At 37.6% G+C, this 71,290-nt stretch overlaps 6 protein-coding genes and 1 non-coding gene across 8 annotated transcripts; 2 read left to right on the plus strand and 5 right to left on the minus strand.

Moving 5' to 3' along the window:
• Window positions 1–8,492: 8,492 nt before the first annotated feature.
• On the minus strand, window positions 8,493–10,211 carry LOC126802912 (polyketide synthase 1). The gene is made up of 2 exons (XM_050530626.1): window positions 9,908–10,211; window positions 8,493–9,742 (listed from the first exon to the last, which is right to left on the minus strand). The coding sequence occupies exons 1-2, from the start codon at window positions 10,083–10,085 to the stop codon at window positions 8,751–8,753; spliced, it is 1,170 nt and encodes a 389-aa protein (XP_050386583.1). The 5' UTR covers window positions 10,086–10,211; the 3' UTR covers window positions 8,493–8,750.
• A 1,358-nt stretch (window positions 10,212–11,569) lies between these two features.
• On the minus strand, window positions 11,570–15,971 carry LOC126802228 (uncharacterized). The gene is made up of 3 exons (XM_050529820.1): window positions 15,735–15,971; window positions 14,053–14,369; window positions 11,570–13,666 (listed from the first exon to the last, which is right to left on the minus strand). Exons 1-3 carry the CDS (start codon window positions 15,928–15,930, stop codon window positions 11,750–11,752), a joined length of 2,430 nt encoding a protein of 809 aa, XP_050385777.1. The 5' UTR covers window positions 15,931–15,971; the 3' UTR covers window positions 11,570–11,749.
• Window positions 15,972–17,095: 1,124 nt separating this feature from the next.
• On the plus strand, window positions 17,096–17,166 carry TRNAT-UGU (transfer RNA threonine (anticodon UGU)). The gene has a single exon. It is a non-coding gene; the product is annotated as a tRNA-Thr (tRNA).
• Window positions 17,167–29,873: 12,707 nt separating this feature from the next.
• LOC126801457 (uncharacterized) lies at window positions 29,874–35,732 on the minus strand. Of its 2 annotated transcripts, XM_050528811.1 has the most exons (13): window positions 35,714–35,732; window positions 35,424–35,554; window positions 35,222–35,348; window positions 34,893–35,020; window positions 34,720–34,789; window positions 34,511–34,613; window positions 33,690–33,807; window positions 33,415–33,496; window positions 32,981–33,042; window positions 31,284–31,356; window positions 31,102–31,182; window positions 30,465–30,545; window positions 29,874–30,338 (listed from the first exon to the last, which is right to left on the minus strand). In XM_050528811.1, exons 2-13 carry the CDS (start codon window positions 35,474–35,476, stop codon window positions 30,174–30,176), a joined length of 1,143 nt encoding a protein of 380 aa, XP_050384768.1. In that variant the 5' UTR covers window positions 35,477–35,554; window positions 35,714–35,732; the 3' UTR covers window positions 29,874–30,173. The 2 variants fall into 2 exon arrangements, with proteins under 2 accessions (XP_050384768.1, XP_050384767.1); XM_050528810.1 differs by lacking the exon at window positions 35,714–35,732 and having other exon boundaries at window positions 35,424–35,617.
• A 3,685-nt stretch (window positions 35,733–39,417) lies between these two features.
• On the plus strand, window positions 39,418–42,315 carry LOC126801458 (protein TAB2 homolog, chloroplastic). Its single transcript, XM_050528812.1, has 5 exons — window positions 39,418–39,906; window positions 40,002–40,071; window positions 40,843–41,014; window positions 41,143–41,286; window positions 41,956–42,315. Exons 1-5 carry the CDS (start codon window positions 39,428–39,430, stop codon window positions 42,213–42,215), a joined length of 1,125 nt encoding a protein of 374 aa, XP_050384769.1. The 5' UTR covers window positions 39,418–39,427; the 3' UTR covers window positions 42,216–42,315.
• Window positions 42,316–43,385: 1,070 nt separating this feature from the next.
• LOC126801456 (uncharacterized) lies at window positions 43,386–50,306 on the minus strand. The gene is made up of 13 exons (XM_050528809.1): window positions 50,196–50,306; window positions 49,730–50,087; window positions 48,796–48,967; window positions 48,674–48,723; window positions 48,084–48,176; window positions 47,920–48,008; window positions 47,335–47,413; window positions 47,066–47,148; window positions 46,417–46,495; window positions 45,591–46,308; window positions 45,420–45,503; window positions 44,657–45,266; window positions 43,386–43,953 (listed from the first exon to the last, which is right to left on the minus strand). The coding sequence occupies exons 1-13, from the start codon at window positions 50,225–50,227 to the stop codon at window positions 43,812–43,814; spliced, it is 2,589 nt and encodes an 862-aa protein (XP_050384766.1). The 5' UTR covers window positions 50,228–50,306; the 3' UTR covers window positions 43,386–43,811.
• Window positions 50,307–64,485: 14,179 nt separating this feature from the next.
• Window positions 64,486–68,562, minus strand: LOC126803092 (cation/H(+) antiporter 28). The gene is given in 6 exon segments (XM_050530844.1): window positions 64,486–65,100; window positions 65,320–65,910; window positions 66,476–67,465; window positions 68,223–68,453; window positions 68,456–68,506; window positions 68,509–68,562. Coding segments are annotated over 6 exon segments (2,532 nt in total).
• Between the last annotated feature and the right edge of the window lie 2,728 nt (window positions 68,563–71,290).

Below are 71,290 nucleotides of genomic sequence, written 5' to 3' on the forward strand. Positions count from 1 at the left end.
CTACAGTTCCAAATTGTATCAATGAGCCAAAAACACAACAATCTCCACCTTAGTGAATTGATACCAAATGATCCCTGCAACCTTCAGGATGTCTTGTATCTCTTGAAGTAACCCTAAACAAACCTCCAAGAGCCTTCACATTGGCAGTACTCTTTTTGCCTCATCGCACCTCAAGTGAGGAGGTGCTCCACCTCAATCTTAACATGTTGTAAGATTGAGCAAGTTCAAGCAACACTTGACCTTCTCCATGGCAATAGTCCTGGTCAAACAATCTGAGACATTCCCCCTTGAATGAACTTCCTCAGTTGTTCACTCCCCTGAGCCAACCCAACACTTGTTGTAATGACCCTGAACATCAACATGTTTCATCTCTGCTTGAAACACACGATTCCTTGTCAAATTGATGACACCATCCTTCACCACAACTCCTTGTTGAATCCCAAACTCACTCATTAATCCATTAAGCCATAACGCATCTGCGAAAGCTTTTTTTAGTGTCATGCAATCTTCTTTAATAGTAGACAATGTTGTAGCTGATCCCAAAGTTGCTCTACAACTCTCTGCACCTTCACTACAAGTAAATACATTACTTATTGCAGCTTTACCTTTGTCAAATTCTTCTGCCAAATGTGAACCCTCATGACCGGCATTGCATGTCTGTTCCTGTTGTCTTTCGAACTGAAATACACGCTCCTTGGTGTCCCTCAAGTAACACAAAACCCACTCCACTGCTTGCCAGTGTCGCCTACTTGGATTCGTCATATACTTTGACACAATGCTCAATACTTGAGCTATACCTGGTCTTGTACAGATTCTAGCACACATCAGATTGCTTACCACTTTTGCATAAGACACATCCATCATCTCATCCAACCCTCGTGTAGATGATCTTTGCATACACAACTGAAAGTGTGCAACTGCTGGAGCAAACATGGGTTCCAACAACAACCATGTGTTTCTCACTTCTTTGTCTCTCCTTGTCTTTACTCTTAGGCCCAGTTTGGGACAGATTTTGGGACTGCTTTTAGGGCTACTTTAGCTTTTGGGAAAAATAAATGGTGTTTAGTAAAGTTTCCAAACGCTGCTTTTGGCCAGAATAGATTGTTCCAACAGCTGAAATTCAAAAACTAGATTCATGGTGCTTTTGAAACTTAGAAAGCCGCTTTTGAAAATAAAACACTGAGATTTTGGAAAACACGGGAGAGAACAAAAAAGAGAGTGTTTAATACCTAGATAATACATAGATAATAATGGTTTAGCTTTAAGGTAGATAATAATAATTATATATTATATTAGATTTAAGGTAGATTTAAATATTAAAGATATTTCCTTCAAAAAAATGTTAAACATAAATTTAGACCTTGATATATGTATATATATATATATATATCAATTTCCTCAAAATATAAATCGTTAATTGAGATCACGACATCCATTTGTAGTTGTTGTAACCTTTTTGGATAGCTTTTGTATTTAGTACAATTGCAAAATATTTTACCAAAATAATGAAAAACCCATAGTCTATATAATTTAGTTAATTAATATTCATTATAATCATGGTAATAATCTTAAGAACTTTTTTTTTATCATTTGTGTAATTTTATCAACTCAAGAGCACTGTTTACTTACAATTTATCAAACACCAAAATAATTTTTCGTTCTCACAGCACTTCTGAAAGTATTTTACCAAACACCTTAATTGCTTTCTCTCACAGCAAATTCAAAAGTCATTTTACTCACAACAGACTCAAAAATCATTTTATTCACAACAGACTCAAAAGTCATTTTACTCACAGCACAGTTGTCCCAAACTGAGCCTTAGTATCTCTTGTGCAACTTCTGGACCCTTCAAGTCGAATTCCCTCATTAGTAGTTTTTTTAATTTCAAAATTCTAGATGTATCCTGACATGTAATTAACACGTCACCTACATACAGTAGCAATATTAAAACCTTACTATCCTTGAACACATGATGATAAATGCATATGCCTTTTGGTGAGATCTGGTCATACTTGACCTTTTCTTTATGTAGATCTTTTGCCAATACCCAATCTATCCATCGCATGGCTTCATTATCATGCATTCCTTCCTTTTTCCTATAAACCAATTTACATCCAAACTGATTCCTTTTTTTGGTTTTAGGAACCGACTCCTGAACCAAGTCCTTATGTATAGACTTCTTCATCTGCTCAAACATAGCTCTCATCCAATTTTCCCTTACATAATTTGTTATAGCTTCCTGATACGTGGTTGGATCTCTTGGACTGAAATTTAGAGCATACTTGTCTAACGATATGCTTCTCTGGAACTCCTGCCCAAGTAACTAATGAATTGAGTTGTAGGTTCGCAGTGCTAATAGCTCCACCTGAGCTTGTATTACTGCCTGTTATTGTCACTCTAAGACTTCTTCCTCAATAACCCCTTTTATAATGCTCCACCTGCTCAATTTGCTCCATCTGAGCTGGAGTTTCTTCCATGACCCCTTCGGTTAGAGGAACTATTGTTGCTTCTTCTACAACATTAGTCTTCTTCTTCTTCACCTCACTTGTCTTCACTTCATTGGACGACATAGTCTCATCATAACAATTGACGTATCTACTTAGAACCTCTTTCTTGCTAACAAAAACCCTACTACCGAACTTTCTTAAGTTTGAATTGCCAGCTGGTTCTCTAGACCGTACCTCTTCTGCACATTTGAAGTCTAAGACGTTTGATGGTGACTGATTAACCATATAACGCGTGTGGTTAACTGCATCTTCTCAAAACGTGTATGGTTTTCTTGCATGCATCAACATGCCTCTTTTTCTCTCTAAGAGACATTTCTTCATCCTTCTAGCAGCCCAATTTTGTTGTGAATCACCCTTCACCGTGATGTGCCTTGTGATTCCTTCAATCTTGCAAAATTGTAAGAGCCTTTTCATTCTATATTCATCGCCGCCGTTACTTCTCAAATACTTGATTTCTCTGCATCTCAGATTTTCTACTACCGTTTCTCCTCCTGGAACTTGATGAGAACCTTGGATTTCTCCCTCATATAGTAGACCCAAATATTACTTAAAAAAATCCTTTAGAAAAGTAACCATCTTGAAGCTACCCACAAACCTTACTGGTGTCGAGCTCCCTACATTTGAGTGAATATAACTTTGCAGTTCTTTGCCTTTGTTTACTGGTGCCGATCTCCCTACATCTGAGGTCATATAATTCAGCACTTCTTTGCTCTTGTCCTCTCAATTTGCCAATTTGAATGTCACCTTCTGCTTCCCATGACTACAATCCTTGCATAAGATAAGTTTGCATAGACTGCCACCTTCTACTTTATCTTTATCGTTGAGTTCCTACAATTTTCTTTGCCTCATGTGCCCTAGGACTTGATGCCATTACTCAGTCTTGTCATTTGCTTCAGCAGACGTTGCAGCTCCACCTATTATTGTAGTCCCTTGAAGCTTGTATAAGTTGTTAGGTTTAATGTCGCCCTTCATCACAACAAGTGATCCCTTGACTACTTTGAGTCTTCCTCCTTCAAAGCTATACTTATATCTAGCCTTGTCCAAAGTACCAAAAGATATAAAGTTCTTCCCTAACTTAGGAATATATCTGACCTTCTCCAGCATTCTAACAACTTTGTCATGCATTCTGATTTTCACTGATCCAATACCTAGGATCTTACACGGTGAATCATCTCCCCTAAAAACTTCTCCTCTGCTGCTCTCCTCAAATGTGTCAAACCATCCTCGGGTTGCACACGTGTGGAATGTACAACCGGTATCCAAAATCCAATATCTAAAAGCATTGGAGCTGTACGTTACCACAAGCAATTCACAATCATCATTTTCTTTTCTGATGACTACTTTGGTTGTGCTTGAACTTCTTGCCGTCACCTTTGCTTTCATCTTTCCTTGTTTGCAGTCTCTTTTCAAGTGGTTGGCTGAACCACATTTGAAGCAACCTTTCTTGCCTTTCTTCTTAGATTTTGGAGTACCCATGTTACCTTATCCTCCTTGCTCGTCAACTGACATTTCTCTTTGCCCTCTCTTTCTTGAGAGCTTTTGGTCTCGCTACTCATCTTAGAATAAGAATGAGTGGCCTCGATAATCTCATCAAACTTGAGAGAATCCTTATCTGAAACGAGTCTGGTGATGTGGTGCTTGTAAGAAGCTGGTAAAGAACTTAGCAGCAAAAGAGATTTCTCCTCATCTTCATATCTCACATCTGCCTTTGATAAATTGGTAATACAAATCTGAAAATTATTCAGATGGTCCTGCAATTTCATGCCTTCTTCCATCTGAAGACTATAGAGTTCATCTTTCAAGAAGAGTTTATCCGCGTCAACCTCCTTGACATCCAATGTCTTGTTGTTGTCCATATTCTCACCAATATGAACTTTGTCCGCATAAACCTTCTCAAGATAATCTCAGGTTTCTTTGCTGCTCATATTCTCACCGCCACTAGCCAATATATCAAGCAATACATCATCAACTAGTTGTAGCTCTATAAAGCTCCTTGCCCTCTCGTCCATCTTCTGCCAAACCTTGTTTGCCATATCACTGGCCTTATTCTCTGACCCGAGAGTAGCCTTGTACAGACCTTGTTGAATTATGACACGTTTCATCTTCCTCTGCCAAAGAATGAAGTCGTCTTTGCCATTGAAGGGCTAAATTGACGTAATCACATCTTTTGCTTCGACCAAGCTTTTGTTGTTCTCCATCGCAAAGATACCTTAAACCGCTCCGGTACCACGTGTTGTGTAGACTCCCCTGGATCTTTTACTAGGTACTTTACGATATAAGCAAGCTAACATATGAACTTGAAAACAAAAACACAGCACACACAACAATTTATAGAGGTTCGGCAATGCCTACGTCCTCTGTGTGATCGCTCTTGAGAATCACTAGTACTATGGAGAATAACAACTTGATTACAAGCACTTATTGGAATCCCTATGCTACTCCCAGCCCCTTGCTAGATCTCTCTATCACCCTTAGCTCCCGATTTTCTGTGCTCTCTGCCTTATCCTTAAAAAAAAACCCTGCAGCTCCTATTTATATCAATAGGGGTTATTGATACAACATGGTTTTGGACTCCTAAACCTAATAGACCAAGTCTATTATACAAATCCTAATAGAATCCTAAAAGACCAACTTTCCTAGAGCTTATAGAAAAACTGCAGTGTTGTCCTCTTTGCCTAATGAATCATATAGTTCCAAATTGTATCAATGAGCCAAAAACACAATAAGTTTTAGGGATATACATAGATTTACATCACTCAATCGATCAATCATATCTGTTCTAGCTTCATAAAATGACGGAAAAATTGTACGGTGATCAGCAAACATAACAAACAATATACATCAGAGGATTCAAAGCTTCTCATGCATCAGTCATAGCCTCATATGCCTCATAGCTGCCATTCATTGAACCACTCCCAAATGTAGGTCATAGATGAGATGATTTGTTTTCAAGTGTTGCAATGCACATATTCCATCCCAGGAGAATCCCTCATAATGCCAAAATGAAAATCACCAAACAAATAAATCTAACAAAAAAAAAACCTATGTAGAATTGTAATTAAAGTGGAAATAATACATATTATGAAAAATAAATCCAAAAGCAGATCACTCAAGTGAACTCAAGTACTGCAGTGAAGCACGACGGCCTCGGTAGTGAGCCAAGGCCAAAACTAAAATAGAACGTCCCACTCCATGCACCACCCCATTTGTCTCAGACTTCCTCCTCATCTTCCCAATATTCTTTGTGAAATCAGTCCGGGAACATCCTTGAGATGGTGAAATGTAAGCCCGGCTGGACAACGTACGTCATGAAGATGGCCTTCGATGGGTTAGTTTCCCAACCTTTTGAATTCAACTGCCACCATGTTATGTCTTGTATCAAGTGAAGGTGCAATGTATCAATCATACATACATACTAGGATTTATCTTTAGGAAATTCTAGAGAAACATACGATCAAGAAGCTAAAGAAATACCTAAAGAAGGTAGTGCTAGCTAGCTTGTATGTATGAGTACATAGCACCTTCACTTGATGCAAGACAAGACATGATGGTTGTTCAAATTCCAAAGCTTGGAAAAAAAATGTTGTGTCAAGGCTACAACGGAATGTGGTTCAACCAAATCCGAAATCACAAGATCGGTCATTTGGCAACCTCCCGTGCGTTAAGCACTCAAGCGTCTCATGAAGTGCCAATTAACAAGGGTGTTTTTCCAGAGGGGCATATATATATCATCCAAGTATAGCTGCATGTCTTGAATGTGTTTGTGTGTTGTTTATTTTGAACGAACTGAGGAAGAAGTCTGCCGTTAATGGGCATAAGACCACCGGAGAGTGCCTGGCATGGATTGGGATGTTCTAGTTGTGTTAATTTCCTAGGATATATCACCGTACGTCGAGACTGTTGTGCTTCACAGTGTGCCTGCTTGAACGTGAAGGTACTTGGGTGATCTGCTCCTGGATATATAAAAATAAAATGTATAGTTTCCACTCTAGGTTTCTGGGTATCTTTCCTTTTTTTGAATTATTTTTCTCGTGATCTTCATTTGGGCATTCTGAGGTATTAACAGCTGATGATAACAGGAAGAGAAGGGAAATGAGACCTGCATAAACTAGTCGTTACATGAGTTTATATGCATAGAAAACCAAAAAAGAAAGCCTCAAACTATAGCTATATCAATTAGCATACAAAATTTGCTGGATGTAAGGTCATAGCCTAAGAAGACGTTGGCGGTATACAAAAGCCCCATGGCACAATGCAGTTTTCTTAAATTTTTGGATCGATCTCATCCCCAAACTGGTTTCGTGGCATATTGAAATCATAATGGTAATACAAGCTAGTTTTTTTATATATATTAATCGTACCATTTGTGAATTTCAGAAGGGTCTCCATGCATGCTTGTACTCACAGTTGGCTGTAAGAGAGCTAGGGCGACCCACTATTCCCGTGCATGTACTGCATGTGTAAACATATATATCGATTCTGCTTTGTTTTGCAAATTTCCAACCAGCTGCTGGCCTCAGCGCTACGATCTTTGATAACGCCAGACAGGATACCAAAGCTGATGAAAATCGAAGTTAATTTAAAGACGGTGGCCGGACCCTCAGCGTTGAGCTTGTAGATTGCTTCTACGTTAACCATTTTGATATATCGGAGAAGTGTCGAGAAACATCAAAATGGGGAGGCTGGCCGGGAGAGGAAAGAATAAAGAGGGATTGAGCAGTATGTGTTGTGTGGTACGGTAGGAAGGCAAAGCTGAAAAGTGTTAGAAACTTAGGATATACCGATATAGTGGTATGAAAATGGAGTACGTATATATTTATATATGGAATATAAGGGACGGGTGGGGTTTAGGGGTAGAAACCTCCAAATAATTAAAGGCAAGTGCATGGTGTTTTTTTTGTGATCAGAATCCACATTATGAAAGAAACCCCCAGAGAATGGCAAGTGCATGGTGACTTCGATCTGTAGGTGATGATCAAAAGCCAAAATTCCACATTGCGGTAGAAATTCTCAGATCGATAATGACAAGTGCATGATGCATTTCTGTGATCAAAATCCATAGAGTTTGAAACCCCCTGAGAATAATGGCAATTGGCAAGTCGATATAATGTCTTTTAGCTGTGATCAAAATTTACGCTGTTAGAAACCCCCAGAGAATTAATTAATTGGCAAGTGTAAGGGCACGGTGTACTGTTCTTCTGTGCTAAAAATCGACAAGTTTTGGGATGTGTTCCTTCTCTAACGCACCAAACAAAGGGCAGCATTGAAGATTGCTGTTGATTGTTTCTCTTCTCCTGGACGCATTGATGGATTTGCCGGATCATTTGTCATTTGTTATTGTTGACCTAACAAATTTTGACTACCTAATGGTAAAAGGGAGAGACTAGCTAGCTAGAAGCCTTATGGCAGTTTCGTTCATAGATATTGGAACATGGTTACGTTGCTTCCAAGATCACACCATTCCAGATTTCGTAAATCAACGTTAGCTCCTACTTGTTTTAGATGTAGGCATATACATAGCCATGAGAATTGAAAAGTTCCAGATGAGTTTTCTACTGTCTCAGTCGCTTGGTTTTCTAAATCCACTGAATCCCAGCAAAAATGCAGAATCAGCAAACACGTACATCATGTTCAAATTACCATAAACACAACTTTTTCCTCTCGAGGGACATTAGATGAAGTGTTAGGGATTTAAATCACTCATCTTCTAGGTGTAGTTTCATAAAGTACCTGAATACTGGATCTTTGCATGATAATAACCGTATCAAAAAAAAATCCGCATGATAATCTATATACTTCAGTCCGTCCTATAAAACTTGTCACATCGATCTGTTCAGAACCAGAGGGCGTTTCTAGTTAGAGATGTTGCCGATGCACATATTCTATCCCCGGACAATCCCCCAGGCCTCAACTAGCAGGCCATATTTTTTTTCCTCATCAATCTTCCCTGAATATAACGTGCTAGCTAGCTAAATTTTGATCATATATTTGAAATATTGGAATCATATTATTCATCGTTATATTGCTACATGCGATTGGCCCTTTTGTTTTCTTCATCAATCTAGTAAATTAGCAACATGAAACCAAACGCAGTGGTAGCATCTGAGTTTAACTCAGAATGCCCAAATGAAGAACACCAGAAAAATAAATCCAAAAAGGAAAACTACCCAGACGAAGAGTGGAAACAATACATATATTGGAACAAAATCCAGGAGCAGATGACTCACCCAAATACCTTCAAGTTCAAGCAGCCACACTGTGAAGCACAACAGTCTCAACGGTTAGCCCTGGCCCAAACCCAAATAGAACACCCCACTCCAGGCCCTCACCGGTTGTCTTGTGCCCATTAGTCGCAGACCTCCTCCTCACTTCGTCCAAAATAAACAACACACAAGCACTAGACATGTTGCCATACTCGGATAAGATATGTCTTGTGGCTTCTAATTTCTCAGGTTTCAGGGCCAGTTTAGACTCTACTTGGTCCAAAATTGCTGGGCCACCCGGGTGTGCAATCCAGAATAGAGAGTTCCAGTCAGTGATGTTCAAAGGTTTGAAGGCCTCATTGAGACTCTTCTCGATGTTCTTCGAAATAAGGCCGGGAACATCTTTGAGGAGGTGAAATGTGAGCCCCACTTCACGAAGATGCCCGTCGATGGCCCCGTCACTATCGGGGAGGATAGTTTGGGCCGCTGAAACTAACTCAAACAAAGGCTTCTCAACCTCAGGCAATGGGTCGGACCCAACAATAATGGCCGCAGCACCATCACCGAACAAGGCTTGGCCCACAAGACTATCGAGATGGGTGTCACTAGGTCCTCGGAAAGTCACGGCAGTAATTTCAGAGCAAACTACAAGAACACGAGCACCTCGATTGTTCTCAGCCAAATCCTTAGCCAACCGGAGCACCGTGCCTCCGGCGAAACACCCTTGCTGGTACATCATGAGACGCTTGACGGAGGGGCGGAGACCCAAGAGCTTAGTGAGCTGGTAGTCAGCTCCGGGCATGTCCACACCACTAGTTGTACAGAACACCAAATGGGTGATTTTGGACTTGGGCTGACCCCATTCCTTAATGGCCTTGACGGCTGCATCTTTTCCAAGCTTGGGAATTTCAACTACCACCATGTCTTGCCTTGCATCAAGTGAAGGTGCCATGTACTCACACATACTAGGATTCTCTTTGAGAATTTCTTCAGTCAAATACATGTAACGCTTCTTGATCATAGATTTGTCACCTGTCAATGCAACATCACAGCTCTAGCCATCAGTATCATAAAATTCAATCATGCACTGTTTATATGATTCCAACAAAAAAATGGGACAAAGTTATGAACCAATTAAGGACAACGAAATGTAGACAAAAGAAATCATGGATTGGTGGCTTGGTGGGTACTACTTACACATGCGCTGAAATTTCTCCTTGAGCTCAGCCTTGTGCTCACTTTTGGTGATACGAAAGTAGTAGTCGGGGTACGTGCTCTGGTCAATACAATTGGGAGGAGTTGCTGTCCCGATGGCCAAGACGGTGGCCGGACCCTCAGCGCGTTGAGCCTTGCGGACTTCCTCGACGGTCACCATTTTGATAAGTCGGAGAAGTATGGAGAGAAGATCAAAACGGGGAAGGCTAGGAGGAGCCGAGGAAGAACAAGGATGGAATGGCTGCTTATGCTGCGTTACAGTGGCAAAGAAAATATGTTAGAATATAATGGTAAAGGAGAAAAGGGGGGAGGTTGTATATATACATGGAAAAGGAGTTGAGAAACGGAAGGGAGTGGTGGGTAGCTGGGAGATCACGTGCCCGCCCAATTGCATTGTTAAAAACCTCCGGAAATTGCACGTGCATCGTGTAAGGTTACATATGTGGCATATCAAACTCCCACATAATTTTGGTACATGCGTGTGTTCTCTATACTTCGCTAATTATACCTACCAAACAAATATGGGCACAAACTAATTGCTTCTTGTTTTGTTTCTAGTTCAAACGTTACATTGTCGAATGAATAAACTTTGATATAGCTACAGTACCTTAAATGTGATTACAAGCTGAACAAGTCAATTCTATCTTTGTGATTGGAACGTTACTATTATCGACGGAGTATCATTCATGTAAAACTGCGATTATACTTTAATGTTACACAGTTTGGACTCTATTAAAAGTGTATGATAATTAATTATGAGTTCTAACAGCTTAAGTGTCATCAATAACCAATAATGAAGATTAGGATGAGCAAAAGAGAAGAAAACAAACAAAGAGAAAAGTCATTTTGGTTTTGAACAACAAAGATCAATGCCCATAAATCAAAAGACTGAGTCAAATTGATTCTTATGATTTTTATTATGGGAGGGTAGCTAGGCAGAGTGACGTGACAATATATATCTAAGCAAGAGCGGCCATTCATAAAAATGAAAGGCTTAGGTGAGAAGAGTAGGGAAGAAGGAAAATAGAGGTGGTAGCTACAATGCATGGTGTTCATGTGCTTCACCTCTCAAGTCTCAAAGTCTTAACCTACCAAACTCCCCTTCTCAATTTCATCGACTTTTCTGAGCTTCACTACAACAAGTCGACGAGTGCAATTATTTATAGCAATCATGTTCCATCTTCATTGTTTTTTTTTTGTTCCATCTTCATTGTCCAGAAATTTTCTTTGGCTCCTTTCTTACATGCTAGAAAATGGAGGTTTAGGAATTTTTACGAAGTGTTGTGTCTCCTTTCTTAGGTCCAACCGTCCAACCCTTTTTTTCTTGCTGTGTTTAATGCGGGAGACACGATTTATTTTACAATGCGTTTGGGAGTGTGACCGACATTTTGGGTGGTAGTCGATTGTCACAATAGTTTGATGAAAATGATAGTAGATTCGTACTTTAAGTAATGGAAGATTGGAGGTAGGTTCGAGCTAATGTCCCAACAAACAGCGTCTCCAGAGGGAGAGGACAAACAGAAAGCTTATGAGCCACTTTCCATTTTCCACTTGATGTAAAACTGTAGAAGAAGTCGAAACTTCACTGTAGCACCCCGTACACCTTATTTTGTGTAGCGTATAAAAATGTCAACATGGGTCAAGTTCAAGAAGATAAGAATCCCAGAATCAATATGCTGCAAAATGCCCACCTAAATACATGCCAGTTTTCACTGAATTGGTTTGTGAGTACTAAAGCAGGGGAAAAAAACACATAGTACACAACCAATTCTCGTCTAAGCCAGATTTATGTACAGGCTAACAAAGTTATTAGCAGCAAAGCTATCAAATGAGACTTGCTGCGAAAGTCTCATGGCTATTGGACGTTTCACACTGCAGATTCGCACCCCATGTGCTCAAAGGTTCAGCGACGCTATAGAAATCCATAACCACAGAAACATTACCATCAATAGCAGGACCAACTGGCTCCCCGTCTTCCACTATAATCAAGCTAGACTCCTCATCAACCTGAGGTGCATGATCACTTTCCCTCAGATAAGGTTCTTCAGTCATTGATTCCGGCGATTCAGACAAAAGGGATGCAAGAGAAAGACTGCCACTGCAACTATCAAGAGAAGTAAATTTTACATCCAACACTGGAATTCCAAAATCCACCTCGGAAGAAGCACGTGAGAATCCTAGGATATTCTTCAAAACATCTTTGTCAGAATTCTCTTCTGTCACTTCCTTTGCATGTATGTTAGAATTCTCCTCAACCAGCTCCTTTGTATTAGCATCATCCTGATTGTTGTTAAATCCTTCATTAGTCCCATTTTGAGGCAACCTATCTGGACTACCATTTTTGTCAGGGTTGGCAATGTTACTTATCTTAGTGATGTCTACTCCATTCTCAGTCTCTTCTGTTGTCTTACAAGAAGCAGTTCGATCCATGCCATGATCAACTTCATTCTCACCGCTATTACCATCAGGTTGGTCTTTTTCAACAACCTCATGATGCTCATACTGCACATGAATGCTGTCTGGTTTAACAGAGTGTTCATCACTAGATATTTCAACATTCTCCTCAGTATATGAAGAAACTGTGGTTGAATGAACTAGTGAATCATTTACATTTTGTATCCCATCAGATCCATCAAAGCACATGGATGGCCCTGTCCCACTTTCTTCACCTCTCACTGAAGCTTTTGTATCAGGGCTATCATCTTCATCATTTAAGAATTCAGGAGCTTTAACCCAGAAAGGTTTGGCACACTTTTGAGGCTGATTAGAAGTTAGAGACATGAACCCAGCAAGAGCAGATGCTAGAGCATCATCAACTGTCAGAGCAGCCCTCGGTTTATTCCTTGAAGAACTTATTACTAGGCCTGATGATTCATCTTCTTCATCCTCATCATCACTTGAAAATTCAGGAGCAGTTACCACTAGACCTGGGACCAACTTTGAAGGCTTTACTGAATCAGACATGTGATAAGGTGGGGTAGGGAGCGACTCAGATTGACTGTCCTTGTTACCTCGTATAACTGCCTCACAACTGGGACAGTCATTTATACTGTTGTAGAAAGAGTTGGAATCAGACTCGATGCATGAGAAAGAAGGAGCACAGAATCTTGAGCATGTTGACAAACCAGAATTATGTGATTGTCTGCTGAGTGCTTCAACTTGCTGCTCGACCCTCTCAAGCCTTGCCTCAATGTTGCTCATGGGGTTTACCATTTTGTCTTCAAACCTCAATAATAGATCCTCTATTTTGCCCATTCGTGAAACAAGTAGGTCCATAGACCTTTCAACATGATCATATGCAGTATCAATTTTGCTTTCTGTGACAGGTACCTCTAGAGGGATCTGTGATGGGGTGCTACCAATTGTAGCCCTATTCACATCCTGCATTTTCACTTCTTCATGATCAGAAATGCTGGGTCTAATATATGTCTGGATCCCAGTTGCAACACTGGTAGAATCAGATGCTTTTGGCCCTATCATTTGAGAGTCTTGGGTTTGGGAAACACTCCTCGTTTTAGATAATTGCAGGAGGGTAGGCATAAACATGGCCATGAGAGAACTTCCAGTTGAGTTTTCGACTGTACTCTCTTGGTTTTCCAAATCCAATGAATCAGCAGGATCAGCAAACACATAAATCTCATCAACATAAACGCAATCCTTCCTCTCAAGTGACAGTAGACGAAGTGTTAAGGATATACAAGGATTTACATCACTCATCTGTGCTGTGGCTTCATAAAAGGCCTGGAAAAATTGTACAATTGTCAGCAAACATTGTAAATTATATAAATCAGTACTCTCATATACCACTCATTCATAACCCACTTATCAAATAAAACTTCTCCCATCCCCGCCTCTGCCTCACACTGTAAACAATACGCAGAAGGAGCACTATATGTGACAGGAAACAGCCAAAGACTCGATATATATCCACTGATAATTCCGATAAGCTGCTAACACATAAGTGGTTTGGACTCATCTATCAAACTATTATCCGCATTAAAACAGGGGTAGAGTCTACATTGCTGCTTCAGAACTGATAAACTTGTTTGCAGGTTTTATTACAAAGGGAGGAATGGGTCAAGACTCAATACAAGTGGCTAAAAAAATGAGAAGGGGGACCAACATACCTGTTCAGAACCAGACTTTGATAGCGAAGAACTAATTTTTTTATCAAGCACACGATTATCTGGGACTTTCACTTCAACCCAGTCATCTTCACTGGTGCTCAAGTTATTGGCATCTCTTACGTTTTCTTCAGATACCTCCTTAAGAGACCCATTTGAATTTGCGGAATGAACTTCCTCATCTCTGGCAGCAATTCCGCAGCGAACAGTACATAGATATTCGTTCTCACTCTGTAAATCAGGTGCATAGTAAATCTCATAGACTCGGGCAGTACTCCGAACATAAATCTGCTGAACCTCATGTTTTTGTGTAAAATTAACTGCAAGGCAAAAAATTGTTGTCATTTTGTGAATAGGATTACATGTAATTGTTTCTCTTTTACTTTGTCCATTACATAATCACAGGGACAATGATGCATTCAGTATCACGAAAATGTTGAGAAGTTACACTCAGACAGAAACAAAGACAGAAACACCCGAAACCAGAAGAAAACGAAAATGAAGTCTGTGGCTTATGAATGCTGCAGAATGCATGCCAAGGAACAAGTATGTTTAAAAATTGAATAATATGTAGCGTCTTGATATCCGCAGAACAATCATCTATTGTCAAAATATATATATATATATATATATATATATATATATATTTATAGCACGCAGAGTCTTGTGACTAAAATGCTTAGCATGTACTAAGTGATGAACTAACCAGATCAGAGGACAACCATATTAACAAAATAAATAAAATGTTCAATTCATTTTTAAAGATATAAATAGAAGCAAATCAAACATTCTTGGCTTTTTTTTATAACTTCTGAAGTACACGATTGCATGCCAAGTATCCTGTAATCCTTTTCACTTTTTGTAAACATAAAACTCATGTCATGGTTATCAACTATTGACATTCAGAATACTTTTCAAGAATAAAATACCTCGTTCTTGGTTGACAGAATCAATTAATCGTTGAATAAGATTGAATTATAGTTATTTCCAAACTGCTACAAGTATATATTCCAAATGGCTTCTTAGCAAAGCAAAAAATAAAAGTCAAATGAGGCCCATTAATGCTACCCTGCAATATCTTAGGCACTAACAGATATTTCTCGTACTTTCAAGAAATGAAAACTTCTTCTTCACCAAGTCCCATCAGATATTCCTAATCGAACTTTTCTTTGGCACCAGTCCACACAATCTCACTTATTTCCTTCACATTTGACGTCCAATTCAGCATTTTCATTAACATAATTCAGGAAAATCTCCTATTTCAGCAGAACTGAACATAATCTATAACATTTTTACAAGACTCCCTTTTCGAGATCATCTATAAAGACTTCAGCAATAATAATAAAAAGTGCATGTGCATCTAATGGTAGAAAGTTGAAACTAGGTCCTTAAGGATTTCATGGTCCTTATTTACTAATTAGTACTTGATAGGTTCACAAACCCCACCTTAATTTCACTATATTATTTCCTTTCATTTCCTAAGCTGAAATCCACATATAATTAGTAATTTTCCGGTATCAATTTCAGTCATGACCTAATTTGAGATTCAGGTATCTGCTAGGTCGATTCAGGTTTGAATCTGAACTAGACTCGATCGACAAAGCAACTAAGGGGATCAAAATTCGATCAACCATGCTGTGGAGAATGTAAATCTATGAGAGAAGAAGGAGAGTTGTGGAACATACTAGTGATCTCGCAGGGTCCGGAATCCGGTGACGGAGGGCGTAGAATGATGGAGGATCCGGTAGTACAATTCGGAGACTCGCCGTCGATCGGAGACAAGGAGGACTCGAAAGTGACGCGGTTTTCCAGAGCGCCGCCGGCGACGGACCAATTTGTTGAAGAACGGCATGAAGAAGTGTCGTCGTTTTCTGTTTCCATGGTGGTGGTGAGTTTAGGGTTTCAGGAAGAGAGAGAGAGAGAGAGAGCTGCTACTGGAAATCAGGAAATGAGTGTTACCCTTAAACTCGGTAACTTTATTAATACTACAAGAATGTGGAGGAGATTGTCCACGTAATTATTACTATTATTTTCTGTGCAAAAATGAAGTGTTCATAAAACTTACCGCGAAACCATCCACAGTAATTTTTGAGCGGTCACAAACTCATAAGAGTTTTCGAAGTGGCTATAACTCTATAAGCCTCGTTTGGTATCCAGAAAGAAAAGTTAAGTGAGAAATGTTAAGAATGGAACTTAAAGTGAGAAATGTTTGGTTAAATTAAATGCAATAAAGTGAAAATGTAAGTTGGTTCTTTAAGTTTAAGTGAGTAATTATTATGTGTACCTGCCATACTACGTGGCACTGTCATGTGGTGTATTCAGCTAATCATATTACGTCATGGTATAATTAACATGCACGTGGTGAAAATGACAAAAGTTTATTTACATATAATAACCAATCAGAAATAATCACAGTAAAAAATGGACTAATAACATTAAAGATATATGCCACGTGAGACGTGTCATACCTCATAAACGACCGGATATGTGATCATATATTATATGGTACATTGATGTTGGTTACTTTTGTAAATTGATTTGAAGTTAAGATTTATGTCGTCTCAAAGATGAAATTAGAGCTACTAGTAGTAACTTATAAAATAAGAGATAGAAGTGTTTGTAATATTGGTTATCTATGAAACGGTTTTTTTTTTATGGCAAAGAGTGCAGAGGAGGACTAAACAAGTGAAACCGCAGTAATTACCTCCGGCTAAAGACTCCTCATAACACAAGAACTAATGTCTAGTGTTGGGAACTCTGATTCACATCCGGCCAAAGATATTGAAATCAGATTTGAGTGACTGAGGCTTCTATACGTAAGACATCTTCATTTTAATTTGCGGTTTTGATTGCAATTTGGTTTGCATCAAGGGGCTAGGCTAGGGTTTCCTTCTTTGAAGCATCACTGCGGCCTCGATCTGGAAATTTAAGGACCATCAAACGAAATGGGGAGACTTATAGGACTATTATATTGTATTAATTAATTAAGGTCCGAAATTTTATTTGATTGGACTTTTTGCCATAGAAGTATTTCAGTCAGCAGCTGGCTTCCATATCATAGTGGTATTGTGTTCGCTTTGTAAGCGAAAGTCGCGAGTTCGATCCTCACTGGGAGCTGATTTCACATATTTTTATTTTTTTACATCAATGTTTTTCTTTCGATCCTACAATTTTTCTGCTCATTGAGTTCTATGTTTTGTCAGAGTTGTTCCATGTATTTGGTAGATAGGTACAATCAGTTTTTAGTGTTAGATGTGAGAAATAAACGGGTTCGTAAGTCAGTGAGTTTTATGAAGTTGGAATAAAAGAGTGATGATGAGTTATTCAGAGCATATTGAATGTGAGTGGAATTTCTCTAAAGGTTAAATCAGTTTACTGCCCTTGGGTTTGGGGGCAACATCATGTTACTCCATATTCTTTCATTTTAATCAAGTATACCCTTGTGCTTTCAATTTTTCATCAGAATGGTATTTTCCATTACCCCTCCGTTAGTAGCTTTAAAAAGTTCTTTAATTTGAATCTTTTTACTCCTAGTTGAGTTTTATTTATGCTTAAGTTTTTATTTTTTGACAGAGTGTAGTGGACCCATACACATGAATTTTTCTATATAACTTATTGCAGGTACATAAATCTATCCTCGATGTTCAAAGATAAACAATTAATTTTTATTATAATAGCAAATTCCATAGCTACCAAATTAGATCTTTTAGCAAAAGTTAGATTTTTTTTATAAAGAACTACAAAAAGCCAAATTAAGAGAAAAAACTCATAAAAAATTAGAAATACTCTCCCTAGAGATATCCAAGATTATTGGGATATTATCTACAATATCCAACAACAAATCTATCACCTAAGAGAAGAAATTGTAGTACTTCAAGAAACTTTTGAAGAAGATCAAAAGCCACTGAATATTTTGAGCATTTGTTAGATCCGCAAACTAACTTGTATCAAAGCCTAGCCATCGGTTAGTGCTCAAAATCTTAACCCAAAATCCAGAATCGAGTCCCAAAGATGGGAACATGAATTGAACAAATAATAGAAAAACTGGATTTTTTAATACAACAAATTGATGCAAGGCATCAAGAAGCTATAGTAGAAGTCTCTAGACAAATAGAATATCTAGAATGACTTCATGATACAGTCTACCAGTTGACTAAATTGGAAAGTAAAATAGACTATACCAGATCCCTCCTAGAAAAAGAAGAACTATTGACAAAGGTTAGTAGTAAAATAGAAGAGCTCAACTTACAGCAAGGAAAAATCTTAGATCATGTTCAAAAGATAGCCGGAGAAAATAAGAGGTTAAAAAATAAAAGTCAATCTAAGATTAAGACTACAAAACCTTAGGGATTCAAGCCCTTAGAAGTTCCACAAGGAAACCCTCACCAAGAACTTTCTTATTTGAACCAACACTGAGTCCACAGGTTTTTGGATCTTTAGCTCCTCCAAAATTAGAGACATAAGAGATGAAGATGATGAGCATCTTCGGAAAGAAAAAAGAAGTACAAAATACTAAACTCTGAAGAATCCGAATATGATGAAATATAAAGCAATGTCATAAATTCTACAATTCCAAAATTCGAATTCAACCAAATCTATAAAAGAGGAAATTTTGAACTACTAGATAGTCATCAGTTTAACATTTTAGAGTTTACCACTCCATTAACCACAGGAGAAACTGTTACGACCCGAATCTTTTACGATTCGTTGCGAATAGTTTTATCTTTTACTCGGAACAAGAGTCGTACTACGCGTGACGACTCTAAAAGTTGACTTTTTAATGCATGAGTTTTTCGGGAAAACTTACTTCACGAAAGTCATAGAGCTCGTCGATACGAATTTGTGGACACGCGGTACACCTAAATCGGAGTTCCTATGTAGGAGTTACGAATCAAGAACGTATTTTGGCATTTTTGGAAATAGGTATAAATAGGGGTAAAAATCGGAATTTGGGAGAAAAGGCTGAAAATATTGGGTCTGGTACTATTCACCCGAAGAAAACCCAGACATTTTCAGACCGGCCGATCTCCTCCGTCCAGCCACTGATCGGCATGCCACCAGTTCCATTCGAACCGCCTCACCATTTCCCGTCAATCGGTACTGAAATCACCGGACGCCGACCACCGTGCGGGGAGCTGCAACGATTGGAAACCCCGATGGAGTTGGCGCCACCGTCTCCGGCGACTTCGAAGCTCGGGGTTGCTTCTATCTGACCTAAATCCTTCCTCTGGTCCTGATTCCATGTCGTTTGTAGTCCAGATCGAGCCGCAAATAGGAGTTTCGAAAGTCAACCCTCCGTCGGCATCTTAGCATTTTCCGGCCATTTCCCGACCGATCTAGGCTTGGGTGCAGGTATGAAACTTATCTATTTTGATGTGATCTACAACTTTGATGTTGGTGTCGAGTCGATTTGGAGTGGTTGGAAAGGGTGGCGCGTGGGGCCCACACACAGCCACTGTGGCGGCGCGTGATGTAGTAATTGGAGCAAGGGGTGGCTCTGTTAGGTCGTAGTCGTTGATACGAACCCAAAGAAATATAATTTGTTGATTTTGGTTATCGAATGAGCCGTGTGGAGATGTTTAAGTTAAAGGTTACGATTTTGTAATCGTTTATGTTTAATTCGGATAATTGTTGTGATTGATAATAGTTGTGGTGTTGTGTGTTTGTTGGGTAAGGTTTATGATATTAATTGTGCAACTGTGCATCGGTTTAGAAATGCTGAAAGGAGTGATTTGGTGAAATTGGTGTGTCGGGTGCCCATAGTAGTTTTTGGGAGCAAACTGAAGTAATCTCAGTAAATGTGAACAAGAACTATGGCTTTTGATTAAGTGATATTACTGTTAGTGAGATCATGATCAAGTCTAGGAAGTTGTTAGGGTTCCTACCTATCTTTCTTATTTATTTACCTTTATGGTAAAATGGTAGAAATAAAATGAGTGTCCATAGTAATTTTATTTAATTATTATGTGATCAATATTGAAGATAAAAGTAAATAATTGAGTATCTGCCGATATTACACTATCGAGTGGTATTCGTTGAAAGCGTGTTTTCGCTTTGATTTAGTAAATTCTCAGAGTAGACGATTATTAGTCGTCGTGATTGTTTATGACTGTTCAGTTGAACTACGAATGGCTTGATCCCTCGTAGAGGGTACGTAGGCAACCCAAACAAGGTTTGGGTGCAGCCACAATTAAATTAGATTAGATTTTGGATTACTGGTTTTAATTTTGGTTTTAATGCATAAATCGGTTAATTTTTGGGACGGGTCATCTCAGAATCAGATCTCCTCCTGGTAACACCCGAAGAGGTAGCCAAAGCAAGAAAAAGAAATTACAAGTTTATGCACATTGGAGCAGTACAAGTAGACATAAATTTCTTGCAAGAGAATGATTAAATTGTTCAATCCTATGTGTTCTACAAGATAATAGGCTGACTGACTTCCAATAACGTTTGTTGGGATTCCTCCAAGCATCGTTATGCAATCAAGTTGCATACTTCAACTGTTTTCCAAACTTTTCAACAAGTCTAAATGATGTTGCTCACTGTTTACGACTGAGAGTAAAACAGATGGCATTTCCATGAAAGAATGCATGCAAGAGCTTGTTATATTTTATAGAATTTACTATAAACTAATGAGTACAACAGTAGAACCAAAGACCAAACTTTCTAATATCCCTGGTCTTACTACTGGTTTCCTCACAAATTCCAGAAACCACTCAGAGCATATACATAAAGTTTCTTGGGATAAGGTGACATTCTCGATAGAATGAAAGTTATCCGGCCTTAAAGAAAAACTAGAAAGCACAAGGACTACAATCTATGAAAATAAAAGAACTAGAGACGTAAGTCTTAAGTTTGAAGGACCAAGAAGAAGTCATGTAACCCTCGAAAGCTTGAAGAGTGATAACACTAGAATTCTCAGAATAAGAAATACCTTCAGAGAAGGAAGTACTTCTAGAAGTACCAGAATTGTGTTAAATGAAGAATACTTGAATGAGTTTCAAGAGTACTACTCCACAATAGGAAATTTGGAAAATGTAGATCTAATATATCTCCTATATAGAAAACTCCCTGAGCCATGGAGATCAACTGTCAAGGAAAGCATAGACATCAAACCACTTGAACGACTATCAGTCATAAGAGTGGCCGAAAGAATCAGAGAACTTATGCAAGGCAAATATAAGAGTCAAACCTACCAAGAACAACTCAAAGGTGCTAATAACTTTTGGACCAAACTCCTCGAAGCACTACAACAATAACACTCTTTTCCGACCACGAATTTCTGACTAATGTCTTTTTTAGTTGGTAATAATGGTATTCCCGACCATACACATTTCTTCGTCGGAAATACAATTTTGGGGTTGGATTTTATTTCCGACGAGTTGGCAATCCGTCGATAATATGGTTGGAAATACATATATATGACCAGGTTTCTGTTTGGTCAAAAATTTATTGGAAAAAAGACAGTCATTTTTGATAATATTTTGTTAGGTTGGAAAGTCGTCAGGAAAAAAAATCTAATTAGCCTCTGTTCGGTCAGATAGTCGTTGAAAAACTACGTAGTTATTTCTTATGTGAATTATTTTTTTCATTTAACGAAAGATGGTCACATGACATAATATAATCAATTAAAAAGTTTTATTTCAATAAACAAATAAAGTGCAAACTCTTTGCTCAAATTTGATATATGATAGGTTTTTTTTTGTAAAGGGGTTTGGAACCCAGTCTCATTGGGAGGCTCAACCCCACATTTTCTTTTTATTTATTATATTATAAAAATAATTGTAACGAGAGGGGACATGCATAATATATTTTGTTCCGACCATAAATGTTTCTCCGTCGGAAATACAATTTTGTAATGAATATTATTTCCAACGGGCTACCAATCTGACATAATGTGGTCGAAAAATATACATTTATAATAAAATATAGTTTCGTCAAAAAGACGTCGATAAATAATATGCATTTTCGATTAGATTATGTTGGTTAGATAGTTAGCGGAAATTAAAATGCGTATTTATTTCGGGGTTCATTTATATATTATATATTGTTCTTATTTCATTGGAGGGGGAGGGGACATAATTGTAATTTATAAGTATCCAAAGTATATGTGTATACGATTTGTGAATTTTTTTTAAGTGTATATACATGTAATTTGCTATTTGTATTCATCATGTTAGTATTTATAGAGTTAAAAGCAGTTTACCGCCACTAAAGCTCTTCATGGAGCCTAAAATCATGGAGCCTAAAATTGTGGAGCCTCTAACCCGCACTATTATGCACAACGTAAACCCTCTCTCTCTCTCTCTCTCTCTCTCTCTCTCTCTCTCTCTCTCTCTCTCTCTCACATTGTTGAAAACGTCTTCTTATGTATTCAATGTTCGAATATGGTCTGACCTCTATTACTCTTGATATATTCTTTGCAGGAAAAGGAGAAAATGATAATGGAACCTCTATTGCACTTGGATTTTCTTTTGCTCATGAGAAACCTTGACCATAAGAAGAACTCAACCGCCATGGATTTACATTTTGAAGTTCTGATGCTAATCTACGTTTGCATCTACCTCTACCCTTTCTCCATCAAAAATATTACTTTTGCTAATTTATTATCTTACTCGAATTTTTGATTGCTTGGTGTCCGCTATGTTTAAGACGATATGTACTTTTACTTGAATATTTGAATTTTTCCTTCTTTTAAATGCAGAACTTGACACAAGGTGGGTTGGTTCTCTTTTGAGATGGAGTTATCTTAGTTTTAGAAGTGCAAAATTCATGGGGAAGAAAGGAGTGGATATACGAAAGAAACCAAGGGGCTCTGGAAGAAAGAAGCCAAGGGACTTTGGAATTTTGGGATATTATATGAAGTATTTGTTTAAATACGGTGAATGAATATTCCATACGTATACATAGATAGATAAAATACAGTTTTGAAAAAAGAAACATAATTTAAATAACCATAAAATAAAATAAAGTTGAAAAAAGATTATTGAAAATATAAATTACGACAAAAGTGTGACCAAAACTAAATCGTTAGTAATAATATTATTTCAGACAAAATTCCAACGATGTTTTTTTGGTCGGAAAGAGGGGCATTACGACGGAGTTTCCGGCAATAACTTTAGTTGTAAATGACTATTATTTCCGACCAAAATGGTCGGAAAAAAACATTTGTGACCGGGGTAGTATCGACTGAGCCCGACCAAATTTATTTGGTCGAAAAGAGTATTACTGACAAAATTAGGGTTTTTTCCGACCATTTCCAGGGTCGCAAATCATGTTTTGTGTTGTAGTGAAGTCTCAACTAATTGGGGTTGCAAAGAGCAACATCAAAGGAGAAAGAAGGAAAAGAAGTTATACAAAAAATGTTTCAGAGGAAACAAAAGGAAGAATTGAAATTTCAAAAAAAGCTCAAATTATAAGAAAGAGAAGTATAATCCCAAAATGAGATTTTTCAAGAAGAAAAAATCAACTCCTTAAGAATCTGAAAAGAAGAAAACATACAGATGTTGGTTGTGCAAGGCCGAAGGACATTATGCTAACGAATGCCCGAAAAAAGAAAAGAGAACTTCGAAAGCCCTATTTGAAGAATATGAAGAGTGCATAGAGATGGCCAACATAAAAGGGTTTGAAGTAGTCTATTTAGAAGATGAAGACAACATGTATATCTATTCGGCTTGCTCAGAAGATAATTCTTTAGAAGAATATGAGTTAGAATCTGAGTTTGAGTCAAAAGAAGAAGACAATAACTCTAGAAATGTTTATTTCCTTCAGATCGAAAATTGGGAAAATGACACTGTAGAAGAAGTCTCTTCTTATGGTGTGAAGCCCAGGCTCATTTACCTGTGACTTTTGTTTCTGTTTTGAGATAGATGAGTTTCCTATATCTTGTGAAAAGCCAGGAAAAACTTATCACAAAGAATATTTCATATATGAAGCAAGAAGGAAAACAAAGAATGGTTTGATAAATCAGCTGGTCGAACAAGAATATGAAGAATACTTCTATGAGATAGAAGAAAAGAAAGAAGCTATACGAACATAAATCCAAATAATCAAACTTGAGAAAATGAAGTTTGACAAAATCTCAAAGGAGGAAATAACTTTGGATAAAACTCCAGAAATGGTTTGGCCCCGGCTTTACAAAACAATATCAGAAGTTGCAGCAAAATCGGGGTGATCCTTATAAGCCAAAATGTGAAGAATTTTTACAATACAAGCAGTATAGAATGCAAGAGAGCCGGACATCACTTCGTCCCCTTTCATAGTCTCTTTCTTCACGTCGAGCTACTTCGCCCTTTAGTACCATAGGTTCTGAAAGAAAGATGTGTGACTCCCCATTTACTAAGAGGCTGCCGTTTGTTCTCATTGATTCGACTCGAAAGACAAAGGAACTATTCTCATTCCGCTTCTTTATCCACTTTTGCATCTGTCGTATTCGAGATCGAGGGAAGAAGTTCTAGTTGAAGAAGAATCTTTAGAGGAAGATAAAGATGAATCGATGAAGAAGTAAGGTTTATTCATGAGCATAATCTCAAGCATTTTGAGGCCAAGCTCGAGAAACAGAAAAAGCATACCCTTGGTGAGATCAAAGAAATGCTGAAGCAAAATATCGACATAAACCCATTAAAGTTTTGGGAAAAGGATTCAGTAGTGTGTGAATTGAAGCTCTATGACATGAATGTCATCTGTCATGTAAAAGCGATTCCTCAGTATAAGGAAGAAGATCAGAAGGAATTTAAAAAAGATATAGCAGATCTCTTAGAGAAGGCATTAATAAGGCCATCAAACAACCCTCAACATGCTCTTACTTTCTATGTAAGAAACCATGCAGAACAAGTTCGTGCAAAGGCAAGAATGGTAATAGATTACAGAGATGTCAATAGAAAAACTATCAAAGATGGTTACCAAATCGTACAAGCAAGAGTTTTGATTAATAGGCTCAAAGGAGCAAAAGTATTTTCAAAGTCTGGATTTTGACAAGTCAAAATGCATCCAGATAGTATCCCTCTTACTGCATTCGGAACTCCACAAGGACATTTTGAATGGTTAGTAATGTCATTTGGATTAAAATGGGCTCTATCAATCTTCCAAAGAAAGATGGATAACATTTTCAAACGTGGCAAAATTTTGTGTTGTCTACATTGACGGCATATTAGTTTTCTCCAATAACAAAGAGGAACACATGAACCATTTGTATGAAATCACCAAGCTAATCGTTCAACATGGAATCATTTTAGGAAAAAAGAAAGTCTTTTTGGTCCTAGATGATATTGACTTCTTGGTGAAAAACATCAAAGATTGGGTAATTATACTCCAAAATCATATCCTGGAAAAGATTTGTAAATTCCCAGATATAATTCCTGACGCCAAAAGTTTTCAGAGATTTCAGGTGTTATAAATTATGGCAGATATTTCCTTCCAAAAATTGCTGGATTAACAACAATATTGTCCCCCGAAACAAGTTCCAAGAAAACTTGGAAATTCACGGAAGGCGATGAAAAAATTGACAGGAAAATTAAAGATTTGTGAAAAAATCTGCCTCCACCTCATCAACCTGAAGAAAATGATGAGATCATCCTCCAGACGGATGCAAGTGACAATTTATGGGCTGGTGTTGTTTTAGCTAGAACTTCAGGCACCAATGAAGAAAATATCTTGAAGTTTTGTAGCGGCAAGTTTAGCCCTGTAGAGCAATCCCACAGGGGAAAAGGAAATTTTTGCAGTTAAAAAGACAATTGAAAATTCTCCCACTTTTTAGGAAAACCATTCACTGTGCGTACAGATTGCGCTAGAATCAAAAATTTCAAGAATTTTAAACTTGATAGAGCAACTGATAGTGGCAGATTAGCAAATTGGCAGTTATTTCTTAACCAATATGATTATAATGTGGAATTAATTGCAGAAAATAAGAATTATCTCTTCAACGCTCTAACCATAGAATTTTTCAGTAGATGTGAAGAGGACGACAAAGGTCGAAATCCTAGAAGCATAAGGCAAGTACCCAAAGAAAAGAACCTTTGGGAGAAATACAAGAGTGGAGATAAGATTGTGGGTCTCCTTCATGACGGACCAGGTTATTAGTTCATTATGTCCTATGGAGATGCTAAATCAAGTCAATCGATTGACCATGTAAAGACAAAACTCTCTACTCGAGAAAACCAATCTGTAACCTCTGAAAAAGAGCTTGTCAAGAAGTTTTTGCTATGCCCTACGGGTACAACCATAATTGACCGGTCTCAGGGTAAAAGACCGGCTAGCCCATCTCAAACGGCAGACGGTAAAAGCAGATCAAGACCGTTAATGATTGTTGTTTTGCCAAAAAACAGAATTGCTCGTGATGGAGTCTTAACTGTGCATGGTTACCAATTAAACACCTTCCATGAATCGGTTTTTCATTATGGTAAGTGTTAGCCCCTTAGTGCCGAGTATGCTTGGGCACGGCATGAGCCTTGGGCCATGCCTGGGTAAGGCACGGACATGTGAAGTCTAAGCATGTGCAAGATCAAGCAAGGCTAGTCAGTGGCAGGCATATTAGCCTCGTTAGCAGACCAGTGCGGGAGTATTAGCCTCACCAGCATACGTGCAGGCAAATTAGCCTCTTTCAGGACCATCGCGAGAATATTAGCCTCACCAGCATACGTGCAAGTATATTAACCTCGTTAGCAGGACCAGCGCGGGGATATTAACCTCGCTAGCACTGACAACAAAGACTAGCATTGAGAGTAGGCAATGCATGGCACGGCGCGGACATCAGGATGGTAGCGCGCATGTGAAACAATGGCAAGCAAGCATAAGCAGCAAACAAGCAGGCATGCGTGCGCAGCGTGCATGCAAGTCGACGGTAGAGGCTGCAACACTTGGCATGCAGGGGCATGCATGACACATGCACGGCAGTTACCAAGCACTATCCAACTAGTAGGCGGTTACTACCCACTAAGCAAGTGGGGGAGTGTTTATCAAGCATGCACGGCAGTTACCAAGCATTATCCAACTAGTGGGCTGTTACTAGCAAATGGGGAGCAGTTAGCAAGCATGATAAGGTAGCTACCAAGTAGTGGGAAGTTATCCATGCCTAATGGGTGGTTACTCATGCAAGGTGGTTACCAATGCTTGAAGATAGGACCAGCAGTTACTTGCAAGATAGTGGGGTGTCATGGAAGTTATTGTGATTGCTTGGGAAGCATGCAGGCTGCCACATAACCCTAGGGCGATTGGTGGTGTCAACCGCCATGCACAATTGTAGTGCAACAAAATATAAGCCAATGGGGTTGTCATTGGATGTTGGTGTTTTGTGAAAGCAAGACATACGAGAGTAGTGCAACTTAGGCATACGAGAGAACTAGGCAAATCGAGCATGTTCGATTTCTAAGGCTGAAAGTATCTTGTACTCTTTATTCCTTTAATAAAGTTAAAGGTTGGGGAAGGGTCCCCGTAAACATGAGTGTCTTGTGTGTGTGTGTGTGTGTGTGTGTGTGTGTGTGTTGAATGTTTGAGTGTGTATGTTGCATGTTCCGTTGTAGCTCATAAACAATACAATCCGATGTGCAACTCTACACAAGTGTGTGAATGAAAAGGCTGGTTAGGTAGGAGAGGCTATCTAACGCCATCATAGGGTAAAAAGTTTAATACTAGACTAGAACCCTGTGACAGCAGGCCAGTAGCTTTTTATCAAAAAGCTTTGTAGGATAATAATTCTAGGCTCATAATAAATTCACTTGAAGCTCTAACAAAAGAGTTTCACCAGAAGAATAAGCATCAGAATGTTGCTCCAACAAATGTAGCCAAGATAAAGTATCTTGAAGACCCAGAATGTACTAGAATTCCCGTTCTAGAAAGAATCATAGTGGTTCAAATTTCATGATTGGAGTGGGAGTTATGAACCCCTACCACACATTTTTTGTGGTTTCAAGACCATACACATGAAGATATGTTGTGAATGTTCAAAGTGAACATCCACAAGAACACAAAGTTTGGCTAGTAGAAAATGGTTTTGTTCATAATTTAGGGACAAAAACTAATGAAGATCTAAAGGGATTGCCAACCATTATAGTCAATACCATCAAAAATGTAAGAATGACATATTGTGTTCTCAGACTCAAATTCAAATCTACATCTCCTGAGTGGATACATAAAAGAAATGGGGAAACAAAATATATTTCTCCATATCATTATGTGAGGATCATCCAAGGTAGATACTCATAACCTACATGTGCTAGATATAATGGACATCCCATTCCAGTATCCCATGGATGAAAGCGATGGCTTTGGAATACATCAGAAAGATCATTGAAGAATACCGAGAAACACACATATCTTGCCTCAGGAGAAATAATAATAGTTATTGTTTACGATCACCCTCATGTGGTAAGCAGTGATTTATTTTTATCTCTCAAAAGGAAAGAGATTGATTCCACCATAAGACTTTGAAGATTTTTATGGAAGCTGATTTTTCATTTACAAAAAAAAAATTTAGCTTTTGAAAAAAAAATCTACTTTTGAAAAAGGTGTTGACAAGTTGTCATCTAGTGCAATAATAGAGCTGCTACTTTCCATCTTGTGGAACTGTTTACCTGTTAGTGGAAATTACTGAGCTATTTTTTACTATTTTTAGGTTGTGTTTCAAGTCCAGTTTGAGGTCCACTGCCTATATAAAGAGGTTGAAGCCTTCAGGAATGGGCATCGAAAAAAAAACAAGAGAAAAAATCCTTGCAACATTCCTAAGAAGTTAGAGTCAGAATAGTGAAGTATAACAAATAGTGTTCTAATATAGTCTGAGTGTGACTGTGTGAGAGTACTTAATCTGCGTGAAGTATATGTCTATTGTAATCATCTAATGTGGTGTGCTTTCCCTACAAGTGTGTATTGAGTATGTATTTATTGTTAATTGTGTGTAACTAAAAAGTCTTTAGTTGTTTACTTAAGAGTGAGGCTCTTGGTTTTGTATCTGTGATTATAGTTGTATAAATAAACTCTTGTGTGTGCCCATAACCTTCGTCGCAAAAATATGTTTTTTAATTTTTTCTGGTATTAGTTGGAATTTTATCCTTTAGAAAACTGAAATTTTACCATACTAAGGTAGCAGTGATTCCACCAAACTAAAAACCGTTTAGACAAATCGATAGGTTGTTTACATGGCATGTTGAAGGCTAGTCCTTAGGAGTGTAAGATTTCATTTTCTTTAGGATAGAGTAAGCAACAAGTAAAAAAATCAGAAGGGTATAAATGTATTTTTAACGGAGAGTTCACGATTTAGACAATCTTGATTAAATTTTGAAAGTTTAAGGGCGCACGTGATTAAAAACAAACGGGGATACAACTGATTAAAGTCTCAAACCTCAAGGCAGTAAACTGAAAATAATTCTCTCTAATGTACTAGGAACTTTGTTTTACTTGTGTTCTTTTTCATTTGGAATTTCAGTTGTTTCTCATGTTCTAATGTTTGTAATGGTACCCACACTTGATATCTCCATCTGTGAGTTGTCTCGAGGAAGAAATCAAATAAAAACAAAATTTAGGTTATCAAAAGAGGTGAAATTGCTCTGGTAAACACTGGATTTTCTGAAGGAATGAATGGAACTAACAGGCTTGTACCTTAACTCCATTTCCTCTTTTGAATGTGGTATGATACCTCTATTTATTTTTATAAACTAAAGTGTTGTTTTCATCTTTTATAGGCTTGTTATATGCTTCTAGCGTAGCGGAAACATGGAATACCGGCCTCGGTAACAAAATAAGAGGGAGATAACACAACAAGGGCAAGTAAAAAGAAAAGTTTGGCTACAGATAATTCCATGGCTCCACTCCAGATGAAAAGACGAGGGCAAGTGTAAGTTTCAAAGAGCTCAAATCAATTTCAATTTTGCCCTATAACAAAAACATCCCACAAGCACAACAAAGTATCTGGGAGGTGGTTCTCTGCATGTTTACTGAGCAAATTGTTAGTCGCCCGTCTGAATGTTTTCAAGATGGACAAAAACTGCCTTACAAAAACTATGACTATGACTGACTACGCATCGCCACGTTCGAGTAACATTGTTGCATCAGATCAATAGATTACATTTGGAATGTGACAAAGAATATGCTTTACCTGGCACTACAGATTGCCACTGAAGTATAGAATTGATAGACTATGCACACTGTAGCTCTTGTTCCCTTGATTCATATGGCTGAGGCAATAATGCATGAACGTTTGCAAAAAGGTCCTTACTACCCGGTGGTGGCGCTCCAATAGGTGCATCCAATACAAAATCTGGTATTGCTAAAAGTGTTTCCTCAAAGAATGATTTCATAGTCTGCAAGGTTTAACCAGTCATAAGAAATACGTGTCCTTGTAAGCTCATATATTAAGACAAGTACACGAAGATAATTTTTTCAACTACACATCAGTTTTAGTTCAAAGATGAAAAATAATACTATACCGTGCAATGCATGAAAGCAGCATCAGCTTTGCGTTTCCAAAGGGTATTCCCAGGCTGAGCATAGAAAAGGCTAAGCAAAGGCTGCAACAGAACAAAAACGAGGTAATGCATCGCATAATGGAAACAAAATTTGGGACTTCAAAAGATTGTCTATTCTATGGTGTTCCACACAATGTCCAACCTCCATAAATATTTTGAGATATGTTCATGGTTGAACAAATCCACAGCCACGACCCTGGTGAGTAGGCTCTAATGTAAGGAAATAAGGGGCTTCAAAAGGACTAGTTAAATTGACTGTGCTATGGCGTTCAATACAATGCCCCAACTGCATAAATGTTACGTAATACTTTCATGGTCGAACGCATGAACAACCACAACCCCAGGGCAATTAGAATGAGTCTGACAGTACCATAGTACCAATAGAACTAACTAGCCTACAAAGTGGTTATTTTTGTATCAACATCTGTTGCATATAACCCCTTCCCTCATAAGAACCAAAGCAATATAGCCCACAGATGAGGGTGATATAATGTATTTGTGATGACCCGTGACAAGACCAAAGAAACCCATGTAACTGAAACAAAATGAAAATATGAGGATGACAGAAATTGAAACTCTGCAAGTAGCTAGTACTAACCTTTGCCACATCTCGAACATTGGGCTTTAGTCCATATTTTCCCAAAACAGTCTCTCCATAAGCTTCAAACTCCTTCAATAACTACACATCAGAAAAAAAGAAAAAAAAGGTTAGGCGTGGGATAAATTTCAAACAGAAATAGAACACAGCCAACGCTCTTGTAGGAGAGTTTGCAACTGAACCTGACGTCGCGTTAGACCGCTGCTTGGTGCACCATAAACAGCAGTATCAACATGCCCCAAAGTATTCCATGGACTATTGGAAATGTACAACAATTGTCAGCTCAATCTTCCTTTTGCATTGACTACAATAGAATATAGTTTTGCAACTCAGTGAGTTGGGGAAATTCAGTATGGTGCAATTAGTATAGCCCTATGTTGCACGGATACGGCAGGCAGAGGCGTGTCGCTGTGTCCGACACGTCCCGACACGCCGATACGACACGATACGCCTTTTCGCCGTATCGGACACGCCACGTGGCGTATCAGAAAAAGTTGACTTTTGGACACGTTGACCGACACGGCTCCGTCGTTTAAAACCTAAAAATCTCTCGCAGCCGTTCTGCTTCTCTTCTGGCTTTCTCCTTCCTTGCGACTCCTTTCTCCTTCTCCTTCCTTGCTGGCTTTCTCCTTGCAACTCCTTTCTCCCTCAGCCTCAGCCTCAGCCTCAGCCTCCTGCCTCCTGCCTCCTGCCTCCTGCTCCAGCCCCAGCAGCCCCAGCAGCAGCCCCCAGCCCCCTGCCCCCTGCCCCCTGCCCCCTGCCCCAGCCCCAGCCTCCTGCCTCCTGCCTCCTGCCTCCTGCCTCCTGCCTCCAGCTCCAGCTCCCAGCTCCCAGCTCCTGCCCCCTGCTCCCTGCCTCTGCCTCCCTCAGCCTCAGCCTCAGCCTCCAGCCTCCAGCTCCCAGCTCCCAGCCTCTGCCTCTGCCGACAGCTCTGCGTAAGGTAATACAATTTTTTTAAAAGTTTAGATTATTGAATGGGTGTTGAATTGTTGATTGTTGATTGTTGAACTGTTGATATGATTTTAATGGGTAGTGTTTGATAGCTCAATTGGGTACTAGGTAGTGTTTGATAGCTCAATTGGGTAGTGTACTAGTGTTTGATAGCTCAAGACGAAGTAATTGATAGATTTTACAACTTTATAATAGTATTGTTAATTTATTTTATATATCAAAATTATATATAAATATTTTTTATTTGCCGGAGCCGTGTCGAAAGATGAGTTTTTGAGATTTGCCGTGTCACCGTGTCAGTGTCCGTGCAACATAGTTATAGCCTAATTGTTATTCTCCAGTGTCCGACTTTTGTTTTTTAGTTCTTTGCGATTCACCCAGAAGACATGCATTGGGTTGTGGATAAAGTACATATGAGGCAAGAAACTGTGAGCTAGACTAGTTTAATAATAATAATAATAATAATAATAATAATGATAATTTATAGAGAAATATTAAGAGCAGGAGAGATCAGGAAATAAAGTAACATTCTCCCCAACTGTCGATTTTGAATTCTCATTTTTCATGGTAATCAGCAAACCACATTTCAGACTTTCAAGTTATACAGTCAACACAATAGACTTAATCGCACGTTCTGGATGCATGCAGTTCATTAGGTTCCAATCAGTCATTGATGGATAGAAAACAGTAACAGTTTTTGAAATATCAACAAAGGCAAGATTCGATGTAGACCTAAACATAAAAATAACATGAAAGTTGCAAGTAAATCAGATACAATGAGGGCAACTAGGATTGCCGTTTCCATTATTAAAACAGATCATAATACCAGATAATATGAATGCCAACAGTATAACCAAACATAACCACAATTAACAAATAACAAGTGTACTGAAATAATAAAACAATCAAAATCCTAGAAATCACCTACTTATTAAATGCAGCCCGTCCAACCATAACGCCATGAGCTCCTTCTTTCCTTGCTGCATTGACCTGGAAATTTGAATGCAATGGAAAGGGCATGAGAAAATAGTGATTGGAATCCATATAATGATTCGTGTCATTAAAATAGAAACATCAACAAAATCATTTTTGTCTGCAAAACCACTAGTATTAATAGCATGTATAATGACAAGTAGCCATACAATAGTACTTTAAAAAATGCTGTACTACATAATGACAAGTAGAAAGTAAGAAAACAATGTTTCAGAAAATGCAAGTTTTAAATATACCTTTTTCAGCAATAAGAAAATATAAGCAGAGACAACAGTCCGAGTTCCAACTGGCTTTATTTACCACTGAACTCAAGGGAAATCCTCAAAAAACAAAAATTTACAATAAAAAAAATATTATGTAATGGTTTACCTCTTCAATAGTGTTTATTCCACCATTTATTGTAAATCTTAAGTCTGGAAAGTCACGCAAGAGGCCATAGAAGTACTCATATCTGCAAATAAAGTAAATGCAAAGTGTGACCTATTGATTTTTATTTATCTAAGCATTCCCAAGATACCTGTAGTTTCTTTTTGGTCATGTTAGAACAATGGTATTAGGTTAAGCATAACAGGAACTTAATTAATACCAACACATCAGTTAATCCGCATGTAACCTCACAATAAATGAATTTACACATCACGTACTTAAGAGGTGGAATACTTCGATTTTCAGCTGGGCTGATTCCATTCAGCAGTGCCTTCCGAGAATGTATGATGAAGTGCCTAGTTGGTGATTGAGAAGAAACTTTATAAATAAAATCACCTGAAAAGGAGATGAGGGTGGGACAACGAAGTGAGGATGCAAATACAGCAACAAAAGTGAACATATCTAAGTGCTTTTACAATCAGAAAAGCAAGAATGGCTCAAAAGCTGGTTGCACAAAGGTTTTGGCTTCACAGCCACAAGCCCTAGACACCTCTTCAAAACGATACAATGTGATTCACAGTTATAAGTACTCAAGATTGACTGAGAGATAAAATGGCTATATTTATAGAGAATACGCACTTAATAAACAAGCTATGGTGCAAAGACTCTGGGCAAGAAAACATTGCAAACTGTTTTGATGCATTATTATTGATTAGAATAGTTGAAGATAAAAATGCAATCTGTTGGCATGTTAGTAAGAGCTTACATCATTATAATAAACATTGTGTTTCCCATAAGGGGAGGCGTCTGAATGGGTTGATTTTATTTAAGGTGATCCTTGTATCGAATCTCACATTTGGACCACTTCAATCAAAGGGGAACTTATTCTAAAAATGAATCCTCCATGTGTGTGTGTGTGTGTATATATAACCTTAATTGCCAGTTTCATTTTACTGTTGACACTTGACAGGCTATATCATTTCTTATATGTTTTTTGAGTTTTTGCATTCTATATACATGAGTGAGTGAAAATTATGATAGCTATATTGCCAAGACATGACAATCAAAAAACAAAACTCAGCCAAGAAAAGGACCTTACAGAGCTCATTGTATGAATCGTGATCATCAACACCAATTCGACACTTAACACTGACAGGGACATCTGTGTTGGCAGCAATCACTGACATAGCCTCGGCAACAAACTTTCCTTGTAATAAAGAACAAACGCCTTTATCAGAGCACAGCACAAAGAAAACACTAAGGGTGCTTCTCTTGCAATCAACAGTGTACAAAGCAACTTAAACAAACCTTTGGATCCAGCATAAGACGAGCACCAAAGCACCCATGTCCAGCTACTCTCGGACTAGGGCATCCACAACTGATCAAACCCAGAGAGTTAGCAAACTCACATAAGCAAGAAATAAAACAAATTATAGGGGAACCAAAAAAGAAAGAAAGAAAACTAACAAGAGAGCGCTCACTTGAAATTGATCTCATCGTATTTGTAAATGTTAGCAAGCCGAGTAGCTTTCGCCAGGTTCTCTAAATTACTGCCGCCGATTTGTAGAACAATAGGATGTTGCTCCGGAGGAAAGTACAAGAATCTGTCCTGAGCAATCAAAAAGAGAAAAGACCATGCCGTCAGCCGTCTCTGTTCCAACCAATCACATTCAAACAAATCCAGAACACAGCAACTAGACTCTAAGTCTCTACTTAACATAAATGCAGCTACTAGAATGAAGACTATACAAAACTCGGAAACCGAATTTCCACAGGTGACTATGGAGAATGAACTGAAAGGTGAAATTACCAGATTGTCCTTCTGGTAGACGATGGTCTCGGCGGCGAGCATCTCAGTCCAGAGCCAGGCGTGCTTGGAGATGAGGCGAGCCATGGTCCTGTAGTGGACGTCGGTCCATTCCATCATAGGCGCCACACTGCAAAACCAAAACCAAAGCGTTTCAGAAGCAAAACCCTAGGAAGAGTTGGAGAGAGAGAAGGGAGGAGGAAACCTGAAGTAAGGAGGAAGGTAGTGGGCGTGGGAGTGGTTGCGAGCGGAGACCATGGCGGGCGGACGGCGGTGGGCAGCGGCGGCGGTGGGATCGGAGAAGAAGAAGAGGGGTGAAATAAATTGAAAGAGAATCTGCGACGGGTTTGAAGGAGAAGAGGGGTTATGGAGGGTGGGGAAGAATATGAGCAAGCTGCCAGCCTCATTCTTTTTTTTCTTTTTCTTTTCTTCTTTTTTTTTCGGGGGTGTGTATAAATTAATGAGAATTCAGAAGTGGGAAATTTGGATACTCACAGCTCAAAAGTGCCTGCTCGCCAGAGTTCCTGGTCGAGACGAAAGCCAAGTAGCGCGGATGGGACTAATGAACGGTACGCACGACTATGAACTATGAACTATGCCTTCTTGCTTAATATTTCCCACTTTACTATCTTTGCATTGGTAGTCTCAACGTATAACATATATAAGAATTTCTCACAGGCGTTGACTAATTGTGATTTTTATCTGGTTAGATATTGACTAAAGTATGCAAATTTTCAAATAAATTAGTGATCATTAAAGTATTGAATAACTACAAATCAATGGACAAGTCACATATGTCAAATAAGTTACCTAAATCACACAACGCTTGTAAAAATTTGCTAAAAGCTGAACAATCGAGGTATAGATATGCAATTAAAAGGGGGTGAAACAAAAGAACTATTAACTAGTTTTTTCTTTTTATCAAATACAATGACAAATACACTTTAGCAAGTGTGTACTGAGTTGAACTTGCAACCTCTCACATACAAAGAGAGATTTATGCTAGAACTTAGCAACTAGCTAGTCCTTATTTTCATCGTACTCATTAGAACACAGCACATGTGATCAACCAACCAACACATAATCAATCACCAAACAAAGCATGTAAGAACAAAGCCATCGAAAATGTACTCTCAATCATCTTCATGCCGTAAGTATCATAGTTTATCTTAAATTCGATTATGCATCAAGTCCCTACTTGGTTCCTAATACATGGATACATTCGGCTCAACTTTTTGTCTTGAATACGAAATCTAACATACCAATTCATCATGCAATTACGTATCACATAGAGAAATCATCATGTTTAAGCACATATTCAATGTCGAACTTAAGATCATAATCGGTGGAAGAACAAAGAACCAACACCTAATCAACTACTTGTACCAAAATCGTTTTCAACTTTGAATGATTAACATATGTAACATCAACTACTTGTCTTAATCACACATGAAATATAAAAACACACCGAAAATTAATCAAGAACATAAATAAACAGAAACTCATAGCATAAAACCTAAAATCATTGAATTAAAATCGAAAACCTTAATTCATCATGTTATTCGAAAGTTACAAATATCTCATAGACAAGAATAAAAATAACTTTAACAAAACCTAAACAGAAATCATCAAAGAACAAGAACATAAAAACTCGAAAACTAAACATGAAGATCATAGAGTTACACTTTATAATTCTCCTCCCAAGGTTCCTTACAAAGGTAGCACGAAATCTTCAAGAGTATGGTATCCTAGGCTCCTAAGCTTTGGACAGAAAATATGGTGAAGAGTGGTGAATTCGGATTCTATGGTTCTTGGTGAATGAAAGTGTTTGGGCAGAGCTTTGGCTATACTTGTGTGCAAGGTTGATGATATTTTTCTTGTGGAAATGAGGTGCTATATATAGAGGAAAAAACACAAAAGAGGCTAGCCACAAAGTCCACAAAGTTGAAACCAAATTGCTTTAGGTTTCCTAGATTTTCTCAATTCGACATAACTGACCTTTGTGCCTTGTTGTCGCCATAATTTTCACTAGAAAATAGATATTGAGGGGATTAACGGCATTTGAAACTAAACTTTTGTAGCTTTCCATCCATATATCATGCATTGTCTAAATCATTATGAGCTGTCCAGGGAGCCCGTCAAAGTTGGATGACATGCACTGCCAGAATTTTGATTTTGATAAGGATTGGACATTAATTGCATATCTTCTTCTTCCTTTAATGCTAATTTCTTTTGTACAAATTTCTTTCTTTGAATTAGGGAGGCAACAAGAATCTTAATTGTTGCAGCCTTTTTTGAATTTTCTTATCTATTCTCATTTATTTGTTGCATGCCTTCTTTGACATTCTTTGGTGTAAGAATTTATGGTGATTCTGATATAGATTTGTGCTCTATATATAAGAGAAACAAGGTCCCAAGTTTCCTTCATAGCCCTTTGATCAAAAGCAAATCAATGGCTGTGATAATTCTGTCGAGCCCACTGGATCTCAAAGTAATGATTCGGTCATATCTCCATGTAGGAATAAGATATTCATTTGATTCCAAATCCTACAGATACTAGACTCACACAGATTTCTATCCATATATGGTACATCTTCTAATTCGATTTGAGCTGTCTAGGGGAGCCCGTCGAAGTTGGACTACGAATCTTGACATCATTTTGATTTTTGCATAGATTGGACTTTTAAGTGCATATCTTATTCTCCTTTATAATTATGATTTATATGCACGAAATATCTTCATATACACCTTGGAAATCAATCTCCAACTTGGTTTTAGAATCCAACTCCTAATAAAAACCATCAATGTCTCACGGCCTCTCCTTATTCTACTATGAAACTGATTTTCAATGTCTCCTCTTTCCTTGTGGAGCTAGGATTGATTTCCTTCTCCAACATGGATTTGTATTTCCTAATAAGAATAAGTACGTTAGAAACAAAGAAATATAAAATGATGAATCCTACTCGAACAAGGAATCATATCTCAACAAGGATTCTTAACACTTAGCACGATTTCATCATCAATTCACTCATAATCGATATAAGCTCTACCTAGACACTTATTCATACAAAAGAAACTAAAAATACTAAATAAGAGGTAACAAAGAGTAACAATATGACATAATCACATTAATAACGTCACATTTTGTGCTCCTATCATAGCTTGTGGTCTTGCTCGGGTGGTATGTTGATGGTTGTTCAGAAGAGGGTGGCTGGTCAGGGCGGTTTATATTTCTATAGTCTAATCTATTGGTGTTGGTATGCAGCGTCGATGTTGCGAAGCTTTCATGAGGTGCTGACTAAGTTGGTGGCGGCATGAAGTGGGAGAGTATTGTGGTTCAAGATGGGGAAGCGCGGCGGTGATGGTTTTGCTTGGTTCTTTTCAATATGGATAGAATCTAATCGATCTACTGTTTGTTTAGATTCTTGTGAGATGGGTGCTTTGCTTTCACCACCGGCTTGGATGGTGACTATAGCGGCGATCAGCGTTGATGTCCGAGGATCAGCCTGCGATTGGAAGCGGAAGTAAACGGCTGGATCTTTGACCGGCTGCTCTCTTGCGGCTCATTGGAGGTGGGCCTGGGCTCTATGGGCCTGGATTTGGTCAATTTAGGTGGGCTTGGGTCTTTTTGCCCTAAGTCTGTTTTTTGTCCTTTTTAGTATTTTATTTTTAGTCTCTCTTTACTTTGATTAGCCCCTACTAGCATATGTGCTCCTTAGGTAGCACATGATTTAACCCATTACACTAGTATTGATGTACACCATTGAGATCTTAAGCGGATATACTACTGAGTTACTTTATGTTGCTTCCTATTAGTCAAATGTATTAGTGTAAATTAGGCTTGAATACGAGTTTATCTCCCGCTTGATCAGGCATATAGTTTGTGTTTGAGTTTTTCTCCTCCATAATTATAGTTAGTTGTAGACTTTGGCCTTATGGGCGTCTTGCCCGATGGAATATATCTATTTCTCTTATATAAAAAAGATTAAATTGGAATGTCGTAAACTGTGAAGAGTAAAAAAGTGAAAAATGGAGGGAAAATTTCATTATTATGATTGGAATTTTAAAATTACAAGCATGTAACCAGAGACGGTCCCGGCCCAAGTATCATCATCAAGTAATCAACAGGAAGATAGATTTATGTGGTCGATATATAACTGCAACTTCCCTAGACAAAACCGAACTCCTCTTAATCCTCTTATCAGTTCCATGGCGAGCTTCACCTTCAACCCCACCAGAATCAGAACCCCAACTCTTCAATCTCACAAACCCAATTCTCCTCGCTCCAAACCCACCAGACTTCCCTCCACTTTCTCCACCAACACTACTAACAACCTCCCAAAGCTTCACCATTTCCGACCAAACTCCGTCTCGGAAAGCTCAGTCTCAACGCAAGAGATAGACGAAGCTGACGTTGAGGATGACCCGACTGCCGAACTGAGCTACCTGGACCCGGAGACCGACCCGGAGAGCATCACGGAGTGGGAACTGGACTTCTGCTCCAGGCCCATTTTGGATATCAGGGGGAAGAAAGTGTGGGAGCTTGTAGTTTGTGATGAGTCTCTTTCTATACAGCATACAAAGTACTTCCCAAACAATGTTATCAACAGCATTACTTTGAAAGAAGCCATAGTTGCCATTAGTGATGAGTTAGGTGTGCCTCTGCCGGAGAAAATTCGATACTTTAGGTAAGCAAATTGTAGTCATTGTCGCTGTGTTTGTTTGTACATTGGGAGTGTTTGGAGTTATGTATGACTGGTTTTGTTTGGTGAATTGTGTATAGGTCACAGATGCAGACCATTATAACAAAAGCCTGTACCGAGCTTGGGATAAAGCCTATTCCTAGTAAAAGGGTGAGTATTGCTTTGTTTATTTCTTATAGCTCTGATCAAAATTCAGACTCCTGATCAATCACTACAAGTAATATGACTGTCTGTAAGTCACGTAATTCATTATTTAGGAAAATTTTCCCAATCAGGTCACTTGAGATAGTTCAGCTTATTTCTCTGAGAGGGCTAATTTGCACCTAAAATTTTCAATTTATGATGAAATATAGTAGATGAGATACTCAATGTTTCGATGAACTTACATGAAACTGCACCATTTTCTGTAGGAGTTAGTTGTGCATGAAGCTTTGATTCATTTGACATAGCTGGCTTACTGAGAGTTTGAAGTTGATTGGTTTCTGTTGTATATATTTTCACTAAAAGTAAAAAGTTTTTTTTTTTGTACTACTTCAAGTGTGTTGGACAACTTGACCTACATTTACATGTTGCTAATACTCTAGCTTTGCTTTGTAGAGGAATAATGGTTATGGACTTGATCAATTTGGTTACGGAGAACAAGATTTTTTTTTTCAACAAGCTTAAGTAGTTGAGATTTAGGAATACACCTTATGACATCAAGCAATATAAGAGCTTATAAAGGTTCTCTGTTTTTTTCCTAACTAGACACGCTCTATATTACAGAATGAACCGTCCATATTTTTCATTTTGTGGAGATGCTATAATAATATTGCAGGACTTGCATGTGTTTTTGAAACAGAGGATAAGATATAGTGATGAATCCTGCTTTGAGTTATTGGTAGAACTGGTTGCCTTGTCTTAACCTTTTCTTTTTCTCAGTGCTTGTCACTGCTTTTATGGTTGGAAGAGCGCTACGAGACTGTATACACACGTCATCCTGGTTTTCAGAAAGGTTCAAAGCCTCTCCTTGCACTAGATAACCCTTTCCCCATGGAACTTCCAGAAAATCTTTTTGGAGAGAAATGGGCCTTTGTCCAACTGCCCTTTTCAGGTAAGGAATTTGCTGACAGTCATATTTGAAATTTCAACAAATATAAATGTCTCATTCTGCCGGTCCTTACACATCCAATCAATTTCAAACATATCTAATTCTAATACTAGTTCTAATCATGACTTCAGCTGTTGAAAAAGAAATCTCGTCATTGGACTCAAACATGGTGTTTGGAGCAAGTCTAGATTTGGATCTGTTGGGGATTGAAATCGATGACGAGACACTGATTCCTGGTTTAGCTGTTGCTTCGTCACGTTCTAAACCCCTCGCAGGTGCATATTCTCTCATAAATAAACTTCTAGCCTTTATATATCAAGACTATTGTACATATCTTGTTTCTCATCATTATTCATTGCATACTATAAGATGCACACCCACAAAAGGGTCTCTTAATACTGACCGACTTGGCTACATCTGAGTGGTCTTCAGAAACTTGATTCTTCCGAGTAGCCTGTGATGCATTTTAAATGTACAAAGCATGGCATAAAACTCAGTAATGTATTATGAAATTTGAAATCAATTGATAAACTTTGTTGAGTCTTGAAAGATTTGATGACATGACCCTTCAGAATGTTTGTACTCTTGCGCAGTTTGCTCTAACATTCCGAAATTGGATTATAAATGATAAGCAGGACTTGAATACATTGTGCATGAATTGTTGCACTGTATTGTCCAACCATTCTCGTGTAACCTAGCTGAAGAGCAGTTAATGAGGCATGCATAAGTAAATACAATCATTTTTATGAAAAGCATTCATATCAGGGTGAATGCCCTACTGCTATGACCCTAAAAAAGGTTTTTGTCCAGGACATGCACTATACTATGCTGCTCCATTTGTACCTGGGATCATAAGTGATACAGATTTAGGCATGTTTGCTCGAGTCTGCTATGTTGTTCTATATATCATGCCTTGCACAACTTCATAATACTCTTTTCTGCAGCTTGGATGAATGGGTTGGAGGTTTGTGCGATTGAAGTTGATTTTGCACGGGCTTGCTTGATTCTTTCTGTTGGAATTTCTGGCCGGTATATATATGCTACCTACAAGAAAAGTCCTGTGACAACAAAGGAAGCCGAAGCTTGGGAAGAAGCAAAGAAGGCTTGTGGAGGCTTACATTTCCTTGCTATCCAGGGGGACTTGGAATCTGACGACTGTGTTGGATTTTGGCTTTTACTCGACTTACCTCCTCCACCTGTATGATTTTGTAGCTTAGAAACAGAGATTACTTTTACACTCAAGTTCCTCAGCTATATTGTTCTCTGTTCATCCCATCTCAATGAATGCAAATTCAGGCACAACTGTTTTGTCAAAAGCCTGGAGTATATCGCTTAAGCCAAAAAAAAAAATGCTGAATTCTAACTTCATTACATAGTTTCGACCAAAAAAAAAACAGAAAAGAAAAGATATTACATAGTTCTAGGGCTAAAATAAAGGTACATAAACCAAATTGCCTGTGCTGATACCAGTCTGTTTATCCAAATTCTGTTTGAAGCTTAATCCATAGATCCAGTAAACGCAGGGGGAGTAGGAACATAGGAGGTTTTTGGAACATAGAACTGCCTCACAGTTGTTCTACCTAGCTCACACCCTCTTGTCTCTAGCCAGTATACAATTTGCAGCAAAAACCTTATCCTTGGGGCATTCATAGGTAGCGTGCTGGTACGAAATATTACAAACGAGACGGTACTTGGAGACAATCTCGGCTTCATTTGCACCACATTCGGTACAAACCCACTTATCCTCATCAAACTGATTACCACAGCCACAGACAATCTGATAGCGAAGATTAACAGCTTCCCCTTGTGGGATACAGAAGAAGTAAGGACACATTGCAGGGCGGTGCTCCTTGTAACAAATATCACAAGGCAACTTAGGGCAATAAGCCCGGTGGTGGTGCTCCATAGTCCTTACAAAGATAATAAGGCAAGTCGGGGCAATAAGAAGGGTGGTGCTTCTTGTTACAAATATGACATGGTCCTCCGTCTCTGGTAGCCTTTGCGTCAAGCATACTGCTAGCCAGATGAGAAGAGCCTGTCATCGCCGGACTATCCCCGATCGTGTCTGATTCGTCGATTCGCATGACAGCATATCCAGCCATACCGTAGATTCGATTGTATATTGGTTCAGAGATTGAGCAGACGAAGCGAAAAGAACCAAGAGGAAGGAGAAGATAAACTTGCGAGCTTGCTGAATATGACAATAGTCGGATAAAAACCGACCAATATGCACTCGGACTTCAAACCAAAAAAAATACACTTGGACTTGGTCTGGTATTTGTATTTCGAACTCATGGTTAATTTTATCAATCAATGGAAGTTAAGTAAGTTTATATTCAGTCCTCCCCAGTAAGGCGGTAACTCCAACACGACCTTGGCTTTGGAACAAAATCAATTCTATTTATTTCTACAGATGGTAATGCATCAAGTCTGATATAAAAAACAGCATTCTATGATTTCAGGGTCTCCATTCCTGTCCTATTACAGAAATGTTTTTAACATTAAGACTACAGTATTGAAATACAGGCGGACAATAAGGGGGTCGCAGAGAGAGCCTGCCGTGTAGGCGGTGTAGCTAACCCAGGTTGGATGGAATCAACTCTTCAAGGAATACTAAGAGCATCCAACAAACAAACCCCTCTGTCCTCTGTGAAGACTGATGAATAAGCAAAATTACAAACCACGGCAAATGCTACAACATATGAATGTCGGAGACTTTTTGGTCAGATATGAACGCCGAAGACTACCTAACCAAAATGGGGAAGGAAGCTTCCAAATGGAAAAGATGGTACATCCCCCCTCATGTTCTTGACCTCTTCTGCTTTTGGGATACAAACCGAACCCCTTGCTTTCCAAGTTCAAGAGATTTGACTTTGCCGTCATCTAAAGTCACAGATAACAGTGATGTGCCTTCAACAACATCGCTAACAACTCCCTTGTGCCTGAACACAAGATAAGGAAAAAGAAAATCAACACAAATGACCAACACACTGGCAAGAAAGAAGCAGCATGCAGTTATTTATTTATTTATTTTTAAAATGCACTTATCAAAACAAAATGCACCAAAGATACAACCAAAGAAACAAACATGACTCCATTTAGGAAATTGAATTAACAGTATTTGAACAGCATTCATCATGTTCTCTTCACATGATATTTACAATACCAGCAATTTAATCTTCGTTCCAATTATAATAATTAGCCCCTTCCTAACAGTAGTTACTCTTCATAGGCAGTAATAATTATTGCACCATTGTTTAATTAGCTTAAAGGCAGCATGGAAATAGCACGACCTTGTTTATTGAGAAAAACTGTAAACATGAAAGGCAGCATAGAAAAAGCTGAGAAACATACAAATTGTCTCCTGAGCTATGAAGCAGATGTCTTCCTAGTATTTTTCATAGAGATAAGATACAGAAAATAAAGACGCTCACAGGTCACAATCACGCATTCAATGTTTTAATTCTTAATTTGTTTTATTTGGTTGAGGGTTTGGTTTATTTGGCAAGGAGAGTTTGATAAATAACTGTGCATCATCCTCCCAAAAACTTTGAATGACTATTGACTAACGGAAAATTTGCAAATAATGACACAATAGCACCACATGACTGATGCGCCAAACCTAGGTAAAACAACAACACTCACCATGAATTGTCAGATAGCTGCTGCACTTCCACTCGCTTTCCAACTGCATCTTTTCCCAACTTTTTCAATATCCAATTAGCATCCATGATCTCATCCATTAGATTATTTTCAACCGAAGGTGCCCTATCATCATTTTCACTAAAAGATGGTTTCTCCATAAACGGTGATGGTCTCTTTCTTTTTGACCGCTGGCCCTTAACAGAGCTTTTTTCTTCATCATGCTGAGGAGAACTCTGGCTTTCAACATTAGGTTTCTTAAGCTTAAACTTCAACAATGGCTTGTTGTGATCTTTCTGATCTTTGGAGGAAGAAAGTGAAACCGGTGTTTGGCCAGATTCATCAGTCTTAGGAGCAGAAGCAGACCTGCTTTCTGAGTGCTTCCTTGAATATACCTTGTTATTTCTCATAGTGGGGACCTCCCCTGCAGGCTTACTTGCAGGCATGCCTCCTTCAATGCTTTTTCCAGATGAAACATGCACCTGCTCCGAAGGAATGCCATCAACTCCCTCAGCCCTATCACCTTTCACAAGTTTGGGTTTATGATCTGCTGCTCCTGACCTTACCCTTCCCAACTTTATAATATTCCCTTCTCTTCCAGCAACCTTTGAACCTATTACATGACAAAGATTTATCAACTATCTAGAGCAGCACAAAGGTTTCTATTACATATAGTAATGAAAATCAACCAAGATACTAGTAAATTGTATAGGAAAAAGATGAGAATCAAATTAACGGTATATTGAAGGAGTTCAATCTTTAGTACCTTTAACATCACCAATATTGGCAGAATCATCATGTCTACTGTCCGCCACAATACTTGTTGTCTTCTTGCTCACATCTTCACCACCTGCTCATGAATAGGACCGCATATCAGGAAGAGGGACAGAGACAGCAGTAGTTGATAATTTATCCATACAGTGTATAGATGACATACCATTAGAGGTCACTGCAGCATGTTCTCTTTGATGGGTTGAAGCATCAGAACTTGGAGATTTAGTTATATTAATCTTTTTTGCACCAAAGTTTATCACAAGCTTCTTCTCTTTAACAGGCTTAGACTTGCCAGCATGCTTCCCAGTGTCCTCTGCAATATCCAGACCATGAGACCTGCCTTTAATACGAACTTTGGACGTCCTATCTCCACCATTCAACATCACTTCATCAACAGACTTGTGCTTCAATACACTTGGCTCACTGACAGAGTATATCTCTTCAGTATTGCTCACACTTCCAGCAAGAGGTGAAGAATATACTTCTGATTCTGCAATTTTGGAGGGCCGCATCTGATCATTCTTGTCCAACCTAAGATATTTAGGAACATGTCCTCGAACACTCTTTGCTTCGTTATTAGTAGAAATTTCTTGGTATTCCTTCTTCTTAGCAGATATTTTGATTAAGGATTTCTTTCCACTGTCCTTGGTCTTTTTTGGTGACTTATCAACCAATCCTTTAAGAGACAATTTCAAGGAACGTCCATATTCACTCTTTTGTTTTGGAGCGACACTTTCTTCATCAGAAGAATAGGGTAGAATAAAGTGTATTTCTTCATGAGCTGGCAACCCTGCAGCAGCCTTTAAGCTAGTAATCAAATCTCTTTCAGCTTCGTCTTTTCTTTTCCAAAGCTCTTTTGCAGCATCCTCATGATTCTTGACCTGGCAGAAGGGATTAACAGAAGATAGTTATTTTCCTCTCTTTTTTGTATATTTTATAAATAAAAGAGGGGGGGGGGGGGGGGGGGGGGGTAAGAAATTTTAGCAAACCTGATGGCACTCTCCGCGACATGTGGCACATTTGTACTGGAGATTTCCGTCTAACTGAAATTGTTGATATTTTTCATCGCTGCAAAAAGAAGTAACACATTCAGGAAACAAGTAATATAATAATAAAAAATTCATATTGGTGTCAAAAATACTATGCACTAACATAATGACATAATGCATAATAACAGATATGATATAATTTGCCTGCCTCAGACCTACGGCTTCTGATTCTAAGGATGCTGTATCCATTATTATACAGTTTTAAGATCAAAATGGATCTATGACAAGATCATTTATTTACAAATTACATCCGAAATGGTGTACAAAATCAAGAGATCTTAATGGATATAATATAAAAGCTACCAAAGCCGATGAGGGTAGTTCTATATCTGTCTGCCCAAAACGAACTAACGTCGGGTGTTTATTGAAACCATTAAATTCAAAATATGGTAAAGTAGCTCCTGGTCTGGGAACTACTCCTTTGATGGGTCTCGCAATGGCACTATATGCAATACTTCTATCTATTTTAGAGATTTACGATTAGAAATTAGATGATCAACCATTTTGTTGAGAAAAATTTCCCCACACAACCAGTGAAGTCAAAGGAGGAGACTAAGCAGAGTAATTGTTAGCATGTTAGATAATCAACCTGATCCCATCACAATGGCAATGCACCCAACGCTGGCACATATCACAGCAGACCATAGGTGTTGATTCTGAATCTCTATAAACCTACAAAACAACAAAATCAATGTAGCCAAGATACATATGGTGTGTAGATAGAGGAAAAATCACGGATCCCAATGAGACAATCAAAATATATGATATATAGTTAAAAATTAATTAATACAAAAATACAGTAGCTCCTAATAATAATAAAAAAATTATCTCAGAGAAGTCTAGAAAAATAATTAATACCTTCAAGCAAACTGGGCAATAATTCCCCTTGACAAATAATCGACCACATGCATCACAGCAAGTGTATCCCAAAAACCACCTGTCATTTTAACCAGCAAAGCATAAATCTGACTTCTTCCCAAGTTAGCTAACTGGGTCATAAAGAAAAGAAACTCAAGGAAAAGAGAAACAGGAAGAGAAAGACCCATCAAATACTAAAATGATACAAGGCAAGTCTTATACAAACAAACGACATCATGAAACATGATGCTGACTTAGCTGGATTTCAGTGACGTATACAAACTACGCCAAATGTCAATCACTATAATAGCCCAGATGCCCCAGAACATATAAATTATAAGGGTACGAGAGAAAGGCATCAAACCAATAGGCATGGTGTGGGAAGTCCAAAGTCGAGGAATGTGCCGAACACAGGAAACTGATATACTCAAACTAAGTTTTGGTTTTATTTTTAAAAAGTACACACACACACACACACACACACACTCTCTCTGCAAACTAAAGCAGGAAATCATAATAACAACCATCTTATCATCAGTGTAGACAAAGATCAAAATAGTATTTGAAGATAGTAACTATACATACCTTACACTTAAACCATTTCCTGGCACATTTGACCCACAGCTATGACACTTTGTATGTTTTGGGCACACATAAACTCCAGCAGAAACATTCTGCAACATGAATGACCAAATATAAACATATTTTCAACCCAATATAGTAAATCATGAGTAAGTAGTGCATCCCACCTTGTGTGAAGGATGTTGGCAGTAACAGTGGTAAGCACCATCACACCTTTTGCAGAACATAAGTTTGTTTGGATCTCCTGTTCTTCGACATACCTGGAGAAATGATGCAAAAAACACCTGGTTAAGAAAGTGCTAATTTGGAAACCCAATACCAGGACTATTATATGACATCATTGGTAAATATATGAGTGAGTCGGTGGGTAATTTAAATTAGTAAGTCCTTATTAAGTGTTGTTATATATATAGCCTATGATAATAGAGCAAGTGGAGCTGTCTCGATACAGAATGTAGTGTGGAAGGCCTAATTTTAGGGAACATTAAACAATAGAAGAACAAGGATCATACTATAAGGATGCCAAAAAAAACATTTACGGTTTGAGGAACAAGTTAAAATATAAGAAAGCAACGATCAAAACAGGGAAGGAAAAAGAAACATCCAAATATATGAAGAAGAATACTAGAAATGAGAAAATTAATTTTGTAGACCAAAAATAACAGATAATATGAAGGAAAAAAGAAAAGGTGATGTAGGAGTCTCAATAGAAGATACACATAACAAGAGTGGACGAGTGTTGCAAATTATTCATTACCTCACAAATTCGGCACGAGGGGCATGCCCATGAACTCCAGTGAAATAAATCTGCAAAGAATTTTAAGTGCATTAATAGGACAGATCTAGAGTGTCTTACAGCAGCTTATGACTCATTAGTACCTCTGTGTTGAGCCCAAGTTTTCAAGCAGTTCCTATGGTACTTTTTGCCACAGGTTTTACATGGAAGCATCCTTCTTGCTCTCTCACTTCCTTCATTTTCACCAGAAAAGCATATCCGACACATAACATTGGACTGACCCTGCTCTTCTCCCACAACTCCTCTAGAGGTGTCCTGATAACAGGAAGAAAGATATGAAAAACTGATAGTTTCCAACATAAACAATCAAGGTGAGTAGAGACATATGGAAATAGAGTAGCAAAGGATCTATAAAGAATTGAAAAGCTAACTTAATTCATCTAGATCAGAATACTACATAAAAGGTTCAAATAGCACAACTATCTCATAACAATCAGGTTAAAACAGAAAAATAAAGTCCGGACATATCAAATACCACAGATATACCCTAGGAAACTTGCAATTTAATATCGGTGTGTCATTAGAGTTACAGAAAAACGTACTAGGTCTCTTAGTCTATCTAAAGCTAATGGGGTATCAACTCTGACTAACCCAAAGCGAATGGGGACATTTCAACATAATGTTCATTTACTTAATTAAAGCAAATGTTCTGGAGTTTTTCATAAACATCACATCTACAGTTTATGTAGCTAAGAAGTTCTTTAACGTAAGGAAATTTCCAGTTCGTAATACTAGTATCTCATTGCTACAAACGAACATTAGCTCGAGACAACCTACAAGTAATTATGTCGAAACAGTCAAACATCAGCTCTCAGCAAGCACATTCTCACAATGTTTAATCTCAGATTCGTATTTTCGCAATTAACTCCACACTAACTCGAAAATCACATAACATACATTCATCTACACACAAAATAACTATGAAAAAATTATCTAAAAATTACAGCCAGTGAACTCCAACAAAGATAAACCTGTAATGAGCAGATAAATTCAAGCACTGAATTCAAAGAGCCTCACCGACAAATCACCAGACTCAAATCGCCGAGCAAAGTCCTCAGCAGCCACCATATCCGCGGCGGCCTTGCGCTGCAGAGCCGCGCGCTTAGCCTGAGCGGTGGCCGCAGCCGCGGACTCATCCTCGACCACCACCGCGTCCTTAACCACAACCGCCGGAACCGGCAGTGTCGGCGGAGGCGGCGGCGGCGCGACTCTAGGAACAACCACCTGGACAGTTCTGCCGTCGTCGCGAGCCCTAATTCCGGAGGGATCGCTGAGAAAGTCATGGACCTTGACGACCTCGTCGAGGAAGCTCGCCTTGGAATTCGCGGTGGCGAGGGATCGAGGAAACCCTAGCGGACAGAAACAGATTCGCCGGCTGCAATTGGAAACCACAAAACCATAAAGAAAGGAGAAGAAGTAAGAGAGAAGTTTCTAGAGAGAGAAAGAGAGGGTTTTAGAGAGAGAAAAGGAGAAGAGGGTGTACCATGTAATTGGGCAAGCGACGTGAAATGCCATATTGCGATGATACAAAGGGAGGGACTTTGATTTCGAAATTTGTTTTTTTTGGTGTTCAGGGATCGTCCCCCTCCTAAAATTTTTACTTCACGAGAAAATATAAAAATTTATAAATTCTTTTATGTATGGAAAATCAAAAAAACCAAGTGACTGTGAGCTTTCGTCCAGAGGAGAGAGACGAAGCGACCCTCTTTCTGTGCGTTTTACTTTCAATTTTAAGCTTTATTATGTCGTTTCGGGCTCTCTCTCTCTCTCTCTCTCTCTTGTAGAGATCTGGGGGCTCACTTGGTCAATACACATCTTTTTCGTAAGAAAAATTAGATTGTTAAATTTTTGAAGTACTTAAAATTTTATAGTTTATTAAGTTTCACAAAATTAAACCTAATGTATAAATGATAGAGTTGTAAACCTATATAAACACAAACCGCGGAAGAAATCTCGCTGCAGTTACTACTACACACTACTCCTACATTCCTACTCCTATGTGAACTCCCACATTCCCACGTTTTTGCAATTATCAGAGGTCTTAAATATGGGTTCCTACCTCTCTTCATCTTCTTTTTTTTTAGAGGACTACCTCTCTTCATCTCAGAAATCAGAACTGCATAAGGAACTTTGGAGGGATTTCCCGATTTGTTTTTCTATTTATGTTTACACGTACTTCGAAGTAATCCATTTGGTATCTCATGTCTATCCAACATCAATCATGTGGTTCTAATATCGAATTCCCATATCGATTCACCAGGTTGGCTTCCACTTTCTTGTTTTCCCATCTCACACCATGTATATGATTTAAAAATTCTCACATATCTATATCATTTGATGATTTATAAATAATGCATAGACGGACCAAGTTAAGGTTGTATGTGAACACTTTCTAGGTGCACTTATGAGTGCGGTATTTTTGTACGTGCATAGAGCGTGCATAAGATGCTAGTAAAGGATGGGTCTAATTACAAATCTAGGTTTCTACGCCACGGTAAGAACATGAATTAAAAATACAATATAACTCGTAAATATACTCAGGCATCCGAAATTATTAAATAGTTACGTTGTTACATTAGTGATACGATAATGAACCCACATTTATAATAAAAAAGATAGTAGATCGAGCGGAAATATATCCATGCCAAACCACAATGAGTTATATATAGTGTTAGTAGTTATTACCTCCGCAAATTTTATTAAATGACAAGTTCACCCTAATTACTGCGGTGATTTCTAGTTGTCTAGTTTATTTTTTATCGTGGCATGTGAATTAATATTTTGTGGAGTCACTACGACGTTCATTTTTCAGTTTTAATATTAATTAACTTTTTAGTGGGGGGATTCAGGTAACGTAGATATGTTTATCTAATTGCATTGGAGTAGGTTCAAATATCTTTGCTACAAATGGTGTGAGGTTCGGGAAATTTTTTTTTATGGAGGGCTAGTGCGATTGCCCTCAAGCCTTCATTAAAAAAACTATCGAATACAAGGAGGGACGTAAAGCCTAAACCCTTTTATTACAAAGACCTGAAATAATAATATCAGAGATCTCTACAAACAAGTACTCAACAAAGCACCAACTAGCAAAAAGTACTACTCTAATGGCGATTCTATTTGCTTTGAAACAACAATGACATACTGGAGAAAGCAGTAGATATGAGACCCTAACAACAATGAAGCAGTAGTTACATATCTTAATGTTCGATAAATCAGCTCTCCAACTATGTTGCCGTCGGAAGACCAATCCGACGATACTTAGTCTCATCCTGCCATTAGGCGGTGATAGGAGCACTTTGTGCGACGTTCTTAACATATTTTTACCTCCATTCGTACTTTACTTAGCCCTTATTATTGTAGTATAGAGTCATTGAGTCGAGTTAGGAGTCTTTAGTGACGTTCGTTCCCTTTTGGTGCTAAAACGGGTGTAAAATGCAGAAATTGTCGAGAGTGCTATAGAGTAGTATTCCTTGTCGAACTAGGAAACCTAGTTTGGTTAGGATTTTTATTATTCGATATTTCTGTAACATATGTGATTTATATTTATTATTTTCTTTCCTTATTTTCAGAATTAAATGTAAGATAATGACTTGGGAATTAAGGAAAGAAAGAGGAGAAGAAGGAAACAAAATGAGAAAAAGGAAAGAAATAATTTAGTTTCTGAATAAGATGAAAAGGAAGAAGTATGCAGCCTTAAAGGAGGGAAGGTTCATCCGGCTATTAAATGGAAAAAATAAGAAAAGAAGGAAACAAAAGAAGAAAAAGGAAGGAGAGAACAAAGAGATAATTCTGAAGAATGCATGTGGTCTAGAAGAAGGGAGAATGCATGTGAACAACAAAGATGATCATCATTCAATTGAGAAGGAAAGAAAAGAAAAAATAGGAAATACATGGATCAGCTAATTCAAAACCCTAGCAGCCCCTCCTCTCCTCCTTCCTCTATAAAAGGCATGGCCTCCCTCACAATTCACCATCTCCATTCTCTCACAAACAAAGCCGAATTGCTGCCCAAGAACATCCAGAAAATTCAAGCCAAAAACCTTCATCCATCATCACGGCTTGGTGCTCATCTTCCTCCTCCACCAATTCGAATTCATCCTTGCTTCATCCTAGAAGGTTTCTAATGTGTGATTCATCCATGAGTTGTAATCTTTCTTTTTATTTTCTGCAAATTTCGAATTCATTGTATGAATCATTGGATGTTATTTTCGGTTTCATATATGAAGAACATAAATTCAGACTTCTTTGGTTTTATGTTTTGATTGCATGAACTCATGAAATATGTGTGTATGCCGTGTGTAGCATCTATGGGCAGTAGGTTTTCTATTTCTATTTAGGTTTTATTTCACTTAATTCCTTGAATTTGTACATCTAAATCAATGCTTGAGGAAGCCAAGGCCATGGTTCTCCTAGGGTTGCGATTTCATTCACCAAAGTGTTCATTGATTGAATATGCGCTTCGTGTTTCAATTATGGATACTTATATAGGGCTGTGATAGTTCTAGGAATTTGCATGTTTAATCAAGATGAGTGACGCCATGCTTGTGTAACATGTCTCCAATTCGACTTAATGTGCTTATGTGCTACTTTGTTGTTTAACTAGACGCTTCGTTATGTTGAACTCTCTTTAGCATATGTTTAGGATTGAACGCTTCGTTGATTCTAAATAACTAAGAAGTCTTAACGATTAGATGAACCGCTTCGGACTCTAATTAGAATTGGAATTGAAATGGACTTAAGAAGAATCGAAAATACTTGCTGCCTATATGTTGTTCTATGCATGTCATACATGTTTCTTGAGTAGAATTCGTGTTTTGGTTCTGTGATGAGTGGTTGATCAATTGTATATAAGTAATTTAGGATTTATTTTCAGTTGTAGTTTTAGAATCCAAATCAAATCCCCCAATAACATGATAAGTGTTGAGGCCCTTTTGATTCCCCGGACTGAACGATCCCTGCTTATTCTATACTAACGATGATGTTTTTCAGGGTATTTTATAGACGTTCTAAACGAACGCTCTATCATTTTGGCGCCGTTGCCGGGGAATTGATTAATTCTCAATGCTTTGAAGTGTTACTATTGTGTTATATTGTGAATTGTATAATTGTATTTTGTTTCTGTGAATAGTAATCATAAATAGTGCTTCTGTAGAACGAAAAAAAAACTTTTATAGAACGAAAATTTTTTATTGTGTATATTAAGTTGTTATTTGTTATATTGTTGTTGTAGTATGCATATAGGATACTTGTTACACTTAGTTATATTTTTAAGGAAGCTAAATGTTTATTTATGTTTAGTTTATTGTAAGTTATAAGGTGAATGGAATAGGTAAAGTCCATTTTGTTAATATTAGCCTTAACCCTCCATTTGTACCTTGCAAAGGTCACTTGGGGTTGAGGGCGGCTTTTATTAACACTTTGCGAGCAGTCTAACACACAAAGTTATTCCGAGCTGAGTAAGGGGCTTGCTATTTTCATTACCCTGGTTCAAGGTTTACAAAATTGGATCTCAGAGGCCCATAGGCTGACATACATCTCGGTGATGGAGTCGATTGGGAAAGCATCCTTTCGAGGTTGTGGCCCCCGTGGTGTCCAACAAATGAGTCCTGCCTTGTGACTATCTCTGATTCTAGCTATCCAGCCTTCTGAAACAAAGGAATGAGTTTGTGTCTAGACGACGTACTTAGGCCGCACGTCCACCTCACTTTATAACTTAGAAAATAACTTTGTATAAATAGATGTATATAGTTTCAAAAGAAAATGATATTCTAATTTTTAAGGTATATCGGATAAAGCAAGACCCTTACCTTGGGCTGTTTCAGTCCATTGCACAGTTAGCTCCTCTGCTCCACGTACCTTAAAAGTTAGGATTGTGTGTGAATAAAATCAATTAGACTTAGTGATACTCTTACATTTGTAGATTTCGAATAAATAAATAAAAAAATTCTTTAAGTTTAACTATATTTGTATTCAATTGCTAACATTTCTTTTATTTCATTTTATACTTAATCACTAACATTTTGTGTGTCTTTGTATACCTTAGTTGCCAGATAGTGGTTTTAAGAAAGAGTTGGAGAATTCTATTGTTAACAGTTGATTGAAACTCTCAATGACTTGGGAAGGACGACAAGTGTTGCAAGAAGCGGAGTTCCACCACACTCTAACTTTTGATTTTTGATTTGCATTTAATTTAACTCATACTAACTTTAACTTAATCATTAACTTATTCTTTGAGTTCCCATCTTCACTCTTCTAACGTTCTTTTTCGTGATGCAATACAGTGTAAGAGTGGAGTGAACATGCATTGAGTTTTGATTGTCAAAGTGGCACAAATTTGGAGGTGTACAACTCCAAGTGGCGTCGCCTACAACTTAAAAAGAAGTGAAGAGTCTAGGCTAAAGGACTATAAACATTAAGCGCTGCATGGGAGGCAACCCATTTCAACCGTACCTGTGGAGGAGTCGTCTACGGGAGTTTGCATTTTCTTATCCCTTCACTCTTATGGTTGAATTGTATATGTGTTGATGTGTGATCTTAGTCTATACTTATGAATTACATTCTAATTATTGAGCTTACATTGAGGACAATGTAATTTTCTAAGTGTGGGGTAGGGTTGCATGATCATTGTTTGCTGATTTTTGCTTTGATTTCATGATATAAACGAAAAAAGAAAAAAAAAGAAAAAAAAAACAAATCGAAAAAAAATGTGTTGTTTTGAGTCTTAGGATGCCCCTAAAGTCTAGGATGATTATGTCTCTAAATGCATAGATGATGGTTTTGCATTTCATAAGAATTGAATTGTAAGTTTCATTGATAATGTGGATTTGGTATGAACATGTGAGAGTTGATTGAATGTAATATGACATACATGTTTGGTTAGTTTAAGTCCATAACAACCTGTGAGTTTTTGAGCCTATATATGCTTTCTTCTTGAGTGATAATATGAAATTTCGTGGTTGTTTTATGAACCTCATTATTCTTTCCATTTTCAATGACTATGTGCCATAGCTTTTAATGGACTCTAGAATTTACTAGAACTCATCTTTTGTGATTGTTGAAACTTTTAAGTCATAAAATGCTCTGATTTTGAAAGGGATTTATGGATCATTTCTAGGATTACCACCACTTTAGCCAAACAACCATGTATCCCTATATGTGCCCTGCTTGGGACCCCTTAGTTGAACCCCATTTGAGCCTACATTGAGCCTTTTCTTCATCACCTATGTTATCTCCATGCTTAGTATAGTTACCTCTACCTTGTCTTATAGACTTGGCAGAACTATTTTTGAGATGATGTTGTGATGATGCATGAAATAAGTGTGGGGTGGAAGACATGAGAAAAGAAAATATGAACAAGCTTTTAAGCAAATGCCGAAAAAGAAAAGAAAGAAAAAAATTACATTCAAATGATGAATGAAAAAAAATGATGAGATCGGCAATACAAGGAAAGAAAGGAAAATATGTTGTCTTGCATGTGTGATTTGAAGTTGAGTTGTAATTGAAGGTCTAAAAATGTGTATTTGACCTTTGTCCATGTTCACTTTGTGGTAGAAATGATGATTGGGCCCAAGGCCCTTGATGGTGTGTGGTGTTATAAGGATGATGTTTATTCTGCTAAGTCTATATGATTACCTTTGTAATTCCTTGATATTCCATGCCTTTACCTAAGCCTAAACATTCACCTTGTATAATGATCCTAATGATTCTTAAAATGAGCAAATCTTGGTTTGTGGAGATGATCACAACAGTTGAGCATATGGTTTTGGTCCATTTGTACACTTAGTTGTTAAATGAGGTTTTCCTTTTGTTATTCACAAAGAGCTTTCATTTGATGAAATATGCAAGCTATTTCATGCTTTATTATCCTTTCTCTTGCATATACTTGTGTGTGAATCATAACCATGAATCTGAGTGAAAAGAAGAGAGTATGCCTTGTGAGGAGGATTGGATTAACTAAACATGTTATGTGCTTATTGTCTCATTTCTTACTTATTCATACCATCAAACATGTTTATGAAACTTGGAATTTATGTGCTTACATGCAAATGCTTAAACTTGAAAGCTATGTGTTTTGAGATTCTGAGGCAATCATTTAGGGGCAATAGAGTTTTGTGTTGTTTTGTTTTGTTTTGCTAAGGGACTAGCAAAAGCCAAGTGTGGGGTAGTTGATAGGAGCACTTTGTGCGACGTTCTTAACATATTTTTACCTCCATTCGTACTTTACTTAGCCCTTATTATTGTAGTATAGAGTCATTGAGTCGAGTTAGGAGTCTTTAGTGACGTTCGTTCCCTTTTGGTGCTAAAACGGGTGTAAAATGCAGAAATTGTCGAGAGTGCTATAGAGTAGTATTCCTTGTCGAACTAGGAAACCTAGTTTGGTTAGGATTTTTATTATTCGATATTTCTGTAACATATGTGATTTATATTTATTATTTTCTTTCCTTATTTTCAGAATTAAATGTAAGATAATGACTTGGGAATTAAGGAAAGAAAGAGGAGAAGAAGGAAACAAAATGAGAAAAAGGAAAGAAATAATTTAGTTTCTGAATAAGATGAAAAGGAAGAAGTATGCAGCCTTAAAGGAGGGAAGGTTCATCCGGCTATTAAATGGAAAAAATAAGAAAAGAAGGAAACAAAAGAAGAAAAAGGAAGGAGAGAACAAAGAGATAATTCTGAAGAATGCATGTGGTCTAGAAGAAGGGAGAATGCATGTGAACAACAAAGATGATCATCATTCAATTGAGAAGGAAAGAAAAGAAAAAATAGGAAATACATGGATCAGCTAATTCAAAACCCTAGCAGCCCCTCCTCTCCTCCTTCCTCTATAAAAGGCATGGCCTCCCTCACAATTCACCATCTCCATTCTCTCACAAACAAAGCCGAATTGCTGCCCAAGAACATCCAGAAAATTCAAGCCAAAAACCTTCATCCATCATCACGGCTTGGTGCTCATCTTCCTCCTCCACCAATTCGAATTCATCCTTGCTTCATCCTAGAAGGTTTCTAATGTGTGATTCATCCATGAGTTGTAATCTTTCTTTTTATTTTCTGCAAATTTCGAATTCATTGTATGAATCATTGGATGTTATTTTCGGTTTCATATATGAAGAACATAAATTCAGACTTCTTTGGTTTTATGTTTTGATTGCATGAACTCATGAAATATGTGTGTATGCCGTGTGTAGCATCTATGGGCAGTAGGTTTTCTATTTCTATTTAGGTTTTATTTCACTTAATTCCTTGAATTTGTACATCTAAATCAATGCTTGAGGAAGCCAAGGCCATGGTTCTCCTAGGGTTGCGATTTCATTCACCAAAGTGTTCATTGATTGAATATGCGCTTCGTGTTTCAATTATGGATACTTATATAGGGCTGTGATAGTTCTAGGAATTTGCATGTTTAATCAAGATGAGTGACGCCATGCTTGTGTAACATGTCTCCAATTCGACTTAATGTGCTTATGTGCTACTTTGTTGTTTAACTAGACGCTTCGTTATGTTGAACTCTCTTTAGCATATGTTTAGGATTGAACGCTTCGTTGATTCTAAATAACTAAGAAGTCTTAACGATTAGATGAACCGCTTCGGACTCTAATTAGAATTGGAATTGAAATGGACTTAAGAAGAATCGAAAATACTTGCTGCCTATATGTTGTTCTATGCATGTCATACATGTTTCTTGAGTAGAATTCGTGTTTTGGTTCTGTGATGAGTGGTTGATCAATTGTATATAAGTAATTTAGGATTTATTTTCAGTTGTAGTTTTAGAATCCAAATCAAATCCCCCAATAACATGATAAGTGTTGAGGCCCTTTTGATTCCCCGGACTGAACGATCCCTGCTTATTCTATACTAACGATGATGTTTTTCAGGGTATTTTATAGACGTTCTAACCGAACGATCTATCAGGCGGCAATGACCATTAGACAAAACAAAGAACTAGCCTCCTACCTAGAGCAGACAAGACACATTAGGTGCACACACAAACACGCAGCCCGATTATTCCTACATCACTATGGTATGAACTTATTACGCACAAAAGGTGCAAATTAATAACAAAACAAAAAACATTAGCTAAAAAACTTGGGTCAAGGCCCAAATGGGCCCAAACCCTAACCTTATTCTCAAACACTAGAAGACTGCATCGGCAGCGAAGCCTGACTTGTCCCCGCTGCAACCACCGCCGGTGAACCATTCTTAGCGTCGCCCGCCCACATGCTTTTTTCTGGGCCGCTACCATCGTCGTAACGCCATGCTTGCCACTAAAAGATACCTGCCGCCCCAAGCAAGGCAGCTCCATCGCTAACCGATCCCAGAACGCATAACCTAGATCGGATCAAAATGATCCAATCCTAATCACACCTCCATGGATTCAGCATGACCAGGACACCCTCATATGAGCACTGCATACTCCCTCAGGTGATTGGCTCACCAGGACAAGAAATCAAACATAGCCCCCAACCCGATCTTCCTCCCTTACTAGCAACCTCTAACAATCTGATCCATCCTCAGAACGAGAGGACCGACCCACACCATATCCACACCAGACCCACACTGCCCGTTTAACGACGGCGATAGAGCTCGTCGTTGGACAGGAGACCGAAATCCTTACTTTCCGCCTAAGCGCATGTAAGCGCGTTCTATAACCAGAGAAGAGAGTTAGGGAAATTTAAACCATGTGAAGTTGCGAACTACTCTCTAATCATATTTAAAACCGAAGAATGGCCAATAATAGTACAGCTTAAAGTAGCTCACATGAGTCGAGATTGCTTAAAAAACAAGGAGGTGAAATGCAATCATGTACGGGTGTATTGTATATGAAATTAGTGGGATTTTTAAAGAAATCTATGGAATTCAAAAGTTTAGGTGTATTCAATATATACTTTTAATTATCCATACAAATCTAGGTGTATTCAATTAGGATTTTTAAAAGTCATTATGGAATCCATGAAAGTATGTGGGTATTCAATCAAAAAAAATTAAAATGAATAGAAGTATGTGGGTATTTAAAATATTATTCATACTTATGGAATTATAAACTCATGGAATCTCATAGACTTTCTAGTGTTAATTATACACCTCATAATCCAAAAATTGTCTAGCATGAAGACCAAATATTTTCATGGACTTTTCCATTAACTTTTATTTTGTGTTTAAAGATGTTCATTCTCCACCATTTTTCTTTACCAATTCTTTTTTCCAACAACCCAACATGTTTATTCAACCTATGATCCTATGAATGTTTTCTTGTTCTTTATGCTATGTTCTTACCTTGTATCTTCATACTTATTAAACTTCATAGGAGCTTCTATTGATACCTCTAAAAATTTGGACATTTCACTTAGTAGACCTCCCTTTTATTTTTATAAATACTTAAAATGTTATTTAGACCTTCATGTTTTTTTCCGAAAATGCCCATAATCAATTTATCTTTATTGGATACCAAATCAATCTACTATCCATTAATCCTAATATCTTTCCAATTCTATTTTTATTCAATTAAAATTCTTAATAATTACATTACCCATGTTCTCAAATTAGTTTTCTCTTTTAATCCTAAATTCATAATTAGTTATATTATTCTTTTTTTTTCATTCATTGATTTGAAACTCACCAAATAGTAAAAGCAACACAAAACATTCTAACATCTATTGAACAATTTTTCTCTCAAAGTTTTTAATTGATACATGAAGATTAATAATGTCCTTTATTATATTTTTAACAATAAAAATAAAATTAATTAAATCAACTTATTCAATTTATTATTCCAAAATAAAGTTTAAAAAAATAAAGAAATAAATAAATGATTGACAAAAAAGGAAAAAAAATCATTATATTCACTATTTTAAAATAGATAGGTTGAGAATTTTTTTGTTTTTGTTTTTTTTTAATTTTAAACGATTTTTTGGTAATTCCACAAGTGTTTAAAAAGTCAAACTGTTTTTGGGAAAAGAAAGAAGTGTAAATGCTACTTTTGGAGGTATGAATAGAAACTCTCAAATTTCATTCTCATATGTGGACATATGTCAAAGGCAAATAATAAAAAAAAGGACAGTGAAAAAATACATAAAATGAAAGGAAAATAATAATTATATAAATGTTTCATGAACACTGACGTTTTTAGCTTGAAACTTCCTGAACGATTTATTTACTTCGATTTCTTTGATACTTATTGTCACGACACCGAAATTTCGAGCATAAAAACTCAAATTTCAAAGTCATGAAAACGCTAAAACAAATCTCAATAAATCGAAATCGTTTTAATGTCGCAGTGGATCATTACTGAGTTCACAATACAACTCAGACAACCAATTATTACAAACCAAATTTATAATTCAACATTACATAAAATGGAAATGTAATAATCCTCACAAACTCTCACACAAATCCACAATAAATCCTCACCACAAGCTGGAAAGTGAACGACTTTGAGTCCTCAGAGTTGTCCTTCGATTCCCACTAATCGACACATGCGGAATTATCTCCTACATCATCGAATTGGTGCACCGGGATTGTAAACACAAACCCGGTAAGCTTTACAGCTCGTATGAGTAAAATAAAAATATAACTTGCATATCAATATATACGAAAATCCACAAATCAACAAATATAAATGCACTCATGAGTCAATGAACGACCCATCTGGTTGTCCTAAAAAAATGAAAATGAAAGTACTCATGAGAAATTGGGCAACCCCTCTGTTTACCCAAATGCATTTATAATACAGGTACTAATGAACGCTGGTACACCTCTATTACCCCTCACGTAGTACACCGCCGATATTGGGCAACCTTCTGCTACCCAACATCCAAAAATATGAGTACTCATGAGCCGATAACCCATATGTTACCTCACATGCAGTACTCCGGCAGACAGACTAGAGCTCTAATTGTATCGTAACTTTCGCCCGGCCAAAGGCTAGGTTCCGACATGCCAAACACGTCCGAAGACTGGTCCGAAGACATAAACACGTCCGAAGACAAAAATCAAGTCCGGAGACAAAAACTCGTCCGAAGACATCAATCATGTCCAAAGACAAAACTCGTCCGAAGACAAAACGTTTTAACAAACTCTATGTTAAAACCACATACAATAATCATTACGTTATATTGTACAAATTAACTCGACATGCTCAATATATAATTCTCGTCATCAAAATGACATATTCACAACGAATTCATAACAATATATAATATAACAAACTATATATATGTACCTATTTACCATTTATATAAATATATATATATTCCACTATATCATATACATGTCGTATTTCAATCTTTAAAACTCAGTAAAATCTTGAATCTCCGCAAGAGTAGATTCGTAAATGTGTGAGATTTTACTCACCTTATCAACTCGAGTGTAATTCCACAATTTCCGAAGGTAATTCATTTCCTTGATTTATCGATCACCTTGAAAAGATAAGAAAAGAATTTAGAATCATTTCGTAAACCTTAAATGCCGAAACAGTAATAATAAGTTACTGTTCAGCAAATTCTGGTTTTACGAAATTACTGTTTACGGAGTACTATTCATGTATTTACTATTCACGTATTTATGTACAAATATATCTCAATTACGTATCCCTGTACATATACATACTGTTTACATATTTTCTGTACGTATGAATACTATTCAAATGTAAATACTGTCTCAGTAAATATTAATTACTGATTTACCCTTCTGAAATTACTTTTTACATTTACTGAAAGTAATTTACATTTGCATTTACCGTACGTAAAATAAATTTACATTTACAGTACGTAAATCACCTTTTTACATTCACCGTCATAAAAATAAATTTTACAAATTTACTGTGTCGAATCACTGTTCACGCGCCACCCTCGGCATGCCACGCGTGGGGCCCAAGCGCCGAGCCTAAAGCCGGCGCGTAGCACGCCACCGCCGCCCCCAAAACCTTCCTCTCCTCCTCCTCCACCCTCCTACAGTCTCAGACCACCCCTAGGCTTACACACGCACCCACACGCGCCGCCTTTAGGCGACGGTAGCCCTCCTCCTCCATCCGATCTCCGATCTCACTCTAAACACACAAAAATCATCACAACAACCACAAAAATCATCCCTAGCATCAATCTCACCTCGATTTGATGGTGGCGAGCTCGCCTTGAGCACGGTGGCGGCGGAGAAGCACGGCGAAGGATTTGCAGGAACTTTGGCGACGTCGGGCGTCCTCACGGCGGCGAGGCACGGCGCGGTGAGCTCCAGGGTAGCTGAGGTGGTCCGTGCGGTGGTCTTGAGCCTGGCGGTGTGTGACACGGCCAGTCGGAGGGAGAGATCGCCGGAGAGAGAGGAAACTCGGGGGAGAGAGAGAGAAAAGGAGAGAGGGAGGCGCGGGGTGAAGAGAGAAGGAGAGAGTGAGGGGTTTCCAATTATGGGAACCCTAGCTGAAAAATTCCCTTTTTATACTAGTTTCTAAAATCGGAAACTAACTTCCGACGTTAATAACTTTCACGTCCGATGTCCGATTCGAACGCGTGACATGTTCACAAACTCGTATCGACGAGCTCTACAACTTTCGTGAAGGGAGTTTTCGCAACTGAGCGACGGAATAAAAGTCGATATTCACGTCGCGGAAACATAACGTTTTTATAAATAAACGTTCCGAGAACGTTTCCGTTCTTGTTTCGAAATGTCGCAAGCAACTAAATTTCACTTTAAATGAATTTCACAACTTTATAGAAATTAAATCAAACCAAACATCGTTCCGAAAAATTGGGTTATTACACTTATTGATCGATAAATTAAATTTGAAATGTTTTTTTTATATTTTCATATAAATAATTGAGATTTTCTAATTTCATTATAATAGACACAACAATCGATTTACTTAGAACAAAAAATATTTCATAAATGTTTTTTATCATACATTATATCCCTGTCAAATAGCACCCACGAGGCGTTAAAGAACTTATAAGACCAACCTGGATGCTTAAGGCGCACCAGGGAGTGAAGCAAATTATCACAGAAGTGTGAGTTTATAGTTGAGAGCTGAGACATGGTATGCGCATTATTCAGTTACCATGTATTATTCAATTTGATATTTATATCTTTAGTTTTGTCTGTTACATTGTGATGTTTTTCCATTATGTTCTAATTATTTTCTAGTTATAACATTATTTATTTTTATGAAATCTGTAGAAGTCGTCATAATGAATTCTGTGGATTTTCATAAATCAATAAAAGTCTGTAATCAAAGTCAATGACTTTAAAAAAATCGAAAGAAATCTATGAAAGTTTATGTTCTTTTTAAAAAGTATATGGACTATTCTAAAAGTCTATGAATTAAAAAAAAATCCATACAAATATATATACAATACACCCTCCTTAAGGTATAATTTCCGGTTTAACAATGATCAAATTTGACCCTACCTGTTGCCTAACTCTCTTGTTTTCTGAAATTTTTATATTTTATTTATAATTATTATGTTTTTTTTTCATTTGAAACATACTAGAACTTCATTACTCCAAATTCCAAATGGAATATGTATGTCAATCTCCAATTTATTTTCTACTTTTGCCTCTAGTGCAACCCTGGTATAAAAATTGAAGCAACTACCCAAACTTTAATTCAAGCATTGATTGATTTACAGTTAATTTACACAACTACCTCTATATTTTCTAACCTGTTTTCACTTTTAAGTTAGAATCTCCTAACTTTCTCTGAACTATCATTTTCACAAAACCTCTGGTATCTTGCTTGCTACAATTGTAGATACCAATTGAATTCTAAGCTAACTTGCTAGGTTCAACATTTACATGACCGAAAAGTTATCATCAAGTCCATCTAGTTCTCCCTTTACACTGTTTTGTTGGATGATCAATACTGAGGTTTTGACTGAAAATTCAGAACCAGCAAGAACATCGCCTATCGGACCCAACTCCGGACACTGCTGCCAGTCATTCATCCCAAATGTCAAAACTGTATTCACCCTTTCCCCTCTTCCCACTATGATAAGTGAGTACTGCCCATCTAATGCCATCAAAGTGTTATAGGTCTCAGAAGAATTTGCAAGATGCTTCTCACTGTAAGAAACTTGTCCACATGCAACATGTCTCTCGTAGAACTTAGCAAAACACTCATCATCAAGCTTCATTTCCTCTTCTTGTAGAGCACGGCTAATGTGGTAATGGCCAGGTCTACTTGAGGCATCTGAGCTAGTGTCCACCAAAAATCTTAAGATGGTGAGTTTTACACCAGGATGTCGTGCAACATGATCGGCATAAGCAAGTGCTTCTCTATCGTCTTTTCCACCAATGAAGATGACTGCCATATCGATAGTATGATCATAAGATCTAGATATTTTTTCTATCAATCCAAAACCTCTGTCTACTAGAATTCCTACTGAGCATGGAGCATTTTTGAGGACCTGTTAATACCATAGTCATCAATAAGTAGCTAGTTAATGAAAGATGACCAACATGTCCAAAAAATTTGAGTATGCTTCCAAAAAAACATATTGTCCGTAAAAGATGAATAACAACTGTTTTCTTGATACACTCAGTGACTCACAGATAAAATCCAAACGTGGTTATTTTGTAAAATTTGTAACTGTTAAAAGAATATTAAGTATTATGTAGTACATTACCTTACGGTTCACAAATCTGAAACCAGAATGACCACCATCTAATGTCCCATCTGCACTTCGTGTCTTGTGAAATGGCAATATGATGAGGGCCACTGTCGAGTCCTCTGCCAAAATGCATATATCTTGGGGCATGCCATTGAAAGTCGAGAGTGCAAGTAACCTTCCGAGTGTAATACCATTTTCGTTATCATCTACATAGGATTGAACTGCAGTAGTAACTTGATCTCTCATTTCTGTTACCTCCTCGTCAGTCACAGTCATTGTGTTCACTCCTGCTTCTTTTACCAATGTTGCCGCTATTTGGTCTGTGAGTTCTATCATGTCTGTTACAAATACCACAATCCCAGGGTCTGGTGTCCCTCTAGAAATCTCAATGAAATTAATGGCAGTACGCACATTTTGTGGCCCATGAAGGCATAGTAATATGCGGAGTTCGCTTGAGGGGTCAAGCAGCTGAAGTGACATCCGATGAGTGGGTGCCCGCCTCCTAGCACGCTTAATAATTTGTGCCACAACTGATGGAGCATGCACTATAGTAAAGAAAATAGCTATTACCATCACAGTGCTGGTTGAAGTTGAGGTTTTTTCTAACTGCAGTTTATCAAAAGAGCAAAGAAAAGGAAGATCAGTATATCCTTCAAAATGTGATGGTTTGCATATAAGAATGGATACTGTATTGGATACTAGTAAGATAACTACAATAGTTCTTCTATCACTGAATTCACTTTAAACATTTGTTAGCTCTTTCCGATATGAACATATACAATACGTCCTTGGCCTAATGGATCAGAAAGAATTCAATCAGTTTTATGTAGACTCAACAAGATAATTTTTCATTTTGGACGAGATATGGAGAACATTGTTTGGTTGGTCAATTTATCTTTAACTGCTTGTTCATATAAAAGTGTAAATTTGAAGCAAAAATCATTATTTCCTTTCATACCATAAAAACTACAAGTATGATATAACACACTTGCAAAACTTTCATGATTGCATGCAGAAGTAAAGAGCATTAAGTTTAAACTACTCCATAACATCAAGAATAAAATACCTCTGGTTCTCTTAGAATTTCTTGTGTTAGATTACATGGAAAATGGACAGCGAAAAATAAGGAAAAATGAAGGACTTTGGATAAAAACAGAGGTGTTGCACTAACCAATTTTGCAGAAATAGCCAAGTATATATGAAAATGGCCTTTGGTTGTGAGAAGAAGACCGAGGGCAACAGACTCAGGCCAGTTAAACCCCAACAAAGCTCCGGAGATGACTGTTCCTACAACTTTTCCAATTGTTGCTATAGCAAAAATGACAAATAACCTTGCCCATGTCATCCAATCAAGAGGTTGAAACTCTGCAAAATAAGCTTCATACCCCATCCAAAAGAAAAAAATGGGATAGAATATGGTACTTAACAAGTAATTGATCTTGCCTATTACCCACTTCGATACTCTTCCTTCCCTTGGTAAAAATATTCCTGCCATGAATGCACTCAAAATAGTACTGTACCCCCAATATGATGGGCAGGCCACAGCAAAGGCCATGAAAGCCATAGAGAGGACTAGGTGTGAACCTTTCATGGGTTTGCCTTCCGGGTTTTCATTGTTGACCCAGTTCATGAAAATTGGTGAAACAAAGGCTGTAAAAATTGTCTGGATCAACAATGCAGTACCCATTTCAAGAGATCTCTCAAGGCTGCGCGTTCCGTTGTTAACTTCAACAGGCCAGATAACAAAGCCAATGGAGAGGAGAAGAGTGGCTATAAAATCAGAGTGCATTCCAGTAGCAATGACAAGTTGGCCTATGTCTGACTTGCCTATTTTAAGACTCGTTATCATTCGCGTCAGCACAGGCGAAGCCGTGCTCGAAAGTACCATCGAGAGGGAGAGAGTGAAGTCAATCTTAAAACCTTCTGTATAGTACAGAAATGGGGTTATAGCACATGCTAGGATGAATGTGATGAGCATACCAGCATAGGCCACTTTCGCGTCCTTGGTTGGGACTTTGAAAAGCACATATGGATCCATTTCTATTCCTAGCACAAACATGTAGCCAATCATTCCAAAATCAACCAGGTTATGTAATATTTTCTGTGATGTGTTTGATAGAAAACCGCGTATGAATCCTATATTTCCAATGACTAGTCCAACCTGCATTACATAAGAGATCATAATTTAGTCACAATAGTAGGCAGTACGTTGATAACATCATAAGAAAACATCATCTGAATCAACACTTTATCTTTATTTACAATGATTAGAAAATGAACACTTTTGTGCTGCAACAATGAAAAAAGCAGAATAGCTTTAAAACTTCTATGAACAATTTCTTTAAGTTCGATTGGTCTGATGTGATTTTCCATTAAAAAAATCTACGGGATCAAGCAGCTACAGATTTCTTCTTATTTTGGAACATGAGCTACGATTACTATAGAAGCTTAAATTAAGAAACGAATATAAAACTGAAATTATGAAATACTCTGCAACTTATTCACAAGGTACATGATATCATGAGTAAGACTTGAGAAAAAAGGAAGTGTGTCCTTTTAAGGTCAAATTTACTCATACTCAGAAGGATGATGCCGAAACACGTATATAGCATTAAGTACAAAAGTCCTTGTGTTTTACTTGAGAATTAATCGAAATCAATCAATCACATAGCATGTGTACTATTTCTCCTAGAAATTAGAAACCATGAATCAATACCATAAAATCTACGGTTGCTTGTAACTCAAGATTTTGCAGAGAACATTTACCCTAACACAAAACTGGTTTTTTCGCAAGTCCAACACAACCTTGATCATCCTCCAACATGTTGATCTAACATTCAATATAAATTTGATTGCCAACCTCCCAAGAAAAAAAATAGAGAAAAGAAAAAAAAAAGAGCAGAAAGAGAGAGACTGACAAAGGTATCAGAGGTTATGCGAGGCTGGGAATAAGGCCTGAGCAGGTAGTGCGAAAGATGACAGAGAATATACACTAAGAAGAAACCTGCAACATGAGTGGCTACATGTGTAAAAAGCTTTGTTAACTGTACAGAGCATTCATCAGGATTGTCAATTCTATCAACACCCTGGATTTTTTTGTTGCTCTTCTCCATTTTCCTCTCCCTCTCTCTCTGCTCAACCCGGTTTTCTGGTTTTTCTTCTTTGGGTTTTCTATTTCCCCAAAGATTTTGTGTTTCAGAGAGTTATTTCTCTTCCTTCTGTTGGTCTCAAAAGTTTGCATATGATTTGTGCCACCATTGTTGTTTGTCGGGACCTTGGCTTTTCGCAAAATGAGTTAATGGTTCTTAATCAATTGCATTGTTTGAGGAGAAATTGAAGGAGAAATTGTAGGTTAATTCTTTAAAGTACTGGGAACATTTTCCTTTTCAATGTGCCCAATCATTTTTTTTCCTGAGAAGCTTACTTGTATGAAGAAACAAAAAACTTTTTCTTTCGTTTTTATGGAGCATATTAGTAAGTGGAAAATTAATGCGTCCAAATTAGTATTTTATACGCGTGTGTCCGAATTCTCTCTTATTTAAATACTTTTTGGAAAAAAAAACTTGTGTTCAACCTAATATGTATGTGTGCATCTAAACTCTCTCTCAATTGTACACTTGTCGCAATGTAAATAAAGAATTTAAAACCGTTCAAAAGTTGAATAAACCAATAAAGATCATTTCAGTAAAAAAAATTAAATAATTTACTACTTATTATTTGGTGATACACTGTTCATCAGGTTATGAACAGTGTTTGCTAGGCTCGTCTCATATCATTTTTTTCACTTATTTACTTGATTGGGTATAAATTTTTGTCTCATTCTCTCTTCTTCGATTTCTCTCTCTCTCTCTCTCTCTCTCTATCTTCCATTCTTCACTATTATCTCCACTTAAACCAGCTTTTAAAACTCTAATTCACTTACAATCATGCCATAAATTTGGTGATCTATTGTTCATCGGATTTTGAACACTGTCAACTCGTGAACATTCTTGGCTCGGCTCATGTCTTTTTTTTCGCTTATTTACTTTACTGCTACTGGGTAGAAATGTTTTTTGCCTCACTCTCTCCTCTTCTTCTCCTTCGATTGCTCTCTCTCTCGCTCTCAGTATCTCGTTTTCTTCGCTATTCTCTCCACTTAAACCAATTCTAAAAACTCTAATTCACTTACAATCCGGCCCTAAACTAATAGAATATTGCAACCTGTTGTAGCGCTTGCAAGGGTATCGTAACCTAGTTGTTATTGGCATACCATTTTTTGTTAATAACACGCTTTTTACATTTTTATTACTTTTTCAATACAACCCACCATTTTTGCATAGTTCAAGTATCATTAATGGGGTGTGTGAATAACAAAAGAGTGCAGCTATTTCCACCCTACCATCTTCTTTATTCACCCTACAATCTCTTCACACCCTACTTATATATTTTTTATTTCAAGTTTTTTTTGTTCACCCAATTACAATACCTAAAGTAGTCTTTTTTTCAATAACACTTTCTTCACCCTATATTATCTTCTTACCACATAAATTTTTAACTTACTTTATTCATCCTTTTACCACTTTTATTTTAGATTTGTTTTTATAATTTCTACTAAGAAAATATCATACAATTTCTATAACAATACAATAAATAGTCTTCACCAATTCAATCTTCTTTCATTGAAAGTTTGACATCGTTCATCTAAAATAAAAATAGATTTTTTATTAAAAAAAACTCCAATTTATACGTATATGATTATGGTTTTGATAAAAACCGGTATCTCATCTTCATGCTTCAAGTAGTTGTCTTCAAACTCCAGTAATATTTGCATGAGAATGATGGAAGATTTTATTTATTTAGTTATTATAATTATTATTTTTAGAAAAATGAGACGGTAGAGTTTTGAATAAAGGAGTGAATATCTAATCTAATTAAAGTACATATGTAAAAGATAGTGTGAAGAAAGAAATCATAATTGTTACCAATTCATCGTCATTTAGTGTAATTTTGTATCAGAATATTTTAGTATTTCACTAATTCAATAATTTGTAGGGTGAGCAAAAGAGATGGTAGGGTGGCAATAAGTGCACCCTAATAAAAAAATGGTGCGTCAATTAATATAAACAAAAACTCGTTTTCTCAGTTGATTGCATCAAACAAATGAACAATCATGGGGAACGTTAGTAGTCTAATGATCAGCAGACAATTTACTTGATGCAATTTATTAAGAACATGATTTTTGTTCCGAGAGAATTATTATTCTACCCTTGTGTGTGTCTTAGCCTTATTAGCTTTCATGTTAGAGATAGATTTGCATCTCTGTAATAGATTAGGACTCTGAATCCTGCAGAATTCAAGTGATGTAATGCCTATATATATAGGCCCCCACATCATTCAATAATACACAATTTTTCATCCTGAAACACGTTATCACGCACTTTGCCCTAAAACCCTGAATTTTTAGAGCCCTAGTTTTTTTTTCTCTCCACCACCGGCCGCCTTAGTCTCCGGCCTCTGGCATCTTCCCGTCGGCGACCGATCCTGCTTGCCACCGCTGCAGACCTCCGCAGCCCCAGCACGCACCCCACGCAGCCTCCGCAGCCCCTGCACGTAGCCCCGCAGGGTCTCCTCCGCATTCGCTCCACAAAAACATATTTTTTCCCCGCAAGTCCCCGCATCAAAGCATTCAAAATTGCTTCCCCCGCATATTCACGCAAGAAACGCGAACTTCATAAGGAAAGTCTTCGCTCAAGAGAAGTTACTCCCATCTTCTACAAACCTTCAAAGGTAAATTTTTCATAAACATTCCCGCTTTTGAACATATATATATAAATTATCGGGCGCTATTAGCCTTCTTCATGTCTCTTTTCCGGCCTTCTTATAACGCCGATGAGACCAAAGAGGGATATGATTCCCTTCTTGGTCGACGTTTTCGTGTGACGGTCCTGGGGGAGTCACGTTATTATTCAAAGGGAAGAAATCGATTTCGTGTGGTCGCCTGAGTGCA

Source organism: Argentina anserina, chromosome 7 (genome assembly GCF_933775445.1).
Source record: "Argentina anserina chromosome 7, drPotAnse1.1, whole genome shotgun sequence".
Classification (NCBI taxonomy): Eukaryota; Viridiplantae; Streptophyta; class Magnoliopsida; order Rosales; family Rosaceae; genus Argentina; species Argentina anserina.

What these genes read in the sequence shown, in the direction of transcription:
- LOC126802912 (XM_050530626.1), bottom strand. Translation starts at nt 10,085, where the DNA reads ATGGTGACCGTCGAGGAAGTCCGCAAGGCTCAACGCGCTGAGGGTCCG. An exon ending in GGAGAAATTTCAGCGCATGT is followed by an intron (nt 9,743 to 9,907) that starts GTAAGTAGTACC and finishes TTGCATTGACAG; the next exon opens with GTGACAAATCTATGATCAAG.
- LOC126802228 (XM_050529820.1), bottom strand. Translation starts at nt 15,930, where the DNA reads ATGGAAACAGAAAACGACGACACTTCTTCATGCCGTTCTTCAACAAAT. An exon ending in CGGACCCTGCGAGATCACTA is followed by an intron (nt 14,370 to 15,734) that starts GTATGTTCCACA and finishes TTTGCCTTGCAG; the next exon opens with TTAATTTTACACAAAAACAT. An exon ending in CAAAGTCTGGTTCTGAACAG is followed by an intron (nt 13,667 to 14,052) that starts GTATGTTGGTCC and finishes CAATTTTTCCAG; the next exon opens with GCCTTTTATGAAGCCACAGC.
- LOC126801457 (XM_050528811.1), bottom strand. Translation starts at nt 35,476, where the DNA reads ATGGTCTCCGCTCGCAACCACTCCCACGCCCACTACCTTCCTCCTTAC. An exon ending in TACGATGAGATCAATTTCAA is followed by an intron (nt 34,790 to 34,892) that starts GTGAGCGCTCTC and finishes GGGTTTGATCAG; the next exon opens with TTGTGGATGCCCTAGTCCGA. An exon ending in ATGTTCGAGATGTGGCAAAG is followed by an intron (nt 30,546 to 31,101) that starts GTTAGTACTAGC and finishes GTTCTGTTGCAG; the next exon opens with CCTTTGCTTAGCCTTTTCTA.
- LOC126801458 (XM_050528812.1), top strand. Translation starts at nt 39,428, where the DNA reads ATGGCGAGCTTCACCTTCAACCCCACCAGAATCAGAACCCCAACTCTT. An exon ending in AGCCTATTCCTAGTAAAAGG is followed by an intron (nt 40,072 to 40,842) that starts GTGAGTATTGCT and finishes TCTTTTTCTCAG; the next exon opens with TGCTTGTCACTGCTTTTATG. An exon ending in TGTCCAACTGCCCTTTTCAG is followed by an intron (nt 41,015 to 41,142) that starts GTAAGGAATTTG and finishes TCATGACTTCAG; the next exon opens with CTGTTGAAAAAGAAATCTCG.
- LOC126801456 (XM_050528809.1), bottom strand. Translation starts at nt 50,227, where the DNA reads ATGGCATTTCACGTCGCTTGCCCAATTACATG. An exon ending in ATTGCCCAGTTTGCTTGAAG is followed by an intron (nt 47,149 to 47,334) that starts GTATTAATTATT and finishes GTTGTTTTGTAG; the next exon opens with GTTTATAGAGATTCAGAATC. An exon ending in GTCGCGGAGAGTGCCATCAG is followed by an intron (nt 46,309 to 46,416) that starts GTTTGCTAAAAT and finishes CCCTTCTGCCAG; the next exon opens with GTCAAGAATCATGAGGATGC.